The 70,288-nt window shown below is 34.2% G+C and overlaps 7 protein-coding genes and 1 long non-coding RNA gene across 13 annotated transcripts in view; 4 read left to right on the forward strand and 4 right to left on the reverse strand.

Annotated features, from left to right (window-relative positions):
* Window positions 1-10,427: 10,427 nt before the first annotated feature.
* Window positions 10,428-12,012, reverse strand: LOC149989444 (uncharacterized). Its single transcript, XR_016502781.1, has 3 exons — window positions 11,915-12,012; window positions 11,521-11,588; window positions 10,428-11,299 (listed from the first exon to the last, which is right to left on the reverse strand). It is a non-coding gene; the product is annotated as an uncharacterized LOC149989444 (long non-coding RNA).
* Window positions 12,013-15,674: 3,662 nt separating this feature from the next.
* On the forward strand, window positions 15,675-20,380 carry LOC112281415 (putative low-specificity L-threonine aldolase 2). Of its 3 annotated transcripts, none has more exons than XM_090250157.1 (11): window positions 15,675-15,830; window positions 16,581-16,724; window positions 17,315-17,629; window positions 17,811-18,025; window positions 18,337-18,448; window positions 18,681-18,731; window positions 18,938-19,009; window positions 19,163-19,295; window positions 19,444-19,502; window positions 19,684-19,784; window positions 20,000-20,380. In XM_090250157.1, exons 3-11 carry the CDS (start codon window positions 17,375-17,377, stop codon window positions 20,151-20,153), a joined length of 1,152 nt encoding a protein of 383 aa, XP_090106283.1. In that variant the 5' UTR covers window positions 15,675-15,830; window positions 16,581-16,724; window positions 17,315-17,374; the 3' UTR covers window positions 20,154-20,380. The 3 variants fall into 3 exon arrangements, with proteins under 3 accessions (XP_090106283.1, XP_090106284.1, XP_024373672.1); XM_090250158.1 differs by lacking the exon at window positions 15,675-15,830 and adding an exon at window positions 15,843-15,998; XM_024517904.3 differs by lacking the exon at window positions 15,675-15,830 and having other exon boundaries at window positions 16,308-16,724.
* A 940-nt stretch (window positions 20,381-21,320) lies between these two features.
* Window positions 21,321-27,009, forward strand: LOC112281413 (M phase phosphoprotein 10). The gene is made up of 15 exons (XM_024517903.3): window positions 21,321-21,821; window positions 22,265-22,432; window positions 22,560-22,720; window positions 22,821-22,891; window positions 23,098-23,263; window positions 23,476-23,583; window positions 23,904-24,041; window positions 24,423-24,491; window positions 24,695-24,736; window positions 24,948-25,016; window positions 25,158-25,229; window positions 25,521-25,574; window positions 25,790-25,931; window positions 26,149-26,285; window positions 26,480-27,009. The coding sequence occupies exons 1-15, from the start codon at window positions 21,458-21,460 to the stop codon at window positions 26,570-26,572; spliced, it is 1,854 nt and encodes a 617-aa protein (XP_024373671.1). The 5' UTR covers window positions 21,321-21,457; the 3' UTR covers window positions 26,573-27,009.
* A 10,947-nt stretch (window positions 27,010-37,956) lies between these two features.
* Window positions 37,957-40,558, reverse strand: LOC112281599 (uncharacterized). Of its 3 annotated transcripts, XM_073533756.1 has the most exons (7): window positions 40,463-40,558; window positions 40,022-40,207; window positions 39,752-39,853; window positions 39,427-39,536; window positions 39,067-39,154; window positions 38,699-38,904; window positions 37,957-38,422 (listed from the first exon to the last, which is right to left on the reverse strand). In XM_073533756.1, exons 2-7 carry the CDS (start codon window positions 40,136-40,138, stop codon window positions 38,152-38,154), a joined length of 894 nt encoding a protein of 297 aa, XP_073389857.1. In that variant the 5' UTR covers window positions 40,139-40,207; window positions 40,463-40,558; the 3' UTR covers window positions 37,957-38,151. The 3 variants fall into 3 exon arrangements, with proteins under 3 accessions (XP_073389857.1, XP_073389859.2, XP_090106282.1); XM_073533758.2 differs by lacking the exon at window positions 40,463-40,558 and having other exon boundaries at window positions 39,748-39,853; window positions 40,022-40,160; XM_090250156.1 differs by lacking the exons at window positions 40,022-40,207; window positions 40,463-40,558 and having other exon boundaries at window positions 39,067-39,158; window positions 39,752-39,851.
* An 801-nt stretch (window positions 40,559-41,359) lies between these two features.
* On the reverse strand, window positions 41,360-44,555 carry LOC141045356 (uncharacterized). 2 transcript variants are annotated; one of them, XM_073533761.2, is made up of 7 exons: window positions 43,766-44,367; window positions 43,589-43,640; window positions 42,849-43,161; window positions 42,452-42,584; window positions 42,229-42,320; window positions 41,762-41,948; window positions 41,360-41,500 (listed from the first exon to the last, which is right to left on the reverse strand). In XM_073533761.2, the coding sequence occupies exons 3-6, from the start codon at window positions 42,923-42,925 to the stop codon at window positions 41,798-41,800; spliced, it is 453 nt and encodes a 150-aa protein (XP_073389862.1). In that variant the 5' UTR covers window positions 42,926-43,161; window positions 43,589-43,640; window positions 43,766-44,367; the 3' UTR covers window positions 41,360-41,500; window positions 41,762-41,797. The 2 variants fall into 2 exon arrangements, with proteins under 2 accessions (XP_073389862.1, XP_073389864.1); XM_073533763.2 differs by lacking the exon at window positions 43,589-43,640 and having other exon boundaries at window positions 43,766-44,555.
* Window positions 44,556-46,168: 1,613 nt separating this feature from the next.
* On the forward strand, window positions 46,169-48,745 carry LOC112280783 (uncharacterized). The gene is made up of 4 exons (XM_024516614.2): window positions 46,169-46,497; window positions 47,385-47,453; window positions 47,808-48,057; window positions 48,502-48,745. The coding sequence occupies exons 1-4, from the start codon at window positions 46,189-46,191 to the stop codon at window positions 48,624-48,626; spliced, it is 753 nt and encodes a 250-aa protein (XP_024372382.1). The 5' UTR covers window positions 46,169-46,188; the 3' UTR covers window positions 48,627-48,745.
* Window positions 48,746-51,071: 2,326 nt separating this feature from the next.
* On the reverse strand, window positions 51,072-55,063 carry LOC112280768 (D-amino-acid transaminase, chloroplastic). Its single transcript, XM_024516575.3, has 8 exons — window positions 54,485-55,063; window positions 53,793-53,905; window positions 53,525-53,635; window positions 53,252-53,322; window positions 52,831-53,003; window positions 52,235-52,496; window positions 51,612-52,029; window positions 51,072-51,437 (listed from the first exon to the last, which is right to left on the reverse strand). The coding sequence occupies exons 2-8, from the start codon at window positions 53,899-53,901 to the stop codon at window positions 51,331-51,333; spliced, it is 1,251 nt and encodes a 416-aa protein (XP_024372343.1). The 5' UTR covers window positions 53,902-53,905; window positions 54,485-55,063; the 3' UTR covers window positions 51,072-51,330.
* A 14,849-nt stretch (window positions 55,064-69,912) lies between these two features.
* Window positions 69,913-70,288, forward strand: part of LOC112280959 (short-chain dehydrogenase/reductase ARMGADRAFT_1018421) — a 2,373-nt gene continuing 1,997 nt past the window's right edge. The window contains exon 1 of the mRNA XM_024516952.3: window positions 69,913-70,288. This exon is cut by the window's right edge and continues 111 nt beyond it. Coding sequence (XP_024372720.1) covers window positions 70,264-70,288 — 25 coding nt within the window. The 5' untranslated portion in view covers window positions 69,913-70,263.

A 70,288-nucleotide genomic window follows, 5' to 3' on the forward strand; every position in this document is an offset into this window, starting at 1 on the left:
TGTTGAGTCCTCGATAATCAACACACATTCGTAAAGATCCATCTTTTTTCTTTACGAATAGAATTAGAGCTCCTGCTGGAGATTTTGAATGGCGTATGAAATTCTTCGCTAAATTCTCGTCAATATATGTCTTGAGTTCAGCCATCTCATCTTGCGATAAACTGTAAATTGGTCCAAATGGTGGCTGAGTTCCTTCCTTGAGGTCGATTGAACAATCATATGGGCGATGCTCAGGAAGAATATCTGCATTCTTTTTCTCAAAAACGTCTTGATATTCCTGATATTGACTTGGAATGCCACTTGAAGTCTTTACGTTTTCAGAAATAGGTGTAGCATAAATAGCAAAAGTTGATCCTTCTTTTGCTGCGTGTATAAATGCTTTTGCACCTATCAGTACGGGTTTTACTGTACTAGACTTATAATTTTTTACTTGGTTCGTAGAACTATTAATAACGCTTTTGGAAAAGTCAAGTTTACGCAAATTCCAATCTATTTGAGGGTTATATTTTTCTAGCCAGGATAAACCTAAAATAACTGGATTGGACGGGGATTTAATTATGTTAAAAGCTATGTAGCTATCATGACCGTCTATTGTTACTTTTATAGGATGAGTTTCATGAGTGACATCTCCAGAAGACAAGGGACGACCATCTATGACTTCTACATGTACTGGTTTAGGTTTCTGTACATAGGGTATTTTACGACTTTTAACAAATTGTTCATCTAAAAAACATGCTGAGGCTCCCGAATCTAATAAAGCAGAGGCTTTGTAATTCTTAGGTCCTAAATATAAGTCTATTATAAAACAAGGAGAGGGTTCTGAGGAGAGGATAGGACCTTCATTAGGAATTGTACAAGGTTCCAGCTGCACGGTCCCTATTGTAGCTGGACAGATCCATTTTCCGACATGTTGTCTTCTTTGACCGTCGTACCTCTCATTTTATAGTTGCTTCGTTTCTTTGGACAATGTTGAGCAGTGTGCTTAGGTTCTCCGCAATATAAACATAATCCTTCTTGACGACGACGAATCTTTTCTTGCTCAGTTAGAGGTTTAAAACGTACCGCGTTAATTTACATGTCTTCTACTTCCAAATGTACGTTTGGCAAAGATGTTGATATTGCCATTGAGTAATAACGTTGAGGTTCCCGTGAATGATTCTCAGATCGAAATTCAAAAAGTCGATTATCACATTTTACCGCAAAATCGATTGCTTGACTCAAAGTTTGAGGATCAGGTAAGTTGAGCATCAATTTCTTTACTTCGTATTGCAATCCATAAAGAAATTGACTGATGAGTGCAGCATCATCCCACTTGATGTCAATTGCAAGTTGTCGAAATTGTGAAGCATATACTGTTACTGAGCGATTTCCTTGTCGCAGAATTCGGATCTTATTTGTTGCAACACGAGTTGCATCGTGTTCACCATACATAGATCGAAACTTCGCCAAAAAAGCTTCCAAATTGTCCAATATTGGATTTCGTTGTTCAAGAAAAGACGAAAACCACGATAATGCAGAACCAGAAAGTAGAGTGCCAATAAACCTGACTTGTGATCCTGGAGTTGGATAGCTTTGCGGTTGAAGTTCAATTGCCAATTGTACTTGATTGATGAACCCTCGAAACTTTGATCTCGTACCATCAAATTTCTCAGGTAAGGTAATTCTTGGTTCTCTAGTGCTTATAGGGTGTTGTACAATTGGAGAAGGAACGTGATTTGTTGTAGATGTTGAAGCAGCTCCGATCATCTCTATATCTCCACTTTCTGCTATTCTTGTTCTTTCATGTGTTGGTGAATTGAGTTGATGCATCGCAAGCATTAACTCCCTCATTTGCTCTTGCATTTGTGCCATTGCACTCTTCATTTCAACAAGCTCTGCCATAATGACACTAAGAAGAAAAATTTGTTTGATATTGCTCAAGACAAAAGAAAAGAAAGACTTGATAACAAAGAAGATACTAAGAACAATATCAGTTTAGAAGTGGGTAATCCGCAAACTTCTAATACGCTTATGTCTTGTCAAGAGAAAGGGGTAATCCACTCTTACTCAAGAAAAAACAAAGCTCTGATATTGTAAGTGTACTCTTGTCAATCTGTCAAGGACAAAGACTCGATGAGGAAAAATATACACCAAAAGGCTATCTCGATATAATAAGTCAAAATATAAACAAGTAGGTATATTAAAAGGAAACTGAAATGGCTATTGCCACAAGACAAGAAACTAAAGACTCTTGAACCTGGACTAGAAGCAAGAAAGGAGTTGACAAGAGTGAAGAAGCCTTCACTCTTGTCTCTATATATACTATCTAACTAGGGGCTACGTGGCGACGTTCTATAGGACCTCCAATATGTGTTGACTTTGTAGGACACATGCCTTGACTTACAAGGCAAGTTTTTCTACGTGTGGGCCACATAGTTAGCTTGATCTTCAAGCTAACAACATGTGTGGCACATGGCCAACTTGTTGACCACGTTTCTAATCCAAAAAGTCAATTAAAGACACCTATGAAGTCAAAGCAGCGTCTAAGAAGTTTCTAGGAAGCTTCTATATTAAATATTATAGAATTAACTTACTTTTATCTACTTTTACTTACTTCTACCTATTTCTATATGTAATTATTAGCTTACATGATTATGGCCGTGACAGGATTTGAATTTAGTAGACTTATGTATTTCTACTTAATTAATGGAATTTTGGATTAAATTACCAAAAAAATTAAAGTTATGAAAAATCTAATTTATTTAATGGTAATATTTTTACACCAATAATAATTCTAAAATAACTAGATTAAAATGAGATCTTATCACATCAAATATTACTATGCTATTATGATCTTTAATTACTACATTCAAAAGCATAATCTCATGGATAATATCTTAAGAAGATAACAAACAACGACTTATGACTTTTGTATGTATAGATTTAGTTTTTTTGACTAAAAATATTTCTTGTTTTTTGACAAAGTCTTTGTCTATAAAATAGGCTGAGGCTCTTAAATCTAATAATGTAAAGACTTTGTAATTTTTATATGCTAAATACATATCTATTATAAAACAAGGTAAAGGATTTGATGAAAAAATAGGACCTTTATTTAGTATTAGACATGATTCTAATCGTACAATCCCTGTTATAATTGAAGAAACTTGTTTTTAAACACATTATCTTCTTTAGCAATTGTGCTCTTTATTTTATAATTATATATTTTTTTCGGATAATATTGAATAGTATACTTAGTTTTTCTATAATATAAGTAAAAAACATCTTTACAATGTCGAGTCTTTTTTTGCTTTGTAAGAAGTTTAAAATGTACAATATCTATTTGCATTGGTTTTGGCCTTAATGAATAAGTTTCAAAAAACTTGAGAGCTCTTATATTACTTGACTTTTTTTTTTCCAAACAAGTCTTTGTTCTTGATACCTTTCAAATAATTGATTTTTGCATGCAATAACTCGAAAAATAAATTATTTCAAAGATTTTACTTTTAACATTGTCAATAATAAATCTTTGACATCATTCTTCAATCCATATCAAAATTAATTGATACGAGCTTTTTCTTTCTAGTCTATGTTGCAAATAAGATTTTGGAATTCAACAATATATATGGTAGTTAACTATGAACTTTGTCATAAAAATAAGAACTTAATTTGTGGTACTTAAGTTCTTATTTTTATGATCGCTTTCTCCAAATGTGGTTGTAAAAACTTCTAGAAATAAATTCAAATTATATAAGAATTTTGAATCTTTTTCTATCAAAGGTACAAATTAAGAGATAGTACTTCCAAATAAAAATGTACCTATAAACTCAACTTGAATAAATCCATCAGCATATTAAAAGAGATGCAACTTTAGATAAAGCTTCACTGGTTGCAAAAATCCTTGAAATTTTTATCTTCTTCCATCAAACTTCTCAAGCATATTAATCTTTAATCCTATTCTATTTGTAGAAGCAAAACTTCATAGATTTAGTTGTGAAATTGATCTACTTGCTTCAATCAATTGTATAATTTTTTGGCGTAGATTCTAAATTTCTTTCATATGCATAAGAATAGTACCTCTATAATTCAGATTAGAAATATGTGAAATTTTGACTCTTCAAGTATTGATAAGATTATAAATATCTTCAATAGTTAAAAATCTATTTTTACTTTTGTTAAGAATAGCAATCATAATCTTTTTTTCCATAGATAATTCATATAAATTCAAAAACTTAAATTAAAAGAAGATAATCTAAAATTTCTAATATCAAATAAAAAAATTTATAGAAAGAAATAATCTAATTTTTTAAGAAAAAAATTAGTATTAGAAAATAAGATTATTTGTTAAAAGTTAGATAGTCCACAATCTTCAAAACATAATAGTATAAGTAGGTTAATCTATTCACTTCTAAAATAAGATAGGAATAATAAATTAGCATTCTTATAAAAACTATCAAAGACATGAATTTTAACTAAAGAAAACCTCAATACATTCTTGTGTCACTCAAAAAGATTAAAAAATCACTTAAAGATGATATAATATTAAATTAAAATAGCTATTGCCAAAGACAAGACTAGAAATTCTTGAAACAAGACTAAGGACTAGAAAGGCATTGATAAGGATGAAGCAGGCTTCACTTTTGCTTTCATATATACTCTTAACTAAGAGCTAAGTGACAATGTTCTATCTGACTTCCAAAATGTGTTTACTTTATAAGACAAGTATCTTAATTTGTAAGATAAGTTTTTTATATGTACGCCACATAGTTAACTTATTCCACAAGCTATCAATACGTAGTTAACTTATTGACCAAGTTTCTAACCTATCAATCAACTATAAATACATGTAAAGGCAAAGCAACGTCTATGAATATTTTTGAAAGATTTTCTAAAAAATATTAAAAAGTAAATTTACTTTTACTTACTTTTATTTAATCATATAGATAAATATAAGAATAATTATATATGTTAGTAGTAGTTTATAATTTTCATCCAATCTATTTGTCTATCAATTTGAAGACAAAAAGTCAAAGATAATTTTATGTCTATCTTGAATATCTTAAAATTTATTCTTCAAATCATTTATAGAAATTGAATTCTATTATTTGATATAATATTTTTTTACAATCAATGATATCAATAGGTATTCTTTAAAATCAAATTAGTTGTTTGATCACTTATAATAGATTTTGTATGTGGTACCAAATATGCCATTTTAGTAGAGCAATCTATTATCACAAATATAGAGTTATATTAATTAGAAGTTAGAAGATCTATAATAAAATATATAGAAATAAAAGACCATAGTTTTTTTAATATAAGTAGGGGTTGAAAAAGTTTGTAAAGTTAATTACAAGAAATTTTTTATCTTGACAAATATCACATTATTGTACAAATTTTTTAACTCACTTTGACATTTGAGACCACCAAAAAACTCTTGAGATTAATTCTAAGGTCTTGGTGAATCCAAAATATCTTATAAATTGAAAGTTATGACAAGCTTGAAGAGCTTATAATTATACTTGATCTTCTTGAATGTATAAGCATCTTCCAAAATAGAATAGTTTATTCTTAAATTTTAACTTAGAAATATCATGAAATTTAAAGGAGATATTTTTAATATCATAAATAAGAAGATTTGAAGATATAAATGATTGAATTTGATTAAAAAAGGTTGAATTAATAATTAATATTAATTTTATTACTTGAAAATAAATTTTTTCTAGCTTCAAAAGAATTATTTGTTGTTAATAAAAAGCTATGTCTTCTTTTTTTGATATACAATAAGATTGTTTAGAAAGTACATTGAACAAATCTTGTTGTTTTTATAGCCAATTAGTAATATTGAATACAAATCTTGTTGTTTTTATAGCCAATTAGTGATATTGAATACAAATCTTGATAAAAATATGCACTAACAAGCTTAATAATAATTCAAAATATACACTAATATAAAATATTTGAAATTCTTTTGATTTATATAAATAATTATTGGACTAAAATAATCTTTAAGATAAGAGAAAATTCTTAAAATAAATCCTTAATTATAAAAATTTCTTTATTTTAGATCTTATATTTGATCTTCATTGCTAAAACATTTTTTGAATAAAAAGCTACTAGGTGAAGTTTATTATTTACTCCTATTTATAACAATATTTCATCTAAAATAAAGTCTAATATATCTCTTTTTATAAAAAAATACCTTCAAGAAGTCAACTTAATAGAAGATTGATGCAAAAATAAAAAAAAACTATCTTTAAAGCTTCAAATAAAACTACAGTTTCTTTATTCTACTTAAATTTTTCTTTACAAATCAAATACATAAGTAGAACTGCAACTTTAAAAAAATTATTAATGAAAATTCAATTATAATAGTCTTTTATTTATTCTCTTATTTAATATATATTAATTTATATACACCTTATAGATCTATTTTTGTATAGATTTTTATTTGATCTAATTATTTAAAAAAAATAAAAATAAAAAATAGATAATATATATTTTTATTATAATCTTATAGCACCTTTAATAATCTAAACACATCTCCACTAAATCTTATTTATTTTTTTTTTTTTTTTGAAAAATAATATAAGAACTTATATTGGAGATTTTGAATGATGTATGAAGTTTTTGGTCAAGTTTTTATCAATGTATTTCTTAAGTTTAGAAATTTTATTTTATAATAAATTGTAGATTGGTCCAAATGGCAATTGAATTCTTTCTTGAAGGTTAATTGAATCATCATAAGGACTATGCTTCAAAACAATATCTACATTTTTTTTTCTCAAAAACGTCTTGATAAACTTGGCATTAGTTTGGAATGCAACTTGATGTCTTTTTACTATTAGAAATGGATTTGGAATAAATAAAAAAGGTAATTTTTTTTTGCATTATATATGAAATTTCTTACACTTATAAATGAAGGTTTGATTGTGCAAAACTTATGGATTTTTATTTTATTAAAAAAATCTTAATTATGCTTCAATACAAATCAAAACTATAAGAAATCAAATCTATCCAAAGATTATATTTTTTTAGCCATGAAAAACCTAAAATGATTAGATTTATAGAATATCTAATAATTTTAAATATTACTATACTATTGTGACCATTTGTTGCTTCATCTACAAGAAGGATTTTATAGGTGACATATTCAAAAGATAATGGAAAACCATTTATGGCTTCTATATGTGCATGTTTAATTTTCTTTACTAAAGATATTATATCTCTTTTAATCAATTCTTCATGTCAAAAAAAATCAGGCTCTTGAATCTAATAAGGAAAAAGTTTTGTGATTTATAGATCCTAAAAAAATATCCATTTCAAAACAAAGATATGGTTCTAAATATAGTATAAGATCTATACTATGTGTTTTATAAGATTTTAGTGACATGGTCCCAATTTTAGCAAAATAAATAAGTTTTCTAACATATTATCTTCTTTGACATTTTTTACATACATATTATTCAAAAAAAAATCAAAATTATGATAAAACAAAATCTAAAAGTAGTAAACTTTGAGATTGAAGTCTAATCATTGATTGCATTTGATTGATAAATTTTTCAAACTTTGATCTTATGCCATTAAACTTCTTAAGAGAAATTATTTATTTATTTATTTATTTTACTCTTGAATCATATTCTATCAAAGAAGAAGTAATATGAGTTGATCTAGATGATGAAGCAACTTCAATCATCTATATATCTTTACTTCTTGTCAATTTTATTGCTCTTTGTGATAATAAATTAAGTTGATATATAGTAAGCATTAACTCCATCATTTGAGTAGTTGCATTCTTCATTTCAATAATTTCTATCATAATAATACAATAAAAAAGAAGATGTCTAATATTGCTTGAGACAAATAGAAGAGACGACTTGAGAAAACAAAAATCTTTAGAATAATATGAATTTAAAAGTGGATAATCTATAATTTTTAATATGCTTATGTTTTATCAAGAAGAAGAGATTATCTATCCTTAATTAAGAAAAGACAAAGCTCTAATATTGTAAATGTATTCTTATCCATTTATCAAAGATAAGAATTCAAAGAACATTAATAAATAATTAAAATGTATATTAAAGAGAAATGACAAAAATATATATATATATATATATATATATATATACATTTAAGAAAAAGTTAGAATGTCTATTGCCAAAGACTAGAAAATTAGAGACTCTTGAAACTAAATTAGAAGTAAGAAAGAAGTTGAAAAGAGTGAAAAAGGCCTCACTCTTATCTCTATACATATTATCTAACTATGAGCTATGTGAGAATATTCTATAAGACCATCAATATGTATCTAACTTCTGTGATACATGTCTAAATTACATGACAAGTTTCCTACATGTATAACCAGTAGTTAATTTGTTGGCTAAGTTTTTAATCTATCAATCATTTATAAATATGTATAAAATCAAATCTAAGTCTATAAAGCTTTTAATAAGTATTTCTATGAGAAACTATCAAATTTACTAATTTCTACTAATTTATACCACGTTCTTTTGATCTAGGTAAATATATATGTCCATGATAATAGATTGAAATTCTTTATGCTTTGAAATAGCTAAAATAATAAGATAAGGAAGGCCTTGACTTTGCTGATAATAAAATGGATATTATTATTGAAGAACTTATCTTTTATAATCTTCTAAAAATTATCTTTATTGGATTAGTAAAATGTATATATATATATATATATATATATATATATATATATATATATTATAATGCATGCTAGTCATTGCTTTGCCACTTAAAACAACTAAGAATTAATCTTTGACATGCTTTTGTGACTATTTATGACAATTGTAACTCCTTTGAAGTTATTAAAGCTTACATTTCTTGCATCACTTTGTGAAAAAGAGCCTCAAATGTGCTTTGTAAGGAATCTAAAAGAATGTAAGCTTATAATATAGTGAATTTGGATGCATGTGCATGCAATTGACTAATTTGGTTATTAAGGACAAGATAGAATTAAGATCATCATCACAATAAACAATAACATTGATATTGTTATCTACTCACTCAAATCATTTATATTAATAATACATCACAATGTAACTACCACAAGACTAATGCAATAGAAACCTTGTAAAATGCAAAAATATTCAAAGAATAGATGGTCCTTATGCACATTATAATTTAAAAGCCACTATAAATTATCAATATTATAGAATTTCTAAGACACCAAGTCGGCATGATATTATAATTATTTTTTAAGTAAGAATCCTATTACAATGGATTATATTATTATACTCAAATTAAGAAAACACTTGAGTTGAAATAAACAATATCTGATCTACCACATGAATTGGTTTAGTCTATTCTATCTAAGACACCTTTTAATAATAGTATACATTATCTTGGAAACTAATATAGTTAATTTTTAACAAACTATAAAATCTTCTACAATCAAGAGGTAATTCAAGTACGACTACTCAACAACAATAAAAGTAAAAGATAAATTTGAATACCTTATACCAAGTCATAAAATTAAAATTTTTGACTTTTAATTTTTATCTTAGATAGTGTAATTGAAGAATAGAACAACACTTAGAGAAAACTTGATTAAAAATTTATGATTAAATTGAAGAAATAATTTTTTTATGTAATATTCTTTTTTATATCCCAAATTTTGGCATACATTGATGACTAGGTCAAATTGCTCTTATGTAGTAAAAAATGTATAAGATCTATGTGGATCTCATGAATCATATGTTGCTTTTTGGTTTTTTATTTTTTTTATAAAACAAAGTTGAGATTGACCTAGCTTGAGCTATTCAATAAAATGGTTATTATTAAAAGTAGAAATATTTTTATTTTTTATATACAATAGTGAAACTAGAATGTAATAAAGGCTTTTTTAAAATAAAGATGTTACTTTACTTTCATCTAGAATAAACTAATTATTTTTTTACCATGTTAACAAGAAAAAAATAATATGAATTTCAAAAACCTAATCAATATCCAATTTGACAAAAAAAAAGGTACACAATTCACATAATTTTGATGTTTTTTTTATTTTCTTATCATTTATATATATATTAATACAAATTCATGAAAAAAACCTAGAAATTTGTAGGTAGTTTAATATTAAGCAAGAAAATATTGGATTGCTTTCAAAATAATAGGTTATTTCAAAAACATTCAATCTAATATTTTGAAGGTAGTTAAGCCTTATGGTTTAGAACTTAGAATAATCAAAAAACTATAAAAGATATTCTTACATTCAATTCCTAATTTCTTGCACCATATCAATATACTATTGATTCATCTTTATAAATATTATTTTTTAACTATTTATTTATATTAAGATTATATATATATATATATATATATATATTAATTCTTCTAATTTCATAATGAATTTTTTTCAATACTTTATATAATAAGCTCTAAACATTAAAAAAATTATTAGCAAAAGAAGGTTTCAATTTGTAATTTAGAATAATAAAAAAAAAATCAATTGCTTACTTTGATAAATATGAAAAGAAAAAAGGGTAGAAATTAAATAGGAAATTAGTATAGTATAAAACCTTTTCAATTTCTTGTTTTAACAATCATAAAGAGATTTTAACTTGAGATATAGATAAATATAAAATATCTTTATATTTCAATTGTATTAACTATTGTAGAGAGATTTCGTATTCACATAATTATCAACTTAAAACACCTTCTTTTTTTTCTAAATTGTAAAGAGGTTTTGTATTATTCTAAATCACATCTTACAACCTCTTACAATTATAAGTGCTAGCAATTACAAAAAAGAAAGAAGAAAATTTGTACTAATCACAACAACAAATTCAAAACACTTTATAACTACAAAAAGATTATTATTGACAAAAATACAAATTAACACCACCTTGCAACTACTTGTATTGACAATTGTAGTGTACCTAGAACTTAATACATGATAAGTTGAAAAAGATTTTATGATATAAATAGAGTAATCAAAATATAAAATTTGAAAGTATAAAAAAGAAATGGGTGAAAAAGTAATACGTATTAAAATAAGTTGGAGATTTATTGATGCGATTGGAGAAGCTAGGAATTAAACTCAAGAATAAATTCTATGACCTTCTATCTAGATTCTAAGCCATAATTCTTGACTCTTCCAAAATTTTAAACTATTTTCAAAGCATTAGGTTGAAAAAAATATAGGACAATGTGATACTTTAGAGTCAATCCAATATTTGATTGATTCAATATTTGATATGCAGATGAAATAAAAACCTGCGAGTGCTGTATCGGTACCTTTCTTGTCTAACATGATTAAACATGTGTTGAGGTGTTTGTAACACGCCACACTAGACGGCATCTCCAGGAAACGAAAAAGAATCACAAACAAACAAATTCAGCACGCGTTAAGGCAGTACAAATCTTCAACACTCACTGTTGGACGAAAACTGACCATGTGAATCGGATGGCTTACTTCAATACTCCACGTACTACTCTTTTGCAAATTAACGAATACAACCGCATCAAAAACAGACTTCCTCATAAAAGCAGAATAGAAAAATTATGTTAATAATTACTTACTTCGAGTTGCTTGAAGCACTGTGAATGTCAAGCGTTGCAAAAAAAATTTGAGACTTCTTTACAAATCTCTGGACGATTACAAAAATAATAAATAATTAAACAGAAATAAAAGACAAACAAATATCAATCAACATTGTCAAATCACTATAATGAGCTAACGTAAGTCTCGTTTGAGCTTTACTAGGAAACTAAACTAAATTGCAATCAAGTCATCGGCAATACTTCAAGAGGCCGCGTAAGTTTCCGAAGCAGTGCAAATCAAAATGCCAAAGCTTCAAAGGTTCATCACAAACCCTCTACAATAGATTGGTGTTCAAACACAACCTGAGCTAAGTTCGGTTGCATCATATGGTTTTAAACAAAGACGTAAGAGAAGTGAAAAAAGGACAGAGACCTTCACTGCACGCTACGCCCACGGGGGATGCCGCGATCTCACACGAATAAAACTTGTGCAGAAATCCAGTCTCGCAGAACCGAATCAGTTCTGATGCAAAAAGGTGAACAAAGCACATCAGCACCCGCTACATTGACGTAATCTAAGTAACACGATTTCAGAGTTTATTTCATGAATTTTTCGAATTAGTTTGTTTTTGAAATATATCTGTATTACACCATTCAATAAAGCACTCTAATAAGCTGAATTATCTTCAAATATCCCTCAATGTCTTTACAAAAATAAGAGTTAATGAAAAATAAGGCATCAAATGTCTTTTCAAAAATAAGAGTTAATAAAAAGCATGATTCTATCATATTGATCTAAATGGCTCACATTAACATGATATTGATCTAAATGGCTCACATTAACATGATATTGATCTAAATGGCTCACATTAACATGGGCATCAAGTTAGAGAGTTGATAGGGATAATGCACAACAATTACAATTTAAGCTACTAATGATAATAAATGTAATTTCTTTTAAAGACTCAAAAAGGTTAAAAAAAAAATTACCTTTATTAATATAGTAACTTATTTTAAATTTATAATTTTTATAAATTTAGTATTTGAATAAATTGAATAAATTAGTAAATAGAAATGAATAAATAAATAAATAAATAGATTATGTTAATATGATTTTCTTTAATTAATTGAAAAACTAATTTCTTGAATGCAAATTAAATATATAATTGTCTTTAGTTGCATTACATGGTTGTAGCAACTTCTTTAAGAAAATTTTCACTAGTAAGAAGGCAATCTAAAAGTATCTTATAACTTGGATATTTGACTCATAAGACTCAAGTTTTAATTTTTTTATACTTAGCAATTGTTACTACAATATCTTTTTATCAAGTAAATAATTATATTTATAATTTTTCTCTTTTTTATAAATTTATACATGAATATAAAAAATTTAATAATTTATTTAGATTTTTTTTAATAATAAATTAAATTATCAAAAGTAGAGTATATTTGTCTTTAAACAACTATTATATCAATAAAGATATTATTTCTTAACTATGCTTATAAAGCTTTAGATTTAATTCAAGTTACAATAAGAAAAAATAAATTTAAAATTTAAAACTTAATAAGTTTTATTTTGGAATATATATATATATATATATATATATATATATATTAAAAAATTGATATACTTAAAACAAAGAAAAATATCATATATATCCTTAAAATATGTTGAATTATCAAGAATATGCATGTATTCTTGGTAATAGCAAATCTATCCTTCAACCTAATAAGGTATTACAACTATTTCTTTTTAACTGCAACTAAGGTCCAACTTGCATGCCATGGAGAATTTAATGGACCTTCTTTGGCACTTTTTGGCATAATATGCCTCTTTATATTGCGTAGACTATGATGTAGCCATTTTTGGTAAATGAATGACTTCATCTAAGATAGGTAGATGCATTCAAGAAGACCAAATTGATATCTTGAGAAGAAAAAATGCAAACCTTTTGAAGGCCCAACAACTTGTGTACTTTTTGGCACTTTTTAATAGATAGGAAAAAGTAGACATATTTATATTCTTTATCCTTGCTAAGTATCTTTGCAATCAAAACTCTCCACGCTTTCTTATAACTAGTGTGTCATTACAAAAAAATCATTTGATAAAGTGCATATTTACCATGATAATTAAGAATGTTAACTTGATTGTTCAAGAAAACTCATTAAATTAAACATAGCTTTTAATGTTGAAGAAACTTATAGGCATATGATTTGAAACATGTCATTTTTTGCCTACTTTTGCACATGAATCCCAACATTTGAAGGCACTTGACAAAACATTTTTTATGGAATATAAAGATGCTTTCTTTAAAACCCTCCCTTCCATCTTTTTTTTTTTTTTTTTTTTTTTTTTGCTTGTGAAATTTTGTTTCTAAGCTCCAAGCCATAAACACAACTCACAAAATTCTATAATTGGCTTTTTTCACCTACAAAGTACAAATAAATACACCAAAACATTGCAAAGTTTACTAATCATTTTTGCTCTTGTCAATTTGAATTTTAGAATCCAATTCCATTATAGCATCATGAATGGATTACCTAAAGAGTAAGTATAGACCAATTTCTTTCAATTGCGGACTTAACGCTCTCTGCATTTGCATCAAGTTCATTGAGTTACTCATATGCTAGTTGCATTGATAACTTGTTCTTTTAAACCGCCCTATATAACATTTGTCTTAATCTAAAATAAATAATGGTTGAATTGCATTTACCTCAACATGCATACAATAAAAATTACAAAATAATATAGATTATTGTTAATACTTATTTATAGCTTTCACTTTGCAGCCTACAAACTAACAACCAAGCTACAATCATGCAATACAAATGATCAAATGATTCATTGAATCAATCTTAATACCATGATGGAATTCACTAAATTTTGGGAAGTAAGCTTGACATGGCTAGTGCTGCCCAACAACAATTCCATGTGCCAAGAAGTGCCAAAAAAGGCTCCTTAAATTCTATGCATCATGCAAGTTGGGCCCCGATCGCATTTAGAAAAGAATAGTTATGATACCTTATTAGATTGAAGGATAGATTTGATATTATCAAAAAATGAGGGATAGATTTGCTATTATCAAGAATATAAGAGTATTTTTGATACTTCAACATATTTCAAGGATATATTTATAATATATATATATATATTTATAATATATATATATATATATATATATATATATATAATTTTTTTTGTCAAAGAAATATAATAGATAAACAAACATTGAAATTCCTACTAGCTTTTGTGGAATCATTGTTATTCTTTCAATTAAGTTTACAAAATATTAAAATCTATTTTACTTATCAAAATATTATATTTATTTTGAATTTTATTTTTGAAATGTTCCATTCAATATAAAAAAGATATGAGTATGACGATGATTAGCGCCAGTCAGCAATTACTCCACAGGCTTGGCGACACAAGCAAAGAGACAACGTGGACATTTACTATCAGACCTAAGGTCAGTTACTTTAAACAAACAGCAGCAAACACATGGAAGACGACGACGTCACCACAGGCAACACGATATGAAGCCAAGCTCGTCTTCCTAATGCCACATGCGAGCCATGAGCTTTGCATTTCAATACCGGGGGAAACCAGGAATGCAAACGCATCGCGGCCACGTCATCACACACACAGCAGACGTGATCGAGGCCACTCACGGAAGCGCACAGCGGCCAGACCTGGAACAACAGCGAAGGCAAGTAGAAATCACTCCACCTCCTAGTCATCCTCCTCAACCATGTCCCGCACTGACTCCTGCATCAAAAGCAACGAAGGGCACAGAAGAGCAAGTGGAGACGCAATGGGATGATAAGACTGCAATGTCATGAAGAGGGAGAAGGAGAAGGAGTAGGAAAGAGATGGCGATGGCGATGGCGACGGTTGTCAAGTAAAGGAAGGAAAGAAGGAAGAGAAGGAAGCATAGGGGGCTAATTGATAGGCAGGCATAATAATAAATTAAATTAAATAAAGAAGCGGGAGCAGGAGGCCACATAAGGCGTGACAGGGCACCACATGGGAACCAGGGCAGGTCCACATCAGCGTCCCCACCCGGGCCATCACTGTCCCGCCGGCGGCGCTGAACCTCCACCTTCGAAAGCTGCCTTTGGCTGCTTTGGCTTTCATCCTTCCCATGTTCCCCCCCTCTCAAAGCTGCCTTTTCCCTTCTAAGAATCCTTCTCCTCCGTCCATCGCCATCAATCAGTTGCCTCTCTCTCTCTCTCGTTCACCCCCACTCCCCTCTTGCAGCATTGGCAACCAGCGCGCCAACGTCACCTTCTCTCGATCAATTCTTCGTGGAAATCCACTCCCCGCTCTTCTTGATTGATGAGCATTAGCAGTAAGCAAGCGGAGATAGCTCTCTCGGGTTTATTAATATATGTATATGTATATATATATATATATACATATATATGTGTGGGTTTGAAAGGGGGGGGGGGGGTGGGGTCACAGAATTCCGCGAGCTGTCGATCGTAGCGGTAGCTTTTGACCGTCGTCTTTTCTTGAGGTTAAATTGCAAGTCATTTTCTATGCCTATGCTGCTGCTGCAGCAACTGTTTGCGTCGAGGGTCTGCGAATGCTGCATGTGAATTGGAGGTTTTGGTGGTTGAAATTTGCGTGGGTTGGTGTGGAGATAGCTGTTTGTTCGTTTTGCCGTGTTAGAACCAGAATGACCGTTTAATGTAGTGTTTGCTGGCATTAGCATGTTGGTGGATTTGTCTAGCGCCGTGGACTAACTTAATTTGTGGTGGGAGTGGTGGTAGGTGTAGGTGTAGTTGGTTGAGTGTGGGGGGGGGGGAGGTTTCGACGCTTAGGAGAGTTTGTGAGATGCATCGATTGAGTTGGAATCTCGAGATCGCGAGTATGTTGTAGTGGTTGTTAATGCATTCGTAGCGTTCTTCGACTTCTCGTTTCTGTAGCTTTAGTGTTGGATACATTCATGGGGCTTCTGCGTGACGGATTTGTAAAGTCTTCGGCATAAGCCAGGGCTTGGATGCTTTTTGTTATTGCTACTTTGCGGGATAAAATTGAAGGTCAATCGGGCAGAAAAGCGTGACGTCAACCATATGGTGTGTCCTCGAGCATGCAGGTTTAAACATGCAGTCGGTTTAAGGTTTCAGCACCGAGAAGTGCCCTGTCATCGCTCTGTTTACACCGCTACCTTTCAATTTATTCATTTCTTTTCCAAGGTTCTGTGTTACGAGAGGCGATCCGAGCAAGGCGTATCCTACAGGTACGTGGTGCATGTGATGTTTCCGTCGTAACTCCTACTAAAGTACTTCGTTAAACCATTCCAACTTTCGAAGCGTGTGTAATTTGTTGAGCGACTGCATGTAATGTCATTTTTTAAGGTCGTGGAAGCCTTGCGACTGGGTTGTAAACCAAGAACTCGAACGCAATTGGTTTCAAAGCCTTTCTGCTTCTGCTGTACGGATCTTTCAGAGTATCAAGTTGGGGTTTTCTTGGTATAGAACACCTAACTGGTATGCGTCAGGAATGATGCATACGAATGGTTTGCGCATCCAGCAAAGTTGATTTGAACGAATTTCTTTTTCTAATCACGTGTGATACCTGAAGGTTGTTGCAGTGATCAACTATGTGGATTACATTGCAAACCTTAAGATTCTTGTTTCTAAGAGTGGCACACTGTCGCTATGTTTCCGTTTTTTCTTCTTGCTGGCTGTGTGTGGATTTGTTTTCGTGTAGCAAAAACTTACACGTGAGATGTGGCGGGGATGATTTTTAGTATCTTGTCGCTGTAGCTTTCTTCATTCGCCAGCGTACTCATTAGTATGCTCCCGACGCGTTGCATGTTGTTACCAGGCACATATATCTCATAATTTCCACAAGTATCCCAAGGGTACGTAAATAAGTCTGGTGTGAATGGGATCCCTTGGAGATAGTATTTCGAATGGGGCTCGTCGCGTTGTAGATTTTCGATCAGATACTGTGACGAAGCCAACGGCTGCAATGCGAGCCGCTATGGCTAATGCGGAGGTAGACGACGATATTCTTGGAGTTGATCCAACAATGAATGAACTACAAAAACAAGTTGCAACAGTTATGGGGAAGGAAGCCGGTTTATTCGTACCCTCTGGAACCATGGGCAATTTAATTGCTGTTCTTGTGCACTGCGAGGTACGTATTCAACTTTCTTTGGTGTCCTTTGTAGTTGTCTTGTCTTTTGCCATGTAGTGTCGTTTAACGTTTAACCAGCTCAAGCAAACTCAGTTCTTGATTCAAAGTAATATTACATCGTTATGCTGCATGCGTCTCATTCAGCAATGTTATAATATTGTGTTTGACTTGGAGACTTCAGGTGAGAGGAAGTGAAGTTATAATTGGGGAGGAGAGCCACATTATGCACTATGAGCAAGGTGGGATTTCAACACTCGGCGGTGTGCATCCGAGGACTGTTCCGAACAATGCAGATGGAACATTTGATCTTAAGAAAGTGGAAGCCGCTATACGATATGAGCTTGATGACCACTTTCCGATCACCCGCCTAATTTGTCTTGAGAATACTCAGGCCAGGTGCGTCAATTGGCTTTACTTTATTCTGTGAGGTCCAATGCAATAGGAAAAACTCATTTGGCTGTGGCAATTGGTGCCTCGTCGTGTAATATCAGTTGAAGACAAGAAAACAGTTTTGTCCAACTACATCGCCTCTGGTTGATGCTGAAAAGCTAACATCTGCTGAATATGCTGGTATCCTTTGTACATAACAGGGTGCATTGGAGATCTCATTTTCCTAGGACGTCAATCATACTATGTCAAGTCATTTTCTCACCTAAAATCGAGACAATTGTAAACTAATGAGGAGTGTTATGTGTTACCTTTTACAGATGCGGAGGGAGGTGTCTCTCAGCTGAATATACAGACAAGTTCGGGGAGCTTGCCAAATCATACGGGCTGAAATTGCATATTGATGGTGCCCGCATATTCAATGCTTCCATCGTAAGAGCTTCATGTCACTTTTTTAAAATAGATTTTAAAATTTTATTTATAGGATCTTTAATCGATATTGGTTTAGTTAACATCTTAATTGTGCAGTATAGTTCAAGTTTCTTTTGTTGAAGGGAAATAGAATGGATCAAGCACTCTCTATGTCTTATGCATTCTTTCGACTTATGGCAAAACCTTTACCACTACAGTTATCACGAACGCTCAGGACCATATTGCTATGCAGGCACTGGGGGTTACACCTGAAAGGTTGGTGCGAGCTGCCGACAGTGTTTCGGTAAGTTTCATGTCCAACTCATGAATCAAATGATTCAAGTTGTGCACAGTGAGATCTCAACCAATTCGGTCTGCATGTGTCTGGAACTATGATGTGTGATCGCCTTACTATGGGATATGTGTGTAGACTTTTACATGATCTGACGAAGCTTCTGTATTTGACTGTGAAAATGGGCAGTCTTCTTATTGTTAATCGTTTTTTTGTAGGTGTGTCTTTCAAAAGGCTTGGCAACGCCGGTGGGCACAGTATTGGTTGGCTCTAAGGAGTTCATCACAAAGGTAATATCCTATTTTATATAAGTGTGTTGCATTTCTAGGCTCGTTAACCTAGAGAATTAGTGCATATGCAAGTTTCTTTTGGGATTTTATACTGAGAAATACTTAAAAATTAAAATCTTGTGTTGACTCTATTTGGGTGTATCGAGGGCACAGGCAAGGAGATTGAGGAAAGCTTTAGGGGGAGGTATGCGGCAGGTTGGTATTTTGGCTGCTGCAGGATTGGTTGCCATGCGTGACATGGTTGATCGTCTCAATGTTGATCATGCCAACGCAAAACTGATGGCAGGTAACTTCAAATAACGTTGAATGAGTTGAAAGCGTTTTTCTTGAATGAGTAGCTCATGTTTGTGTAACCTTGACGAAGTATTTAGTCATCAAGGACTAGTTTGGCACAGATTTCAAGGAGAACTTTTAATATATCGTTGTGGATGCAGAGGGATTGAATGCCGTGAAAGGACTTCGTGTGGACATGTCGATTGTAGAGACCAACATTGTGAGTTGAATGAGTTGAAAGCGTTTTTCTTGCCTTATATTCTGCCTTGCCATGCAGCTGCTTGCCTTACATACTGCTTAGTCAAGAACTGACCGCCTTTGATATCTTCGAAAGTAGTCTGAACAGAAATTCCCACAACCTTGGATAAGTGCTTTGTAACTGATCTGTAATAAGTCGGCAGGTGTATGCGGAGGTGACGGATGACTCTGTACTCACTCCAAAAGAGATTGTTGAAGCCTGGAAGGAGTATGGAGTGCTTGCAATGACCTGGGGTCGGAACATGTAAGTAACCATGCGTACATCTGTACATGTTCAACTGTGAGCCTGCAGATATGTTCATGACTTGGTTGACATCATATTATCCCGCTGCTGTTTCGTTAACCGTCACAGAATTAAGGCAGTGAAGTGAAGAGGCATGTTAGTGCGACCTTCATGTTAGAATCTATGCAAGTCAGCGATTGAGACTCACATGTTGGTGGAAATGGTGATTAAACCAGGATACGGGTGTTGACCCACTACCAAATCACAGAAGATGACGTTCTTTTTGCCCTCAGTTTCTTCAAAACAACCTCTCTGCAGGCTGCCAACCACAAATCTTCGACGTTAAGCCGAAAACGAACTGCTGCAGAGCTAGCTCCAGTTTACTATTAGAATTAGAGTAGATATACTATAACTCGCGCTTGTAAAAATACCCCATAGATTTGGAATTGGACTATCGGAAATTGTTTGCTATCAGTTGTTACACTAACCAATCAGTACTTAATGATTGTGTACATTGATTAAAGAGTACAGAGATTTCAGTACAGGTATTTCGGTGGTGTTGAGAAACATTTTGATTTGTCATTCTATAAAAAATTCAGTTCTTAGCTTTCGCATCATATTGGTGTGTTTGATCGACTCTTAAGATTGGAAAATGAGTTGACGGTTGCCTAAGCCGTGATGCCACAATCTGCGAATTTCGGAATCTTGCTTCCATTCGTGACTAGTGTGCAAATTTCTATCTACTGTCCGCAAAAGTGAGGGAAAATTGCATTTCTTGAAAAGTGACAATGAAGGTCCACAAAAACTACGTTGAGAAATCGTGTTTTAAGAATTTAAGCATCTGCTCGACTTTATCGTCCAAAACCCCAATCTCTCTCAAGGCCTTCACTGTAGTATGTCCTCGCGGAAGAAGACTCCATACTGAGATCCTCGATTCTGAAGAAAGCAAATGTGTTGATGACATGACAGCGCAGTGGCAACTAATCAATCACTACGATCAGGTGGATTCCATCCAAAAAGCTTCTATTCCTGATAGAATTGATTTTGCAATCCTCATAAAGACCAGGATGAAGCGCAACAATCACCACATTGCTCCCGAAGAATTCCACATCACTTCGCAAGCCATCAACTACAAAATGTGACTCCAACTAACAGCAGCCTTTCACCTGACTGGCCGATCACAGCTTACCCACAATACGCCTAGAATTCGGTGCAACACAACAGAAGAATGGCGGTTCCAACTGAAATTCTACGCTCCTCTCGCCAAAATACCCCAAGAAATGATCTCCCGACCTGCAAAAAGCATCCGAGAAATTTTCAGCAGGAGGATGGTCCCTGCAATCTCCACAATTTTCCAGGCCAAAATTCTAAACCTCATCGAAAACCCTTGAACCCTAAACCCTGCTTCCTGTAGATGCTAGAGAAAACCATCTCACCCTTCGCTCAATCCAATACCCTATTAGAAGCATGTACCGTGTGTTATTCCGTGGTTTCCATGACCGTGGTTTCACCGGAGGTTTGGTGTCCGGGTCTAGGGTTTAAGGATTCAGCCCTTTGACCGCAAATAGCTTGATTCAGGGCGCAGAGTTGTAGGGCTTATTCCTGCATCCCCAAAGCCATCAGCTGATGAACGAGGGATTGGCGATGGCCGTTGTGTGTGTCTGTAGAGTTTTGCGGCATTGATCTGTGTAGCTATGGGGACGAGTAAGAAAATGATGGTGAAAGAAGCAGTGCCTGCGACGGGGGCGAAGAGCTTGGAGGTGGTGGTGAAAGCAGATCCCAAAGCATGGCTTGCCGCTACTTCGGACCTTGTTCAGTGCACGAGAGCGGCGTCAGAGTACTTGTTCTCGGCGTTGGCAGTGAACACAGAATCGCCACTCGAGAAATTGCTCACGGTGAATTTCGATGCTGAGCAGATATGGCAGCAGATTGACCTGCAAGCTACGCCAACTCTGAATAAGATTAGGAAGTCTCTCCGGAAGTTGGAGAAAACGCCCCCGAATAAACTGTTTCAGTTTAAGGGCGAGAAGAAATCTACGCAGCGAGGTTCGGCGAAAGGTAATTATTGTGTTTGAACTGCCAGCCTTCTTGTCTTGAGTCGACATGTTCAGTGCTTCAATTTTTTTGTATTATTTTGGATACGGAAGCATTGAAGGGTAATGCTACTTACTGGAGCGCCTAGTAGTAGAAGTTAGAGCTTTTGGAGTATTGGAGGTCTTCGCTGGGTCGTGTGTAGGACCTTGCATTGGCTGCGACCGTACTAATTTCTGACCGAAACCTCTGGAATTGAATCCAGTGAACAATTGAATGATGGTTGTAGAACCGGAGAGCATTCGACTGTAAAGATTTTAGTATGAAGAGTATCGGTTGGATGTAGGGTCTATTATTCTTTAAACTCGCGAGCCTTGAAATTTGTTCGCGAACAGTTTTCAAATATGTGGGAAGTGTCAGCATGGCTCTTATCGTTTCTTGTCGTTGCTTCATTTTCTTTTTGATTTCAGAGAAAAGCCAGGAATTGGAGTCCGATGAGGACTCAGACAGCGAGGATCTTGACGATGAAGAAATCTCAGGCTCAGATGATGATAAAGAAGATGGGGATGATTCAGGCAACGAAGATGAAGTGGAAGATGGTTCTAAATCAGAGGAGGAATACTCTGATTACGATGAAGGTTCAGTACTTTCTTACACTCACTTAAGTTTCCTTAATTTGGTTAAATACAAGTACGTTGCCAAAATTATTTTGCTTTTCACAACGCTGAAACTTACTTTCAATCTTTCTTGATTATCATTTTGCAGAAGAGAAGAAAGCGGTAGAAGACAAGTTTCTGAAATTAACAGATATGGAGAAGTTCTTAGATCGGGCGGATGCAGAGGATGCTGGCATTACTGAAGATGGCAGTCAAGATGATGAGGATGATGGCGAAGATGAAGAAGAGGATGATGACGACGATTTGGAGGTACGCCTTTCTATTCATGTAGACGGTCATATTTTGCCCCGAATTCCAGTTATTTCAAACTTTTTTGTTACACCAATTGATCCTATCTCTGATTGTGCAGATGGATGAAGCTTTTGACTTCTCCGCAAGATTAGCAGATAAAGACGATGGTGATAACACATGGGGACCTAAGTATGTTTGGCTTCTCTTTCTGCTGTTTTACAGTTGGAAGCCCATCATTCTGGTTTGAGAACGTTGTATACGCAAATTCTGCTTTTAGAAGTGTATTTCAATTTCAAGATCTTTTCAAGATCAAGATGAGTTTTGTAGCGAAAAACATCTTTGAATTTCGGGAACAGGATCTTACTAGATTATGTGACATCGTCTTTCTTACTCAGATATTCGGATTTTATTGGAAAAGGCAAGAAGCAGAAACCTAAACCCTCGAAAAGACAAGATAGCGACGATGAACCTGGGGATGATGACCTTGAAGATGATGATGAAGACGAGGATGACGAGGGACCAGAGGCTATGGTCACTGATAGACAGATCGTACCAGCGGAGGTTCGATTTTAATGTTTTAATGAAAAACGAATCAGTGATGCTCACCATGTCTTTAAAGTCTACCCTTTGCTTTTGCATGCAGTTGGTGTTTATAAATGATTTAAAATTCTACAATCTTATATGTTGGAATATTTCAGTCTCGCATTGCATTGGTGTTGATCAAAGGGACAATCGTTTTCTGATGTGACACGTGGATGGGCGGTGGTATCCAGGAGGGAAAGCTTTCCGCTCACGAAAGACAACAGGAGAAGACGAAGAGACGAATCGAGCAGCTGGAGAAATCAAATTTAGAGTCAAAAGATTGGACTATGCAAGGCGAGGTAATGGCCGCACGACTTGTATGTATGGGTTTTCTTAGGACTCTTTTTTTTGAACTTATGTTCTCGAAGGCCTAGTGTACTCGTGGTTTGTTTGACTGGAGTTTTGCACAGTTCTGGGTGATAAGTTTCTTAAGAAATTTTACCATCCATCTTGAAAATCTTTGATGGTGTTGCACGTATGTGAATAACATGATATCCTACAGTGTTGTTTAGCCTTTGAATTACAGTATTTTCTGATATGTTCGTACGTAGGTTTTGTTTCTAGATTAGGATTCTCTTGGTCCTTCTCTCTCAGATGCTTGTTATCACTATCCTACCAGGTGTCAGCTTCTAGAAGATCAAAAAACAGTGCTTTGGAAGTTGAGCTGGACTTCGAGCATGGTGCTCGTCCAGCTCCAGTTATTACGGAAGAAGTAACACAATCACTAGAGGATATGATTCGGAGCCGGATTATTGAGGTTAGCAAAAATTTGTTGATAAAATCTATCTTCTCTTGGTACTCTCTGTGAATAAGTTTTTGAAGACACCGTTGATGATTTATATCTAAAACTTTTTTTTTTTTTTTTTTTTTTTTTTTTTTTATAAATATTTAGCTCGAATTCCCTTTAGCTGTCAACCAAATAATGTAGAATTGGTGTGTGTGTGTGTTCTTTTTTGTGTTTTACGTGTCGTGTAATTTTATGTTTTCCTTAGGTTATTCATGGTTAGTTCAACGCAGAGTTTAGATTTCGATGCAGATACCTCCTAACACGTGTGTTAGCTTCTATGTTCAACTTATTGTCATGGTCAACTTTCATTCCACTTAGTCGTATATGCTTTCTAAAACATTGTGTTTTCAGGGCACCTTTGATGATCCGCAACCTAGAGCTCCACCAGTTACAGCTGCTCCCAAAGAACGCATGGAAATGGTACTTTTCAGCGGAACTACCTGCTTTGATTTTTCTCTTCTAGTTTCAACATTTAACTTGTCTAGTGACTTGTGCTCCCTGAATGAACAAGCGTATATAGATAGAGGCAGGAGGATCATGTGGGTCAGCTGAAATCAGCTCTTTGGTCTTTTTAGATGTAAACTAATGGTTACCTCATTCAATCTTTCTTTCTAATTGTGCAGGATGAAGAAAAGAGTAAAAAGGGACTGGGAGAAATTTATGAGGTACAGCCTTCTTTGCTCTTTTCTGATTTTTTCAGGAGCCACTAGTAGGTTTGGGGGCTTTTACTCGATATTGCTGCTTAGGCAACGTTATGACTTCTAAGATTATGAGATTGATCAATCTAAAAGTTGAATTATGCAATAATCTATCTGTTTAAATGGAGTGTGCATATTGCTGTTTCTCTTACCTGTACTTTTCTGTTTGTATGTGCAGCAAGAGTACATGGAAAACACCGGACTAGCAGCTGCTGCTACGCCTGCCATGGAGGCTTTGAAAGCTGAGGTATGGTGCACTTTTGCTCTATCCGATAGTTCAGGTTTTATGCTCATAAAGCTTATGCAATTCCGCAATCTCTTGCTCTGATTCTAACCTGCTCTATTGTGTATGCTTGATTTAATAAAAAATATATGGATGTGAGTGCAGGCTTCAGCTTTGTTTAGGGGCTTATGCAACAGGCTTGATGCTCTCTCACATTTCCACTTTGCACCCAAACCAGTAAGTAGTTGTATACCATGTGGAGTTGAAATTTTGCCTCGCAGTTTCACAGCCTAACACTGTCTCATTTTATGTGTCTTATGATAAATAGCCTATCCTGAGAACATCCATTATGGTTCAGAAAATTCTTATGTTTGGAAATGAATTCAATTACTTTTAAGTTTCCATCCGTTTCTTAGTTCAAAATTAGCACCATAAATTAGTTACAGTTATCTTCTAAAAGAAAAGAGCTATTTATCTTATCTTCCCCTGGAGTTGCGTAGAGACTAAAAGGCATTGTTGTTGATGCAGAAAATAGAAGAAATGGAAGTGAAGGTTGATGTACCAGCGCTTGCTATGGAAGAGGTACGCTCGGTTTTTCCACACTTTTCTTTCTGTAATGTAAATCCTTGTTTTATTTCTATTAAGGTTTCAGTATAGTCATGCTCGAACCACAACACAAATCTTATGAATTATCGTGGGGTATGCAGTTAATTGATCAATTGTATAATTCATCTTTTTGGTCCAACCTTTGCTTATGGCTAGGACTGCTAATATATGCTGTTTTTCTGTACGAATAGGTTGCGCCGCTTGCAATTTCAGACGCATCCATGCTGGCCCCAGAGGAGGTTTACAAGGGTGAAGGCATTATCAAGGGAGAGAGTGAACTGACTCCAGAGGAGAGAAAGAGACGCAGAGCTCAGAAGAAAAGGAAGAGAAAAGGTGTCATTTGTAACCCCCGAACTTTCTGAACTTCCTGAGATGCATTTGTGCCTTCTCTGATGGGTTTTCTTCTTATTCATTACGGATGTCATTTAACACTGTCATTTTTACGCGAAATTCCATTGGCATTATTTTATGGTTTGTCTCCGCACTTTCCAGCTATTGTGGATCTCTATGTCATAAGCATGTAGTAACCTGTTTATGATTGCCTTTGCAGGAGCCAAGAAGGCAGAAGAAAACTCAAAGAGAGTCCGTACCATTAATGGTCTAGCAAAGGACCCGCTGAAGGAGTTAATTATTAAGTCAACACCCGTTCCAGAGAAACGGACATCATCTTTCTCAAAATCTGCCAAGGTGTGTAATGTTTCACACCACTGCTGTTTTGCTGGGTGTGCTGTAAAAGCTTATGTAAGACTGAAATATCTTGATTCACATTTACTTGTTTTCTAGAATGAAACAGTGTAGTTTGCAGATTATTACGATGATTTAATTTCCAACAATGAGTGCAGGTAGGTTTGTATTAATTCTGTCTTTTGTTTTGTACACAGGTGTTTGCTGCACTTGATGTTGCCAAAGAGAAGGGCAATAAGCCTGATAAGCCTGACAAACCTGCAATTAATGCTTCGCATTTGAAACTCTAGGTTTTATACGCGAAAGGCTGCACTGGTTGCTTTTACAATTTAGACGCAGAATTTTGAATCATGATAAAGTGTTTTCTGTGATGTCTACCTGTCGATTGCTGCAAAAGAAGGGATTACAGGATTAGACGTGTGGACCACATAAACTCTTCTTTGGGCACGGGGCTGTAGGCAGATAACCCAACTAGAGTAAGGCGATTGATCTGGCTTTTTATGGCCTGTTTTTGTGGTCCAGTACACAGCCGAAGCTTTCTTACATATTGACTTCAGCACAGCCAATAGGCATCAGTATACCGAAGTTCGCTACAGCAATTCCTAGCTCGTAGGAATCACCCAACCTTATTGAATGCTGACAAGGTGATGGGAATTCAAATGTACCTCAGCACAAGCATCAGGAGCTCTATTCACTATTTTTTGTGATGAAGAGAACGTCAACTGTATGATTCTCGCGGTGTTTTTTTGTCATGTTATTACTTAAATGTTGGCTTTAGGTGAGATGAAATCAAACTTCTATCTTGATGTAATCTGATCTTTAGGTCAAAATTTGAAAAAGCGTGTATTGAGAATTCGAGGTCTTTGGTTACCGGACAGTTATGACACCATATTTTTGTATGAAAATTTGATTGATAATAACTTGACTTGAAAAAATCAATGTTTTCAACATACAAGGGAACGACTTTATTTTTATAATTTCAATGAGTATTTTGTGAATCTTAAAAGTATCAAACTACTCTTTTATTGCGCTACAGTTACATTATAATTTTCTAAGAAAGCCAGCTCTTTTTGAAACTTAACTAAATGTCATACAAAAACTCTATTGATCTTTGTCATATAAAAACTCTATTGATCTTTGTATTTGGTAAGTAATTACATGCAACTCTCCAGTTTTGTATGTTACAATAAGATAAATTTTAAAAGACCTAAAATATTTGAATGAGTTATTGGTATTAATATATCAATATCAATATATTAATACCAATAAAATTATCAAAATTTTAAATTTTTAAAAAACACCAATTTTCTTCTTTGTTTTAATTTTTGGAATGAACCATTGCACATATAGATAGTTTCATGGTGGTACAAATGCATATGCCACATTTTCATAGAAGAATAAAAAGAACTTTTATTTTGTTGATATCTCTTACCTACTTTGTAGCCAAATATAATAATTCTATATTATTGACATAATTTGAATAAAGAATATTACAAGATATTCTATTATTCAAATTAAATTTTTGATATAGCCTTATTAAGGATTTGCAACAAAAACCAATTTGGTATCTTAGAAGTATCTTAAATTTTTTTGTACATATTCTAGGATACATTAACAATACAAGTTTTAAAATAAAATACCAATTAATAAAATTAAGGTATAATATAATAATTTTATTATATTATTTGTAATAAGTGTATAATTTGTCTCTAATCTTATAAAAGATAGTTAGAATTCTAAGTTAGAAATATACAACATTAATTTTTAAAGTATAATAAAATATTATTTAATATATATATAGCATGCTGTTGTGTTATGTAAAAACTAATTTGAGAATGCATTGGATATTTGACCATGGAAGGATTTGAACATAGCTTGAACTTTGTTCTATAATCCAAAATAATACATAAGGAATTTAGAAACACCCTTTGGCAACCTTGAACAACCTTAGTAAGCTTCCAATTATCCTAAGTATATCCTATCAACCTTAAAAAAATTCTAGATATATCTTATCACGCTCTAATTAATTCTAAATAAATCTTAAATAATCTTTAATATACTTTAATCAAATCCTAATCAAATCTTAAAAGAAACCTAATTAAACCCTAAATCTTCACAAAATCCTACTAAATCTATAAAAAAAATCCTAATAAAATTTCATAAAAAATCATAATCAAATCTTAATCAATCATAACCAAACCTTAATAAATAATAATTCAATTGTCAATCTTAACTCAAAATTTGCACACTTCTTAATCTCTTAATTGAGAACAAACACAATAAATTTAAAGATGATCAAACTTATTAAATAGGAGAAGAAACTTATAATCCGTTCAAATATCAACCAGCCTTCTTTTCCAACCTTGCATTAAGGACATAAATCTCAAAGAACTAAAATATCAATACACTCTTGTCTCACTCAAAAAGACTAGAAAATCACTCAAAGTTGATTTAGTGTTAAATTAGAATGGCTATTGCCAAAGACAAGAAGGTAAGAAAGTCTTAAAATAAAACTAAAGACTATAAAGGCATTGACAAGAGTGGAGAAGGCTTCACTCTTACCTCTATATATACTATTAACTAGGAGCTACATGGTGATGTCCTATAGTACCTCCAAAATATATTGACTTTAGAAGATACATATCTTAATTTGTAAGGCAAATTTTTTATATGTGTGCTATATAATTAGCTTATTCTGCAAGCTACCAATATATAGTTACTTCAATTTAATCATATACATAAATATTTGAGTAAATATGTATATCCATAACATTATTCTCTCTTCTAGGAACGAGTTCCACAATGAATGGTCATCATATATTGAAGAAATCCAAGATGCAATAATTTGTATTTGCCACATACTTTAATCTTTGTTCTCTTTGAAGATGGTTGATAGGTTCTCTCAGTCATCAATAGTATTCCATATAAAAGTGATAAGACCACCCTATTATTTAATTGTTGTTGAGGCCTTTGTAACTCTTTTCAAATAAAACATTTGAAACTCCATCATAAGTCAATCCTACCTCTAATAAAATCACTAAACATTGGGAGTGTCTTCAAAGGTCATGTTATCAAACATGTTGTATCTTGCCATCTATTGAAAGAAAGACATGTTTTTTTTGAAGATCTTCATCTCAATTATGTTGTCTTGAAGGTTGTGACAATCGCAATGTCTTATCCAATAAGTCAGTATGTAATAGCTCTTGAGTTGAATTTGTTGGTTGTTGGTTCTCCATCTTCTTTGCATCACAAATACACAAAAGTTACAAACAATAATAGAAGGTAGAATGCTATCTTTCCTAGAACTTGTTTCTTTTATGGCAAAGATTTACTATTCTTTATTTTGGTTTTGATGGATATTGTTGATGAAAAGTCTCAACCCTCTTTGTTGCATTTACAAGATTCTTTGTTGGCTCTTATGTGTATTCACTAATATCATATCCACGCCAATGAATAAGTTATTCTAATCTATTTTGGCACTGCCTTGAATCTAAGACTTCTTCCACCTCAAATTTTTAATTATTTACTTCTATAGGAAGAAGTGGAATTTGTCTTCTTGTCGAGATATTCATTGTCTTATATGATTTAAAAAGAGACATGTAGAATATGAAATGAATCTTCATAGATTCCAATAAATATAATGGATAAGCAACAAGATTGATTTCTTTAAAAATAAAAATAAAAATTTTAAGCCTATGATAATCCAACTTGTCAAAAAGACGAGTAGTTTTGATATTGCAACAAAGTAGCCATATCTTGTCACCCACATTGATTTGTAGTTAGTCCATGCAATAGGCATTTACATTGATTTTTTTTGTGTTCTTGAGCTTCTCTTAACTATGCCTTTATTATTGCATGTACCTCTAATAAATAATTTATCAAATCTTTTGCTATAGGATTATTAACTTTTAAAAAGTCAAAAATATCAAGTCATAGATGATAATCATAAATGGCAAAAAATATTTTTTGTTGAGTAGAAGAATGTACCAAATTATCATACACAAATTATGCCAATGGCAAAAGAGTTCTCCAATCATCTTGGTGATAATTAATGGTATATCTCAAATACTACTCCATAAGTTGATTCATCAATTCTATTTATTCATTAATTTGAGGATGAAAAGCCAAAGAGAAATTTACATCGACTTTTAAAATCTTAAAAAAAGATTATCCATAATCTTAATATAAATTGAGTCCCCCTATTTAATAGAATATTTTTAGGCAATCCATGATAACAATAGATGTTGTCAAGGAAAAACTTAGCCATTTCTTTACATGAGATAAATTTTGTACATAATATAATATGTGCCATTTTGATAAAATAATCTACTATCATAAATATAGAATCATACAAACTTGAGATTGAAAGATCTATGATAAAATTCATAGAAATAAAAAACTATAGTTGTTTCAGAATAGGTAATGGTTGGAGAAGTCCATAAGGTCAATGAGAAAGAGTTTTGGAACTTCAACAAATATTGCATGATTGTACAAAGTCTTTAATTGCTTTCAACATTTGAGGCCACCAAAAATCTCTTGATATTAATTCTAAAGTTTTGTTGTATCAAAAATATCTGGTTGTTGAAAAGTCATGACAAACTTAAAGAATTTGTAATTTTTCTTTATGTTTTGGAATGTATAATCATCCCTTGAAGTAGAGTAAATTATTGTTAATCTCAAATTTGAAAATATCATGAGAATTTGAAGAATTATTCTTAATATCAAAAATAAGAGGATCAAAAGACATGCTTGATTGAATTTTCTTGACAAAGATTGAATCAATAGTTAATATTGATTTTATTACTCAAAGATGAAAATGCTTTGGCTTCAAGAAATTTTTTCTTTATTGATCAAAAGCTGCAGCTCTTTTTTTTGGTGTAAGATAAGAATGTTTAGAAATGAAATCTAATAAACCTTATTTTTTTTTTTTATCTATAGGTGATCTTAAAATAAAATCTTAATAAAGACATACTTTAATGGATTTAACAATGGTTCAAAACATGTGCCAACATGTAGTACTCAAGGTTCTTATAATCCATATACATAATAACTTGACTAGAAGTACCTTCTAGATAATAATGCCATTCTTGAAATGAATCCACAATTGCAAGAAATTCTTTGTGGTGGATCTTATAATTAATCTCAACTGCTAAAAATTTCTTAGAATGAAAAGCTACCAAATAAAGCTTATTATTTTCATTTATTTGTAATAAAACAACATCTATAGCAAAATCTAATGTGTATATTTCCATGAAGAATGTCTTAAAAAAATCTACGCAATATAAAATTGGTGCAAAAAAAAATGCTATCTTTAAGGCTTCAAAAAATGTTTCAGCTTCTTTAGTCCACTTAAGTTTGTCTTAACATGTTAGATGTATAAGAAGAGTTGCAATTTGAAAAAAAAAAAAATTATGAAGATTTTATAATAATTAGTAAATTTTAAAAAATATTATACATTTTTTATTATTTTTTAGACTTTTCAATCTATGATAGACTGGACCTTCATAGGATCCATCATTAATTCTTTGTTGGAAATAATGTATCCTAAGAAATCAATTTGAGTACTACGAAATATACACTTTTTCATCTTTGTATATAATCTTATATTTTTAAGTTTTTATAACACACAAAAAACATAAAGTTCATATTCTTTTGTATTCTTAGAGTAGATTAAAATGTTTTCTAAATAATACTTAACAAAATCATCAAGAAATTCACAAAAGATATCATTTATAAAATGTTGAAAAGCAGTTGGTGCATTTGTAAGTCCAAAAAACATGACATTATATTTGAGATGTCCTTATTTAATTCAAAAAGAAGTCTTCTACTCATCTCTTTTTTAATGTATATTAAATTATAAGTTCTTTGTTGATCTATTTTTCTATAGATCTTTGCTTGATTGAATTGATCAAAAAATCTTGAAATCATAGGTAGAAGATATTTATTTTTTGTAGTGATCTTATTAAGTCCTCGATAGTTTATGCACATCTACGGAAATCCATCTTTTTTCTTTACAAATAAGATAGGAGCTCTTGCTAGAATTTTTGAATGATGTATAAAAATTTTAGCCAAATTCTTGCCAATATATTCCTTTAGTACAGCCAATTCATTTTGCAATAAGTTGTAGATTGGTTCAAATGATGATTGAACTCCTTCTTATAGATCAATTTTTCAATCATAGAATCAATGCTCTAAAAAAATATCTACATTTTTTCTTTTCAAAAATGTCTTAGAAATCTTAATATTTGCTAGAAATATGACTTAATGTCTTTCTACTATCAAAAATGGATGTGGCATATATAACAAAAGATGGGCCTTCTTTTGCCACATGCATAAAAGCTCTTGTACCAACCAATAAGAGTTTTGATGTACTAAGCTTATCTATTTCTACTTCACTATCAAGATTTTGGATTAAATTATAAGAAAAGTTAGGATTATAAAAAATCCAATCTATTTGACGATTATATTTTTTTAACCACAATAATTCTAAAATAATTTGATAAAAGGGTGATCTTATTATATTAAATATTACTATACTATTATGATCTTTAATTATTATATCTAAAAGAATAATCTCACAAGTAACATCTCTAGAAGACAACAAACAACCATCTATAACTTCTACATGTATGGATTTAGTTTTCTTGATTAAAGATATTTCTTATTTTTTTGATAAAATCTTTATCTATAAAATAGGCTAAGGCTCTTGAATCTAATAATATAAAGGCTTTGTGATTTTTAGGTCCTAAACACATATCTATTATAAAACAAGGTGGAGGATCTAATGAGAGAATAGGATCTTTATTAGAAGTTGCACATGATTCCAGCTTCACTGTCCTTATTATAGTTAGAAAAAACTTATTTTTTAACACATTTTCTTCTTTGGCAATCATGATGTTCATTTTGTAATAGCATTTTTTCTTTAAATAATTTTGAGTAGTATATTTAGCTTCTCTATAATATAAGCATAAACCTTCTTGACAATGTTGAATCTTTTCTTGCTCAATGAAGAGCTTAAAATATGTTGTATTAATTTGTATTAGTTTTGGCCTTGATAAATAAGCTTTTCAAAACTTGAAAGTTGCCATCATTACTTGGCTTATTCCTCTCTTGTCAAGTCTTTGTTCATAACACCTTTGAAATAATTAATTGTCACATGAAATGGTTTTAATAATAAATTATTCTAATTTTTTTTATTTTTGGCATTGTTAATAACAAATCTTTGATGTTATTCTTCAACTCATATCAAAATTGATTGATAAAGGCTTTGTCATTCTAGTCCACATTGCAAGCAAGGTTTTGAAATTCAGCAGCCTATATGGTGGTTGATTGAGATCTTTGTTGTAAAGATAAGAGCTTGATCTCTACTATTCTTTTTTTATTATTTTTTTTAAATGTGGCTGTAAACTCCTCTAGGAATGAATTCAAATCATAAAGGAGTCATAAATCCTTTCCCATCAAAGATGCAAATCAAGAAAGAACACTTTCATATAGAAGTTTACATATGAATCCAACTTGAATAAATCCATTAAGATATTAGAAGAGATGCAACCTTAAATAGAGCTTGAATTTTTTCAAAAATCCTCAAAATTTTGATCTTGTTCCATCAAAATTCTTGGGCATACTAATTCTTTTTCTTGTCGTACTTGTAAAAGTAAAATTTCTTGGATTTAATTGCAAAGTCAATTTACTTGCTTCTTTAAATTATAAAAATTCTTGATATAGACTTTGAACTTCTTCTATAGGCATAGGATTAGTATTTCTATGGTTAGTGCTCGTAATGCATGAAATTTCTACCCTAAGAATATTGAAAAGTTCTTAAAGATCAGTAATAGTTGTAAATCTATCTATTTTTACATCTGCCAAGTGTAGCATCCATGATTTTTCTCTCCCTTTCAAACATCTTAATAAATTTACAAGTTAGATTAGAAGAAGGTAATCTGCAACCTCTAATATCAAATAAAAATTTCTATAAAGAGGGATAATTTGCTCTCTTTAAAAAAGATATTAATTTTAGAAAATTAAATAATTTATTTAAAAGTTGATAATCTACAACCTTCAAAATACAATAATAGAAGTGAAATAATCCACTTGATTCTAAAAAACCAAGAATATTGAGTTAACATTCTTGTCAAACTATCAAAGATATGAATCTCAAAGAACTAAAATGTTAATATATACTTGTCTCATTCAAAAAGACTAGAAAATCACTAAAAGATGATGTAGCATTAAATTAAAATGACTATAACCAAAGACAAGAAGACTAGAAATTCTTGAAATAAGACTAAAGACTAAAAAGGCATTGACAAGAATGAAGAAGGCTTTACTCTTGTCTCTATATATACTCTTAACTATGAACTACATGGTGATGTCCTATAAGACCTCCAAAACATATTGACTTTATAAGACACGTATCTTAACTTGCAATGTAAGTTTTTTATATGAATTTTACATAATTAGCTTGATTTACAAGCTACCAATACGTGATTAACTTGTTGATCAAGTTTGTAATCTATTAATCAACTACAAATACATATAAAGTCAAAAAAAACATCTATGAAGCTTCTAGAAGGCTTTTCTAAAAAAATATTAAGAATAAATTTATTTTTATTTATTTCTACTTAATCATATAAGTAAATATTTGAATAAGTATGTATGTATGTGACACCTTAATACCAATCATTTAGAGCCAATATTTCTTATTTTGCACATATTTTATAAATAAATATTTTTTATAGATTTTCTAAATTTTATTTCAATTCTATGGATGGATTGCTACAAATCTTTGAAATCCTCACTATCTCTCTAAACTTCAAATTTTAAGATCCTAATCCACTCAAATTTCAATAATCTTTTTAATTGTTTAATCGAGCTTGAACTTTTAATATATATTTAATATATTTATAATCACAAAGCCAAAAAAAAATCATCTATAAATCTACTACAAATGTCATGAAATGCTTCAAAATATAAATCTTTTTTATTTCAAAAGATATATAGTCACATCAAAACAATCCTAACTATATAAACCTTTGACTATGTCATTATAAACTGAAATCTCTTAAAACCAATTCTCAAAAAATCTCTTGTTTGCTCCCAATCCCTATACTTTGATCAACAAAAGAATCCTAGATTTATTATAAGGACATAGTTTTATGCTTTAGAATCTAATTTTAATCCAAATTTATAATTAGTCCTCTTCAAATATCACATCTAATTTTTTAAAATAATTTTTGTTAAAAGCTACTATTTTTTCTACTTTAAGGTATCTATAATATTAATTTTGCTATTCTATCTTTTTTTTGTCTTATTTATGGCCCTATAAAGTAAATAGGAGCCAATTTTGTAAAAAGTTAATATTAACACTTATTAATTTAATTTCATCATTAATTTTTATTAATATTATTAAAATAATTTGTTACGATATTTTGAAAGAAGATTTTTTATAATATAATTCTTTTTTTCTTTTATTCACCTATTAGTTGTATTACAATACAATAACATATAGATTAATAGAAATAAAGTTTGGAAGTCCTTGAAAAAACTAGAATGAAAATTTTTATAATTTTTATAAATTCTCAAATATGCATGTTGATTTTATAGTTATATTATAGATTTTTAATAATTAATATGCATCTATATCTTTGTTCAATTAATTTTTATAACCATATATTAAAATTTTATAATTTAAATATTTAGAATATTATTAGATTTTTATTAATTAATTATTTGAATGAATTTGGCATAAGACCAAAATAATATATAGCTTAGAAATTTTTAACTTAAAAAAAATTATAAAGAAATATATACAAAAATTAATATATAATAAATTTACATCTAAATAATATTATTTTTCCAAATTTAATTTTAAAATTTTAATTTATATTATATTTATATAATTTATAAAATTTTGATTTTAATTAAACTAAATATATCTTAAAATATAATTACTTTCTAAATATTAGTAGTCTTTAAACAAGCTAAAATATAACAATGAATAGATATCATTTATCATAAATTTTAATTAAACATTATAATTATTATATATTTATTTCTCTCTTAATAAACTTTAGAGACTTATTAGTGTCTCTAAAAACAATAAAATTTGATGATTCACTTGGTTGACACTATAAAATCCTAGCAAGGTTTTATATAGTATTTCAAAGTGATTCTATCTACCATATAGTCTTAAAGACCTTTACATTTTAAGACAAGTCTCAAAGGAGTTTCAACTTTCAAGTTCCAACTTAACTAAATTATATGTATCTTAATAAGATATCTAGAGATTTTAAGGCACTTGCCTACAATAACTCTTTGGCCTAGTGTACATAATTGTTTAGAAGAACCTTATCTTACATTCTAAAAAGTATCATGGTGCAATTCAAGTAAATGTATATTTACATCATACAAGAAATTTCAAAATTATCTTTTGGATATTTTTTGGACTATTTTAACAATTCTGAAATAATACAAGGATTTTTTTTTTTTTTTTTTTTTTTCTTCAAATCATTTTGAAATTATTTATATTCCTTCTTTGATTTTTTTTATATTTAGAATTTACATAAGAACTCTTCTACAATACAAAAGATAAAGAAGATATTGATATCTAAAGTGACTTATTACTATGCCTTAGTTTCTATATACTAGGGCCAATTGTAGATTCTACCATTAATGTTTTTAATATGATCTTCTCCTTCTTGTAATTTTTTATTTTATCTAGAACAATCAAATAACTATTTCCAAATGTTTATCTTAAATTATCTGAAATCAAACTATCAAATAAATATATAAATACATAAGTAAATTAAATATAAGTAAAATATATATATATATATATATATGTGTGTGTGTGTGTGTGTGTGTGTGTATATATATATATATATATATATATAGATATGCATATATCTCAAATATAAGAATCATACTCCATTGTTTTTAAAATAAAAATTCATTCTTTTATTTTTTATTTTTATTATATTTTTTATAATTGTTAGAATTAAGATATAATTTGACATATTTAAATTTATAATAAAAGAATGATTTAGTGAATTTTACTATCTCCAAAAGCCAAGACTTCTAGAAAAATGTTTCTTTACCAAGAAAGAAACCTTTGTTAAGCTTTTGTGTTGTGGCCTTAAAAAGTGCATTTTAGGCATAATAATCCCCTAGATACCTTTTTTATAATTTGTTGAAATTTTGTGTACTTAAAAGTAAAGTGATAAAAATAATTACAAAATATGATTTGCATAACTGCAAGAATATGGTGTTTGAAAAATAACAGGGAACAATGTTTAACATAATTGACACACCTTACTTTTGAGAGATTTTTCTCAAATCTTAAGATGCAAATTACGTACGTAATCTAAAACAAATTCGTCAGACGAATCTCTCCTCCGCAACGTCTAGATTGGTACGTGGAAATGGGTTCAGTGTAAAACAAAAGTAGACTAATATTTTACTTATTTCATAGCCGCAGAATTATTTCTCTGTACAATATCTTAGATGAGGAATATTTGAAATCAAATACAATTTTAAGTATGCATACATGTTTATTATGACAAGGCAAAACATGTTCAAAGGAGTCACTAAATAATTATCTTACTATGTTATGTTTCGAAAGAAGAATCTTATGTTTGAATTTCGTATTTTAGTTCAACACTAAGGAGATACGCAGTTCTCAAACGCTGTTTAAAATAAATGAATATTTGAGTACTAAGTGCAAAACCAGCTTGGCCCTGCTACTATGCCCCATCTTGGTCACTCAGGGAATATGTTGCATACATGATTCATTGTATTGCATAAATTAGATAGGCACTTCTGCAGGAAAACTATGGTTACAAATCAATTCTGGAAGGATCCTGTTTGAATCTCAAAGGGAAGTTGCCAGTTGAAGAGGCGCTAAAGATACCTTGTAAGAATTGTCCTTATATCTGAGTTCCTTCACGACAGCAGTCCCTAAACCAGAGGAATGATCGCATTCTGACGTAGGGAAGAACTCAGTCTTTGTTTTAGATATCGTATCACAATTTGTAACACCATTTGATTTTGAGAAAAAACTCTTGAAGCTCGCAGCATTTGCATTGTGGGTTATCTCTCCTTGGGCTATGTTGAGCCCCATGGTGAGAGGTTCTGTCACGAATCTGAAGTAGCAAGATCCTCGTGTTAGATTCCAAACAATATATCTAATAATACAAGTGAATACCCCACATGACATAGGATTTTCCTCGGATTATTTTGAGATGGACATGCAGGTGTCATTTAGATAACGTTCCTTATGGCAACCCCAAGTCATTAGGAGATTTAGGCAAGCTCTGTAATGAAAAAAAAATCAAATCACGCACCATAACAAACAAAAAAATGAGTGATTAAATAAAGAAATAAACATACAAAGTGATAGAACATTAGCATTAACTTACCGTGCAGAGAAACCGAGAGGCTGGGATTCTTGTACTACTGTACACAATCGTAGGATAACCCATGGAGGAAGGAAGGACCCTTTGGTCTCCATTATGTACGTTGTATCGCTAGCTGTTTCTGAACTATTCCGACTGACCTTCACCTTATCATCACGTATTTGAGGCTGAATACAGCCATCTGAACGTTTCAGTTGTTTGCAGGTAATCTGTAGAGCAAGGTTAGGTCAGAAGGAGGTAACGACTGTTTGTACCGACTCCGCAAACATAGTCTGATCTCACTAAAAAACTGCAAGATGTAAATATACCCGGAGAGTTGAGCTCACAAATATGATTTCACAACAATTGGTGGTTTCAGGAGAGAGGTTCACCTCAAGAACACTCAGAGATGCATTATCGAAAGCCGTTGGCGCATAAAGGACCGGAACATCCATGGCAGCCGTGGAATTTAACAGAGATCTGGCTTCCAGTAAATGAAAATAGAAAAAAGAAAGTGGGGTAAGACAAGTTGGTTCAAAAGAAACCAATATCACACCCTCTAATCCAACACAATATGTTCTCTAGTACAGGGGATGAGCAGAAAACTTCAAAATTTTAATTGGCACAAAGTGCATACTCCCACATTTTTTTGCAAAAAGAACAAACAAAACGGAGATGCTGCTTATGCACTTGCTAAATATTCGAGTTCTTACAGCTTAAATTATGAGAATGAAAAATTTTCAAGCTGCTACCTGTGATTAAGAAGGAAATCATAAAATCGATGTACATCAGAGGAACCTTCAAAGCACAACATTGATTGTGGACTATTGTCTGAAGCTGTTCTTTCATTAGCCACTCTTGTCTGGATAGCAAATTTGACGGATCAGTTACACTAACATTTATTACGCATTCTTTCAAACAACAAACCAAAAATGACAGATCAGCAGTAAAGAATAGGTGGAACCTCAATAGGTTCATAGAAATAACTTTGAAAAGAGAAAACTTTACATGATCAAGCGCATCGAGCCAAATTTAATACAGCTGAGCATCAAGGTCAAAGTCATGTTCCTTACCCACCTGGTCAGGGTTAGACTTCTCAAACTCGAACAAATCTTGAAGGTCTTCACCTGTAGTCGTGGGCTCTCCAGACGCATTGAAAGGCATTGAGAACTTGACATCCTACACAAACACTCGAAGTATTTGGTTAACAAAATTACGAGGAAATCATGAAAACCAAATTATATCTCAAACGAATATCTACTAATCAATCTTTTTCCAGACACTTGATCAACATAATGAAAAATTTCCATACAATAGAGGCTATACCATCCTTCAAATAAACTTTACATGTTCAAGAAGAAGTTCTCGCACTCCTCGAGTTGAGCGGGTCAGGTAGGCATTGCAAGCATCTCGATTTCTTCCCCCAATTCCACCACCAACAAACATTGCAACATATTGCTGCATACAAACTACACCCACGCCAAATACGCCAAATTATGATTGCGTCCGTCCCTCAGTTCCATAGCTCCAAACCTGAATTTTGTGTTGAGACACGTCAAGGCACAGTTCATAATGTTTTTGAACCAAGACTGCAGAGAGCTACACGAAATTTTTCATAGAAAAGGTAAATGCATTATTGTAGCATGCATCACACGAATAACACACAGATAACCTATCACAACGATTTCAACAGTACAATCATAAGCATACTAGCTGCAAAAATAACTTAGTTGCTATACCACATACGTTAAGGAGCGACACCTGAAGCAAGTGTGTAAAACATTTTACCATAAAACACGGGGGGAAATTGGGAGCGAAAATTGTAATACAGCGACCGAAATGCAGCATCCCAAGCACGGAGTCTTTTGGAAAGAAATGCCCCTTCTGACCAGTTCACAAAAAAGGCAGGAATTGAATGAGTGAGTGAAATAAGTACAGGAAAAAAGCAGAGTGAGGTACTAACCATTTGCTGAATGCTGTTTACTGCCTGCAACTGAACAATATGAAGCCAATAATATGAAGCCAGAACAGAAAGCCTATAATCATGATAGAAAGATGCAGAGAATGTGCTACTGCCAGCCGACATGGTGTTAAAATGCTGAAGTGTACCTTCTTCCCCTCCACGAGCTCCAGCCGAAGACATTACAGATAGCACAGTTGGGGGCAAAGTCGACTCGGGATAAACCCATGAATGCAGTGAACTCCAGAATGTTGCTCCTCGCATTTCATCATCTGCATCTCGTCCTGAATATGCCATCTGTCGAACGATGTCTGATTTTCTACTCATGACTCCAAGTCCTTGTGAAAACTGTTGCACACCTTGACAGTGAACATTTGAACTCAAACGGTGGCACCTGCAGCAAATACATGCCAGACCTCCATTCGGTTCAAAAAGAACCAATCCTAGCAGTTCAGGATTAAACTAGGTCAAAACACGTATGCTTACAATGAAATATCGTATTACTTGGACACTGAATATCGCTGCTTGAAGAATAATATTAACTTCTCTACTTTATCATAATTATATTCCGGACTGCGTGCGCACCAGTGAAATGAATCTGGAGAAGAGAAACGAGCCGTGAGTTTAAGACTAAGATCTAGAGGAGCGTGGCTTCCTCTGATAGACACCCAAGCCAGATTATCCTCCATTGGACCAGATGTGGTAGGTAATCTGCTCCTAGAGAGAACATTAACTCGTGTATTGAATCCATTATCTGCAGTCGATTGATCGTTGAGATTGCCGCGAAGCTCAGTAGGAAGAGGACCTGCATTAAAATTGGATTGTCCCGAAGCCTTGTGAGGTTCTAAAATCTTCAAAGCTTCCACCTGAGCATATGACCAAAGCAGAACTTCTGTGAGTAACGACGGACCACGAGATTATAAAACATTGCCGCGTTAAATAATAGTCTTAGTCATACATGGAATATGTGTGGAACAGTAAGGTCTAAGAAAAGGTATTTCTGAAGTTGAATTGCTTGTGGTTTGTATCGACCTAGACTTAACTGACGATGAGTGAAATGATCATGATCATGTATGATTGATAAGGAACTGAAGAAAGCAAGTGTCTAAATCGGATTGCTTTGTTACCATGTCAATGCTTGCTTCAGCTTTTAGAAGAGGCTGCTAATTGGAGATGTCTCTGACGTCACGGAAAGTACTATCGTGCAATCCTTTCACCTTTTCCTCACTCTTGGAAGGCAAATCTTCCATTTTTTCGCAAACACGCTGTGCAACAGCCTTCGTAGAGCCATTTGACGAGCTACCGTTTTTATATCTACGCAATCAGGATGAAAGACGGCATAAGAGAAGAATTTTTCAAAGCAATTATAACCGTTACTAGTGTATCAAACCATTCAATTGGCAAAGAGGGGTAAATACAGGAAGTATACGGTACTTCTGACACAAACAGGTTCTTAAAAACGGTCATGTGCTTCACATCTTCTCATAGCAAAACCTCAAAATGGCAGTTCAGAATTAAAGCAGCCAATGCCACCTTTTGATAACAGGAGTTCCAAGGTATGCACTACGGTTAGAAAAGTGGTGATTCAACGAACCTAGAAAACAACGAGACAGAATCTGCGCAGCCATTTCCGGGGGCAGAAACTCCATACTGACTAACCTCATGTTCAGAAATCGAGGAATCATCCTGGAGAACAAAACCCATTATATTGCAATCAATATGGAACCTCCAAACAGGGGAACTCCTGTTCGACCATTTACCTCCATTCTCGATACACTCTAGATAATCCTCGACTTCGTAGGATTACAATACGCTACCTTTCCTTTGAGACTGCGAAATCGAGGGGGTCGAACATTCGCCCCAATATCGACTGAAACATGAACATCTGCAGCTCCAGCATCACCAAGTATACGTGACGGCAAAACCGCGTCTTCAGACCGTGCCACAAATCTGCGAAAGATCACAAAATGGAAGAAACAGTTAGTTACTGCGGCGCGATGCAGAGCTGAGGAAGTGGCGGTTCTTGACACACGTTGACGATAAACCAGAGTATCAAGCTAAATACTAGGTGAATTTACACTCCAAAACTTGGAGCACTGTAGTCCATCAGAAAGACACATCAGTTTTGCAGTCATAAGTTCATTGAAATAACTGCAACAGGTGTGCAAACGAGAACTGGAAAGTACAGCAAAGTAGGTGCCTTTGGAGACAAACCGCTGGGTATGTGCAGATTTGTCGTTTTGTTCCCCAGCCTTAGAGGACTGGTGCCGCTTTAATTGCTCCAACTCCATCCCATCCAATAGCCAAACTCTGGTTACTGCAAGGTGAACGAATACAGCAGAAACTGTATGCTCGGACGAAGTGGCCTACGCCTTCATTTTGTGCAAATTTCCCACTTCATGCGTGCAACTACAAAGCTCATGTAAAAGTCTTAGACATGAAAATCACGATGCGCCTCCCATTCTAATCCGTTAACATGAGTATGCCTTGTATTGAGCGCAAAGCTCAGGAAAATCATGGTCCTTAACTGACAGTACATCCATCCCCACACAGGCTACCGTTTTAAAGAGCTTTAAAAAACAATAAATAAATAAATACGACGTAACAGGGCATATTACGCCTAATCCCAACGCAGAGATTAACGAGGCAGATACCATCATTTCAGACACTTGAAAATTTTGACAGAGGGTCATCGTGCAATAATTAATTGAGGTTCACCATAAGCATATTGGTTGGTTCTCCACAAAGGCTAACCACGGAGGACAACATTAAGGCCCGTTGTACTATTTTGAATTGCAGCAACAACTTTGACAAGGGGGGGGGGGGGGGGGGTGGGGGGGGGAGGGCATTCACGAAAGAGCACCCGAGCAAATCCTGATTGACTTGCACCAGATTTACAGCAAGTAACCTGATTACGGTTCTCGAAAGCATAATCACAATTCAGCCACAGCTACCTTCTCTGCAGAGAAACCGACGCTAATAATGCCACGTTCGAGAATGGTAGAACTGTCACAAGAGATAAAACCTTAGCTCTCATTGCAAGGTAATGTCGAATGCAAGTGAGACTAATCTGAAAGCACGGGTGTCCTAGGAATTCTCTGAAAGAGTGGCAAAGAGAAAAGAGACCATACTCGGAGTTCGGTCGGTGTTTTCCTTTCACCAAGAGAAGATGCCATTCCGTCCGTCGGCTCAAATGGTTTTTTGCACACATACCGCGACGATATCATTTCGTGCACGCCTCGAGACCAACGTTAACACACCGGATTCTCAACTCTTACGCCCCCTAACAGCATGAGCTACCTTCCCACTCCCCTCACCAATCAAGACACTCCAAATGCATACTCTCCAAACACGTAGTCGACACTGTCCACAATCTGCTGCCACTGTAAGCTCACTCTGCTCCACAGCGCAACACATCCAAAATCCGCAGCTACTTCAAAATTCGCCTACCAGAACCAAATCCATCGATCCCCGGCACTCAAATTCTGAAATGCCGTCCCAGCACACACACACACACACCATTCAATCACACCTACAACACCAGTCTCTGGCGCTGCATCCACGCCGAGGTAGCAATGCCTTGACCCGCAAGCAATGAGTAAAACAAATTCCCAAATTACATCACGAACAGTGACGACGAGCCTCCAATCTCCTCCTACTTCTGTTTCTACGTCGCCATTCCCAAGTCAAAGTTACATTCCACCTACGAACAACTCTCATCTCCTCCATTCGCCTCCCCACAGCACAGCAGTTGGCCCAACCACCGCAACCAATCCATCCCTCCCTCCCTCAGACTGCCGAATTCTTCGTCCAAATACGATGATGCCGCTACAACCCTACAACTACAACAACAACAACCTCACCACCTGCTGCTGCTGCTGCTGAGTGAAAACCAATCTGACAACTCCTCTCCGACTCCAGAAACTGAATCCTAGAGTTTGTGTTCAACGCATTGCTGCAATCGCCTGGCGTTGCGACCAAGGTAAGAGCGATCGACGACGACACGCAAAACCATCACCGAATCGAGCACCGGAATCTCATGGGGTCGAATAATAAATAGGGGGGAGCTGTTTAAAATCGGCCAGGTCGTGGTCGTGGTCGTCGTCGTATTCGAACCTGCGCTGTCGACTGGCGGATGACGTGGACGATTTTATTCGATGAGGTGGCGTTGGGAATCCAACGTGGTGGGACACGGAGGAACGGAATATAGTGTGGGTGCACGCCGACCTCATAAGAATGGCTGTATATTAATAACCATGGGAACCCCAAAGCTGGTGGAAATCATGATCCTTAAGACCTTAAGACCTTAGTACATGACCCTTTTACATGGCAAGTCAACCGATTAATTTCATATGGAAATTTTTGTCGTTATTCTATAACAATCAATAATATCAATCAACACAAAACTATCACAATTATGGGTGTTGTATTTATGGGTTTTAATTTTTTTTAATTTTTCTTTTTTTGTTCATTTGGTATTATGTTTCATTTGATTCATTTTTTTATTTGATTAAGATTATAAAATGATCCATCTCTTTATGACTTTGGTACAAGAAAAAATTTCATGTATTCCAAGTTTTTTATTTATTTTTATATATTTTTTTGGGGGAGAGATCTATCAAATTTTACAAACTTCAAATTGAAATATGTGATGTGTTTCTTTTGCTTGTGGAACAAAGTGTATGTTAATTGATGATCTTTTTAAACAGAGACAAGCTCCATGTGTACTTCATTGCTATCTATTTCAAATCGAAATTGCTTGATTTTGGATTCATGGTGCAGCTTGTCATATTGGGTTTAATTGAATGAATGAATTAGTGTCAAGAGCAGATTTGAGCACATAAATATAATCCTCAATTTGATTTGAAAACTTTGCCAAATTAGATAAATTGAAAGTTTTACTATTCACAATTAACATAAAGCCTCCAATTATTTTAAATATTGAAATGTGATATCTTTGCAAAGCTAACAAACCTTTAACATGATGTTGATGTTGCATTAAGAACATCATAATCAAAGAGATTATATAATGTATTTATATAAATATATAGATAATTGTTAATGCAACATCCTCAATTGATATATCCTACATGTTTTTTAATACAATACATTCATCCATCCATCCATCTATAATGTTTATCCAGATATCCATCCAATACTTTCATTCATTAATCCATCCATCCATCCATCCACCCGGTGCTGGCTCGTCGGCATGACTTTAGGGTTCCATGGACGCGCTTCCTTTCTATGATCTTCTGCATCTTCTTCTTTATTGTAGCTCACCGTCGATCGATCGATCGAGCGAAAGGGCGCGACAGAATTGGAACCAACCTCCCCCCGCACGGAGCTCACCGTCCTCTTTCGATCGAACATTGCGTCTTCTCCTCCACTTCGTCGTCATGGAGCTCTGATTCGTCCTTTTCATTCATTCCTGAGCCACAGAACTCAATTCTGGTGAGAATCAGCGTTAGTGGCGCGTTGGTGCCTGCTATTGAGCAAAGAGCGACGGTGCTTTGCAATTTGGAAGCGGATTTGCGTTGTGGTATCGGCGAGAATGAGAGGGGCGGGTAGACTATGGCAGGCCTCAACAGCAGCAGCTGCGGAGCTCTGCTGCAGTCTCACCAGAAACCGCAGCGGGCCGTCGTCTCCTTTAGCAATTTCATCTCTGTCTCAATTCAGCCGTGGCTATGGCCTGGTGCCCATGGTCATCGAGCACACTTCGCGAGGAGAGCGCGCTTATGATATCTTCTCCAGGCTTCTCAAGGAGCGAATTGTGTGCATTCATGGCCCGATCTCAGATGATACCGCTTCCCTTGTTGTTGCTCAGCTCCTGTATTTGGAATCGGAACATCCTGATAAGCCGGTAACTAGTTTTGGTTTCTACCTCTCTGCTTTTGTTTTCGACTTCTGAGTCACGTCTTGTCATGGCACGTATCAAGAGCGTTCTGCACCTTTTGATTTGGGGAATAAGGTTCTAGCTTCTAAGGGTAGTTAATTCCGATTTCATGGTTTTTGTGGTTAGGGATGTGGCAGGATTGAATGCCGGGTGCCTTTTTTTGTGGTCTCGATGCGGAGTTTTTAGTCCCTGTTTTGTCTATAATAGTCAAATAGTACCAGCGCAATCATTGAGAGAATTGGAATGCGTAAGGTCTTTCGAGTTGATGACTGTTCTGGATCACTGCATAATTTTGCCCTCGAAACCAGACGCTGTGTACCGACCACGGTCATTTAAAAGCAAATGATTCTTTCCTAAAGCGAATTTCCAGACCTTCGAGTAACATCGGGGAGATGTTCAAGTCTTTTAATCATGTCATGAATGGTTTGCAGTGAGCTGTTCAAGTCACTTCCCAATACTCCTATTTTATTATTTTATTATTTAGCAAGGGTCTGAGCTACTGTCGTAGATTTTTCGAATACATCTAGATACATCATTTTAAAATTTGGAGTATTGGAAATCGATATAACTGTTGTGAGGATTAAGTTTGACATTTTTTTATTTTTTTGCTGATGAATTAGTTTTTCGGGATTAGGGTTTTCATCTTACAGAAGAAATGGCTAGAACACTGAAGATACATTGCAACCTTTTAAATTCACGATATGCGCAAATGAAATACATGAGTCGCTTTTTAAAGAATTTGCTATCTCATGTCAATGAACTTTGGATCATTTTCACTTTGTACTTTGTCTTGATATGTTGCTGTTACATTATTGGAATGAGATATGTAAAGAGCTTTGATGACCTTACTGCAGATCCATCTCTACATCAACTCCCCTGGGGGTGTTGTGACAGCGGGACTTGCGATCTATGACACCATGCAGGTATGAGCTGGACACGTCTTCCCATTTCAACCTTCCATTGGACCACAAACTCTACAAAGCTCACCCTAATACCTATAAATTAACTTCTTTACCTCATGTGAGGTGGAGTACATGTAGCAATTCAAGAGTGAGTGTTAATCAGAACCTTGCCTCTGAAACTCTTGCGAGGACTCAATTTTTGCACCTAAGAATATTTCATTTTATGTATATTTCATTAAAACTTTTTAAAATTTTTAATTTTGATTTTTTTTTAGTTTTCTGAAGGCAACTATTATGAACATTGGAGAGTTTCGAGGTGTCGACAACTACGTCCTGCCTCCTAATGCTGTGATAGTGACTTGTGTTGTGACGCAGTATATTAGAAGCCCAGTGAGTACACTATGTGTTGGACAGGCAGCCTCAATGGGTTCGCTTTTGCTAGCTGCAGGACAACCTGGAGAGAGACGCTCATTACCTAATGCCCGCGTCATGATTCATCAGCCTTCCGGGGGTGCCAGTGGCCAAGCGAGTGATATTGCTATTCAAGCTCGTGAGATACTTGATATGAGGGCGCGACTCAGCCGTCTCTATGTGAAGCACACTGGTCACACGTATGAAAAGATTGGTACGTCCTTGTCCTCTCAGTTAAAGTTCTGTTTAAGTAGATGGGTGCTAGTCTTGGTAGCAATACCAATGAAAGCAGGAGTAAGGTTCCAGGGACGAATTTATGCCAGTCTAAGAAAGGAATGCTAAAAAGTTATCACACTGTTCTGGGGTTTGTGTCTCAAATTTGATTATGATGACATTTTTGGCAAATTGAACCTCCAGTCAAACAACTGTGACAGCGGGGGTACCATGAGACATGTAATCAAGTGTTTTGTTATTCAGATCGTCTGACATTCTCCTGCTGACTCTCCCCTCTACTTGAAGAATTCTAGAACGTTAAACCCAAGTGGATTATAACAACCTCCATGATGTTATTCCATAGCTGTGCATTCTTCTCCAGGATTGCTCAGGTAGTAACTTGATGAGTGCAGACAACTAATGTAGTTTTAATGGCTTTTTGCAGAATCAAGTATGGAGCGGGATCATTTTATGTCTCCAGAGGAGGCCAAGCAATTTGGTCTCGTGGATGAAGTGATCGAACGGCGGCCAGAAAATCTTGTTGCAGACAGTGTTGTGCTTAGACGGTAGCTAGTCTTAGTGTGCTCTCAAGTGAGAGATCACGCCCCCAATTTGTGTAAGATGGAACACTGCTGTGCCTCAACAATTCTTAAATCATCATAATATGATTCCAAATAAGTCTTCCATTATTAGAGTCTTCAAATTTCTCTTCATTGTAGGAGCATTCCTGAATTTGATAGATAAAATTCTTCCCTTCATCAAAACAAAATTTTAGGTTATTTTAAATTGAAAGTTTTACTGTAGCTCTCTGAGTGAGTGAAACCGATTTTGGATAAAGTTAAATATTTTCTAAAAAATAGAAAACGAACTGTTGGTGCTGAACAAAATTAACTTTGGTGACACGTGTGAATTTATTACAACTCTTTTCATTGTTTACAAAGCTTTAAAGAAGATATTATGGCTATTATAAGCAATGATAATCAAAATGAACCCACGAAATCTACTTTAAACCTCCCTAGGCAAATTTTTATTTTAAAATGAGTAATGAACACTTATCAATCATTAAGTAAACTAAATCATACTGATTTTCACAAACAACGAATAAGCAAACAAAAAGCGTTTTGAGTAGATTCTAAGGAGTTCAAATTCTAACTCATATATATATATATATATATAGGTATATATATTTTAATTAGTATTGGACATTATTATTTTAATAGGAATTTCGGATGGTCATAAATACGGAGGATCATGAATACCAATTAATCAAATAATTATTTTTAAAAACATTTCTCAATACATGTATCAAATAGAAACATATCATTGTATTTGTAGGCTTTTAAATCTATTTTTAATTATGAAATAATTACATTGTTCATAGTATAAACTAATTAACTAAGATGATAAAGCATGTATTTTTCTATTGGAGAATTATAGATAAACAGATAATATGACTCTTTATTATTGAATTTATCTATTAGTATTTTGATCTTTATACAACATTATATCATATTAAAGTCTACAATTTAATGTTTTTTCTTTTGAAATTACTATTAAATATCTTAAGAAGGAAGTTTAAGACTTTTAAATTATTTATTTTATTTAAATCTAAAATCCTTAAAATAAAATAAATAATTTATAAGTATAATAATTATTTGATTAAAATAGATAAAAGATGTATAAAATTTGATTCAAATAGTATTGTTTAAAAGTACAAAATTGATTGCAAATTAGCAAAGAAATTATAATTAAGAGAGGAGTTGATTAGGTTAAAGAAAACTTTAATCTAATTTTTTTAGATACTACTTGGAAGGCTAAAATCTTTTAATCTAAACTTCTAGTGTTGCACCTCTATTGCAACCAAAAGAGACATTTTAATAGTTTCTTTTTAATCAAGCTATCAAAAGAAGCTTCTTAAAAAGTCTTGTTTCTTAAACTTCTTAGTAGATCATATTAAGAATTTCTTCAAATTTTAGTAAATCTAAAAGAGTATAAAAAGTTCTAAAAGAGCCTACAATCCAAAAAGAGTTTGTATGTTTGTTGCAAAAAAAGTAATATCTTTGTACTTATATAAATGAATATATTGATTATTGGTTGAAATATTAATCTTAATTTTTTATATGCATTTATTTACTTCTTTTCATTTTTTATACTTTAAACTTTAATACTTTTGTTTTTTTATTACTTCAATAGCAAGATTATTAAAAGTACAAGACTTTTACAAAAATTGGCACATTATGAATTTAAAAGTGTATAATTTTTAACATCTAAGATACTATAATATCATATATATATATATATATATATATATACAAAAAATAAAAAAATAAAGAAAAATGCTTTGATATTTACAATTACATTAAAAAAATAAGAAAATACTGCAACTCTTATAACAACTAAGATTTAAAAGAATAATTTGTAAAGCTAAAAATTGTCTTAGTTGTGAATTTATTTATACTTGTTATTAGTTTTATTTCCTATATTTCTAAAGTCTTACAACCAAAACTTTTTAGAAAAATTCGCAAATTATTTCAAAAATATTTTCAAAAGATTTTGAAAAAGTATGGAGGTTTCTAAAATTTATTGTTGATTATTCTTGGAGTTTATATATCAATTATATTTATATTTTTATTTTTTCAAGAATGCCACAAATACCAAACATCATGCTAAAAATTTGTGAATTCATTTAAATATTGAAAAGAAAAAAGAAAAAAGAAAAGAAAAAAACACTTTATTGAAAAAAATTAAATGACGTGCAAAAGAGTCAATTGTAATCGTTACATCACTACTTGTGACTTTCATTCTAAAAATAAAGTTACATGTTTTCATTTATGTGGCAAATGTACATGGTTCATAAATTTTGTGAACTTTTTCATGAATACTGCTAATTCAATAGTGTAAAATATCACATTTTGCAAAGAGTGCATACATTTCATAAATATTGTGTATGATAACTTGCTGTAGAGCATGTAAGACAATCAGCTGGGACTGCTCAAAACGTGAAGAATAAGTATAGATCACACACCAATCCCAATATGAAACTTTATTGCTAAAGAGCAGAATTGTTCAGGGGTAAAATAAAATAAAACTCCGCATTATTACGAGTGCAAACTTTAGAATGAAAGTTAACATCTAAGCAGCGTCTGGTTTCTGAGTTTGAGGTGCACTGCAATGCTTTGTTTCCTAAGCTAGGCTGGAAGCATGATGTTCTGAAGTAAAAGAAGACACGTATTAAGCTCATAAAACGACATAGATAGTATCCATTAAGAACATATCACAACTCATCTGTATACGGCACTGAAACAAGTTTCCCAGTCGTGAGATCTTCCAGATCATTTTGTACTGCCTGCCGAATAGCTAAAGTGAGTGGACCTACTTTTCCTGCAATCAAGGTTTAAGTGTTAGAGATATCATTCCATAAATCAAGTCCAACATGAAATGTTTTTTTTTTTTTTTTTTTTTTTTTTTTTAACTTAAACGATATTATCAAGTAAACCTCATTCGAGAGCCTCCTGCTCAGGACCATCTCGACGGGAAGATGAGGAGAAAGTGTACCAGTTCCAACAGGTTGGCCGTCCCACTCAACGATGGACTTCACAAGTACGCCGCTACCAATCAGCATCATTTCCGAAGCCGATCTAGCTTCCTCTACTGATATCATCTGCACCTTGACACCGTTAAGGTTTTGGATCGATTTGTTGTCTATTAACCTTGATACCAACTCAATCATGCGTCGGGCAGTACATCCCGCCAGTACATTGTCAAAGGGAGGGATCAGCAACACCCCATCGCTGCCCAAAATTGCAACGTTCATGTTGGGGCCTTCAGCTATAAAGCCTTCATTGTCCAACCATATCCCCGCGTATAAACCCTTCTCTTCTGCCTCTAACTGCGCAAGTACATTGGGCAAATAATTGACGCTCTTGACAGTGGCAAAAAAAGGAGGCTTAATAGGAATCGTAGAGGTCATCACCTGAAAAGTGCAGACATTTGCATCAGTATGAGACGTAGTCATTCAAAGCCAAAAAGAAGTGAACTTTTAAATTATATATATATATATATATATATATATATATATATAGAGAGAGAGAGAGAGAGAGAGAGAGAGAGAGAGAGAGAGAGAGAGAGAGAGAGAGAGTTTAAGAATTGTATAAAAATAAAATAAAATACAGCATTACCTTCACCCCTTCTGGACCTTGATATGTATTATCTGTTACGATCGCATAGAAGGTCGACTTGAAGCACTCCTTTGAGGAAAGTGCAAAACCACCTAAACCCGCGGACAGCCAATAGCGTAGAGCACCTCGTCGACATCCTGATGCAGCAACAGTTTGCACAAGTATATCTCTCAAGGTTGCTCTGTCAAAAGGCGATTGTATCTTTGCTTTTTCTGCCGACCTCAAAATGCGATCCAAATGATCATCAAGTTCATACAGATACCTGTGCACGAACACTCCAATCAAAACTAATTCACTGTGTTTGTCATGACTTTAGAATCCATTCATTTTCATGAGGGGGCATTTTTCTTCAGTGAATATGACATCCGAGATTTGTTTTTTCATCGAAAGAGGGATTTGAAAGAGACCATTAATGAGGCCGAAACTGCGAGGCAGATCCAGTCATAGTTGATATTGATAGATTAGGTAGAATTGCTAGGGCAAAACAACAATATAAACCTAGATCGAAATCCCTGCAATGAATATAGTGAAACACAGTTTCCCCTTGTTATAGCTCCTAAACTCTTAACATACATAGAGCGCCGTGCTTAGATTACCCATTGTAGATGATAGCCGTGTCGAACACTCCATGCCCTCGATGTACCATGTGATCATCAATGGGAATGACCATGGCTGCTGTATCAGTGGTTATGCCACCGATTACACTCGAGTACATGGCCCTAAATGTGGTTGGCCGCGTCGTTGCCAAGCTCTGCATACGCTCTGTCACCTGGTCGAAGTAGAAGGCAATCGAGTCTTTGTGAGAGATTCAAGTGGACCACTAAATCGTGGACCTAATTTGGATAGTAACTGATACTTCAGAAATATTGTTACTCTAAATATTCTAAGCATTATGGTTTTAAGTCCACAAGCCCCTACCCATTTTTCAGCATTTAAAAGAAACAAAAAAAAAAAAAAAAAAAAAAAAAAAAAAAAACTCTAGTGGGCTGTAAAAAGAGTACGGAATCAGGTCATCACCTCAAGGAACGTGAGCACTGGAATGCTGTCATCAGTTATGTGGTCATTTGAAATTTCAACTGTTCCTACATCTACCCTACAAACAGAAATTGAAGTTACTAAATCAAAAAGAGAATCGAACTATTGAGGTGTTAGTGCACCCCACTCGAAAAATTTGAACGAAACGATCGGTTTCGGGACTACTCATCAGCATTGCAGTCGACTGGAGCCTAAAGCATCCAAATTGTACGTACGTAATAATAGAAATTGTTCTTTTGTCACAGGAGTATTTACCAGTAGTTAATGCATGGCAAAGCGGTACGATTTGCAAATCTCGGAAACGTGGGCTGAAATTTTTAGATGGGATTGATGTGCTGATCTTTCGCAACGAATGTGGAGAGCAACCTGAATGCAGCACAATTTTAAAGGTTCAGTACCACAATACTCCTGTCCAAGGAGATTGAAATAAATAAAATACAATAAAATGATAATAATACTGAAAAAACTAGACTGGAAATCATTGAGGATGGAAATGTAGGTCAATAAAAAGAAATATAAGCACCTGGAGTTGCACGTTGCTGCAGCACGCGGGTAAGATCAGGAGAGGAGCTTCGTTGTAGTTCTGCTAATCCTCGAGCATGGGTATGGTGCAGATTAATCGCCATGGCCATTTGGCTGCAGAACAAGTCAAGCAAAATATGGTTTAATAAAATTGGATTGTAAGAAACTCCAGTACACGATCTCACCTTTTTCTTCTTCCCTTATTTTATTTTTTATTTATTTTTTTTTTTACTTGTTTTGTTCGTAATCCAACTCTCAGCTGTTATAAGGCCTAAAATTTTCAGGATCCCATGCATGTTTCTCAGTGCTATCGATTCGGGTTTTAGGAAGCTGTCGGTACTTCAGGAAGAAGCAAGAGGACAAAGCAGGATACCGATAACGATGACAGAACAACATCACAAAATCACAAATGCGAAACCAAAACAATCCCTGCTGCAGGTGCCAATAAAAATGAACTCCGCAAGCCACACAAATACACAACAAGAGGAAAGCACAGTTCGCCCGAGTCCAACAGAAACGCTCTCCAACAATTCCGCAATTTTCGATCCTCTTAAGCAATTAGGCTACCAACTAGGAAGCAAAATTCACCACAAACCTCACCATGCGTTCCTCAGACACTAACCTACTGGCAGGCGATGGAACTTCGACAAACAAGAGAGAAAAGAACACGAAAAGAGATAAGAAATTGCTTACAAATCCGATCCCCCTGCTCCACCCCTTTCCTCTCTCGCTCTCTCCTGCAACAACAGCGGCTCCGGGGCACAAACAACGCACAACTTCCACAAGTCGAATGCTACTTACTCCACGTCCTCGTGCTTCTCCGATTTATTATGTAGCACACAAGGAGTTGACAGCAACGTTGCATGCGCTCTCGGGCTGCTTTATGCTCCAGCAAATATAACTAGGTTCTGAATTCTGCTGCAACACTTTCTATCTTCAAATCCACGAATCAGGTCAAATGTCACAGAAGGTGTAGAATCGAAGGTGGTTAAAACCCTCCTCTGGCAAAGACCGTCGTTAACGCATGGGATCGAAAAGCATCCACATCCATTTCGAAACACCCTCCACACTCTCGTCTCAAAGCTGCTTCACCATCTCAGCTCTCGCCATCGATGCATCGGCGCCGCGCATCGCGACACAGCTTCCCCTGAATTCAGCTTTCTGAAGAAGAAGAAGACGACGACAAGTGGGTAAATGTGTGTAAATGGGTGTGTATCTGTTCTGTGCTCCGGAAGCAGGGGGAGAGGTGACACCGCACTAACAACAACAACAACAAAATTAACATGGAATTACTTAACTAATTCGCTGGAGTGTGCACCAATCTGCATAAAAACCATAGTTATCGACGCAATTACCGCGTCGCTAATCCCGACGCTAAAACAAAATTAGTGAGTTAAACGAAGAGAAGAATGAAATCTTTAGATGAACGCATAATGACGCTCTGTTCATCTTCCTTGGATGAAGTTTAACTCTGTTCGAAATAACGGAATCCGTTCATCCACTTTCAGTAAATTTGGGTCCTATAATTTTTTCCGGTAAAACTTTGCAATGTTGTGAAATGAAGATGCTTTGTTGGTATCATATTATTTTGATAATGCTGATCCTTGGTTATGATTTATTATATATGAACCAAAAATTGAAGAACTAAGAATGTTTAAAATACTATACTTTAATGTATTAGACATAATGACAATTTAAATGAAATTCTTTGCATTCCTTTTGTTAATTATTCATTTATATATATATATATATATATACACGGTTTAGAATTTATTTTTTTTATTCTTAATTTTTCAATTATATTTTGTAAATTATTTATTTGATAAATGACAGTGTAAAATAACAAAAGAAAAACTTAAACAACATGAAAAATGTATTCTTTTTGTATTAAATTCCATGTGTTATATTTGTTTATCTTTTTAGAAACTAGTTCTTAATTTTCATTTTATTAAGTCTTTACTTTTTACAATAATGATGGAATAGGTTTGTGTGATTCTTGCTAGATAAAAATCAAAAAAATGTTCATTGTTAGTGAAGTTGTAACTTATTTTTTACAAATTAATTAATACATGTAAAATTAAGAATAAATATTAGTAAGTGAAGTTACAATTATTTAAAAATTATTTGAATTTTTTATTATCATGTAACATGCCACTCAAGACAAAAGAAAGACATACACATCACATGTGCTTCAATTACAATTAGACAAATTGTAAAAATTTATCTTATTTCTTTAGAAAAAAATATAATAATTTAAAATTAATATGAAATTCTACTATTGTGAGGGAATTGTACAATTAAGATTAAAGTAGATCAAAAAGTTTTAAAAAATTATAAATTGAACCATACTCCCATAAAATTATATATAGTCATATTTTATTATTTATTAATTATTTTAAAAAATTAAAAATATGATATTGTGTATATATGATAAATAGAATTCTTCTTGGTTTTTATTTAATAATCAAGAATTAAATAAATTAAAAAATTGTAATGTCTTTTTTAAATCTCTAATGTGTCTTTAATTATGATTTTAGACTTTTGTGTATTTCTATTTAGCAAATTTTCTAAGAGCTACATATCTGATTTATTCTCATTTGTATTTTATTTATTGATTTATAACTTTTATTTATATCAATCCCACAAAATTAATTTTAATAGTATCAAGGACATAAATTATAAAAAGCTCTAAAAAAATGATATATTCTTGTAACAATGAAAGAGAGAAATTAAACAAATCAAAAATAGATATAAGATAGAAACTAGAATGGCAATTGCCAAATAGAAAGAAACTAAAGACTCTTCAATTAAAACAAGAACACAAGAAAAGGTTTTGACTAGAGTGAAGAAGGCTTTATTCTTGCCTCCATATATTATCTATTAAAGAATTATATGGCAATATCCTATAGGCCACATGACATGTATCAAATGTATAAGACATATGTCTGATTTGTAGAACAAGTTTCTAAAATGTGCACCACATGGCTAAACTTATGATACAAATAGCTAAATGTGCAACATGTGGCCAACTTGTTGACCTCTTAATCAATTATAAACATATATAAAGTCTACGAAGCTTTTATAAAGCTTGTCAATAAGATAACAAGAATCAAACTTATTTCTACTTACTTCTATCTAATTCTACTTATCTAATTAAATATGCAAATAAATATGGCTATCTATTACAATCAATGTTTATGATCTTAATTAAATATCTTTTAAATTTAATGTAGTTGCATTTATTGATTCTTGTTAGTTTTGAGAACACATATAATTTATTTTTTTTGTTGGTGGTTTAAATAAGATTTAAAAAAAAAATCACATCTACTTTAATTGTTAAATGAATGCAATTAATTGGATATTATAATTGGCTCTTTTCTCTTTTTTTGTATAAATTTTGGATATTTTTATACTATCATTGTAATATTGAACTTTTTAACAATTTTTTTTAAAAAAAATCTTTAATTAAAGATCTACGATTGATTATTGGTTGATACTAAAATTAAGTTTTAATTAATATTTTTTTAGTAATGTTGTTGTAAATATTTTTTTATTCAAACCTGATTTATTTTCTAATTGGAAATTTATATATATATATATATACACACATATATTTTTAGTTCTAGTAGAGACTCAAATTCTCTAATTCTTTTGTCATACAAACAACATATTTTAAAGTTAAATTAAAATTTACTTATATATATATATATATATATATATATATATCAATAATTTTAAATTAAAATAAACTAATAAATTAATTAAATAAAATACCAATTCCTTAAATACAATGATTTTTAAAAAGATGAAAGAAAGAAAGGTAGAAAAGAAAAGAAAACGATGAACAAAACATATCACATTTTTATTCACAACAAACTGAAAACGTTAAATGATTCCTTATGTAAAATTTAATCCTTATGTGAATCTATTTCACAAAGAATCCACTAGCGCCGAGACCTTCCAAAAAGTAAAAAGAAGCTGGTGTTCCAGAACTACGCTACTTTTCTATGTACTTTTTCATAATCCACGGAGAGGGACTGTTTGTATGTTGAATTAAATTGAATTGTGTTGAGAATGTTTAGAAAAACACAAGAGTAATAGTAAGTCATACACACACATGAGTAGTAGTAAGTCATACACACACAAGGGTTTCTTAGGAGAGAGAGCTTCACACACACAAAAATCTATTGATCTGGTTGTGTCTCATACACAAAAAGAGAGAAGATAAGAGGATGAACAGTACTTTTCCATTAGACTCTAAATATTGTAGCTACAATAATTATTATAGTCTACAGTAAATATTATGGAGAGCGTCGGCTACATTTAATGATCTCAACACTCCTCCTCACTCATCATAATATTTATATAATATAAAATTTATATAGATTTATGATCTATACTTTTCTGTGATCTTGTAAGATCAAGAATTGTTGCCTCATTAAAACCTTATCTAGGAAAACCTTATTTTATTTAAGGATAAAACCATAAAGGAAGGAAAAAGAGTACAACATCATTTTCTTTAATTATTTAAAGAGCTTATTAACTTTCTTATTGAAGAAAAGTAAGTCGCCGCATACCAATGCCATAAGTAAGTCGACGATGATTGCTTAATGGGAGAGCTTTGGTGAAGAGATCACCAAGGTTATTTATAGATTCAATTTTTTTTAATTATAAGTGCTTGATTAGTAATCAAGTCATGAGTATAACTAAAATACTTTGGATTAATATGCTTTGTCCTGTTACTTTTAATGAAACCAACTTGCATCTGTGCAATATAAGCACTATTATCTTCATGCAAGATAGTTGGAGAATCATCATATGAAAATCCACAGGTTGTTTAAATGAATTTATCAATTGATCGCAACCAAATACATTCTTAGGATGCTTTATGTAAGGCAATAATTTCTGCATGGTTGGATGAAGTTGCAGTTATTGTTTGTTTTACTGATTTCCATGATATTGCAGCTCTATGTCTTAAAAATACATATCCTGTTGGAGATTTAGTTGTTGCAATATCAGATTTATATCCTGCATCACAATATCCAATTAATTTTAGATCTGCAGATTTTGTGTAATATAATTCCAAGTCTTCAGTACCTTTTAAATAATGTAATAAATGTTTGATGCCATTCCAATGTCGTAGTGTTGAACGTGCACTATGTTTTGCAAGAACACTAACTACAAATGCAATATCTGGTCTTGTAGATGTAGCTAAATACAAAAGTGCTCCAACTGCTGCGAGGTATGGATATTGGTCTCCCAATATTTCCTCCTCCTCATCGCATGGACGGTATGGATCATGACCATCACGACCACGTCCAACCATTGGTGTAGACAATAGATAAGCATCATTCATATTAAATTTTTTCCAAAATTCGTCTAATATACGTTAGTTGGTAGAGAAAAATGCTACCATCTGTAAGATGCATAATCTGAAGACCAATGCAGAAAGTTATTTTTCCTAGCATTTTCATCTCAAATTCATGTATAAGTAGGTTTGTAGCTGTAACACATGCAGATGTAGTGCCCACTAGGTTAAGATCATCAACATATATAGCGATGATCACAAAACCAGTTTTATCTCGTTTGATAAAGAAAGAAGGGATTAGTCGATCACTTATAAAATTATTTTTAATTAAATAATCTCGAAGACGTTGATACCACATTCGTCCAGATTGTTTTAAACCATACAAGGCCTTACATAATTTAATACCACGATATTTTCCTGAAGCGGGTTGATTTGGAGTTCCTGTTTCTAAGCCAGGTGGAACTTTCATATAAATATTTGCATCAAGAGAACCATATAGATATGAAGTAACTACATCCATCAGATGCATCTCAAGGGTGGCATGAACTATCATTCCAATAATATATCGAAATGTAATTGAATCCATGACTAGAAAATATGTGGATTTATAATCAATGCTAAATCGTTGAGAAAATCCTTGAGCAACAAGACGAGCTTTATAGCAGATTATTTGGCCTTGAGCATCTCGCTTGCATATTAATACCATTTTATATCCCACAGGGTGAGATGTAAGAGTATCTATAATTGGACCAAAGACTTTCCTCTTATGCAAAGAGGCATACTCTTCCTTAATAGTAGTTTTCCATTTTGACCAATCAGAGCGACGCATCGCCTCTTCTACGGTTTGAGGTTCAGGATCGTCTTCCTCGCAAGAAAAGGCCTCTATAATCATATATGCAAATGATTCATCTACCGTAATAGATGGTCTGTCCCAAATATCATGTGTAACACAATACAGAATAGATAATTCTTTACTCAACATGTTCTTATTCCTTCCAGTTCCAAGATTATTTTTCATAGGAATTGAAGGTACATTATGCATGGATATATCATCATGAATTGGTAGTCCTGCAAAATGAATGGCAATTTCTTAAGAAATAATACCAAGATTAGTTAATTTTATAGCTTTCTTCTTACATGGTTGCTTATCTGGTCCACGAGTTCTTTTAGTTGTTGTTGTTATAACTTGAGGTATTGTAGTCAATGGCACTATAATCTAAGCAGGTGCATTCTGAGCCTCATTAATAGGAACTCTTGTAATTCTAGGTGCATCATTGAAGCGATCAGGTGTTTCATCCGCGATCCATTTTAAATGCAAAATCTTAGCAACTTCAGTTTCTGCCAAAGATGTCCTAGGATCGGGATTCATTGTAAACGTTTCTGGTGCTTCAAATATGAGTACTTTATTTCTTTGTTGATTGGATACTCCTCCTTGAAGAGATGGGAATACAATTTCTTCAAAACGGCAATTTTGCAAATGTGCACGTAATAATGTGCCAGTTGATGGATCAACAATACGAATAATGCTTGGTGAATCAAAACCAACATATATGCCTTCTTATCGATGAGCTCTAATGGTATGCCATTGAGGTTTTGGTACTGGAATCCAAGCACGGCAACCAAATACTCGTAAGTGAGATACATTTGGAACACGACCCAAAATGAGCTCATGTGGTGAAACAGTTTCAAGAGAAGAAGGGCGGAGGCGTATTAATGCTGTAGCATGTAAAACTGCATGATTCCACATAGATGTAGGTAGATTTGCGTGAAGGAGGAGTGGCTGTGTAATGAGTTGTATATGCTTTATAAATGACTCTGCAAGTCCATTTTGAGCATGTTCATATGGAACACAATATGTCAATTCGATTCTTGTTGTAGTATAATAGTCTTCAAAAGACTTTGATGCAAATTCTTTTGCATTATCCATACGCAATGTTTTTATAGGATAATCAGGAAAATGTGCCCAAAAGCGAATAAGCATAGATATAAGATTGGCAAACACCATGTTTCGAGTTGATAATAATGAAATATGTGATTGTTTACCTGATGCATCAACAAGGACCAAAAAATAATGAAATGGTCCTGATATTGGATTAATAAGACCACAAATATCACCATGCAATCTTTCAAGCATTGGTGGTAATTCTTGTGGAAGTTTTCAAATTGAAGGTCGAGTAATCATTTTACCTTGCACACATGCACGACATAATTCCATAGAGTCTACATCTGCAGGCTTTAAATTGTGCCGAGTTAATGTCACGGACACAAAATACAGACTTGAAATCTAACAAGAAGTTCAAGAAGAAGTGGCAGAACTAGATTAAACAGATGAGTACAAGAACAACACCAGAAAGGTGAGCTAGAACTCCAAGAGATGTGTTGTCGAGACTGAAGAACCCTTCAGCCTCGACTCCTATATATACTACTGAATAGGAAGCTTCTCGAGCTACTTCCGCTAACTAGGACGCTTCTCCAACAACTTCTACTAATTAGGAAACTTCTCGAGCAACTTCCTAGAATCTATCAGAATATTCTAGAATCTTCTAAGAATATTCTAGAACCTTCTAAGAGAATCTTTAGGGAATATTCTAAGAATCTTCTAGAACCCTCTAAAGGAATCTTTAGAGAATCTTTAGAGAATATTCTAGAAGAATATTCGAAGAATCTTCCAATGTATGTCCATGACATCACCTCCTCTTCTAACTTCGAGGTCTCCGAGAAGCAATGTTGTTATCAGTCAATACCAACGCAAGAAAATGAAAATCTGTCGCATCACATCCGCTATGAATTCCAATTGTTGTTCGCGAGGCAAATGATTCATCGGCCCTTGGAGCCAACGATAGTGACCAACACCTTCAACCTCTGACCAAGCGTCGACTTCTGTGTCTTCATTGTGAAACTGTCCTCCAAACACACCTTCTGGCTGACCGTCGTAGGCAGGCTCGACCTCAAATACAATTACTAGCGATCTGTTGCTCGGTATCCTCCGACGTCGTCGTGGTGCAGGCGGTTCTTCATCTCGCGGTCGTCTTCGTGAGCTAGTCGCTTGAGATGACATAATAAGTGTAGTATCTTGACTATCCATGTCCAAAGGCTAAAATGATGAGAGCAAACTATAGTTGCTAACAAAGTTCTACACTATCGAACTATGGGTTTTGGAGGTGCCCTCCCCCCTTTTTATGCTACTTGATGAGCAAGCTTCAGCAAGAAGCTATCGTTGAATCGGCTTAGGTTTATGAGGATATCATTGATGAAATTCTTATACCTTTTTTGGTGCATTGGCAAGATTTTCGGCACGCTCCCACGTTCGTTCATTGATGTCGTATCCACTCCAATGCACTAAATACTCCAATTTTCTCCTATTACGCCGTGAATCTAGTACCTTTTCCACCTCGTATTCCTCATGGTTTTCAATTTCGATACTTGGTGGCGGACTTTGTACTCTTTGGGGAAAAGCTGACTCTCGATAAGGTTCCAACAAAGACACGTGAAAGACTGGATGTACCTTCATAGTAGCTGGTAACTCCAGACGATATGCCACCGGATTGATCTGCTTCCCGATAACAAATGGCCCTAATCTCCGATAGTCCAATTTGTCACATGGCCGCTTGGTCTTGATATTTCGTCGAAGAAGCCATACTTTACTTCCAACTTTAAAAGTAGGCGCCTCATTTCGATATTTATCTGCAGATGCCTTGTAACTCTCTTGGGCAGATTGCAATTGAAGCTTCAACGTCGCTTGAAGCTCCGATAGTTGCTTCACAAATCCTTCAACTGCTGGGTTGTTATTTGCTGAAGAACTCAATAAATCGAGCTTGGGGTAGTATCCGTAGTTGGAGAAGAATGGTGTTTGTTGAGTTGACGCATGAAGAGTATTGTTGTATGGGAACTCAGCAAGTGGTAGATATGCAGTCCAATCATCTTGTTGATAGTTGATGCTGCATCGTAAATATTGCTCCAAAACTTGATTCACCCGCTCCGTTTGACCGTCAGTTTGAGGATGAAAAGCCGAAGAGAGCTTAATATCCACCTTCAATATCTCAAAGAGGGACCTCCAAAACTTGGATACAAACTGAGTACCTCGATCCGACACGATATCATCTGGTAGGCCATGATAACGATATATGTTATCAAGAAAGAGTCTTGCGGTGTCTTCACTTGACGATGTTTTCTTGCAAGGCACGAAATGCGCCATCTTTGTAAATCGATCCACCACAACAAAGATGCTGTCAAATGAATTCGATGGCGGTAGGTCCGTAATGAAGTCCATAGAAACTGAAGACCATGGTCGGTGCGGAATAGGCAATGGCTGGAGAAGTCCATACGGACGATGTCGAGGGATCTTGGATCTTGAACAAACATCACAAGAGAGGACAAATTCCTTCACATCCTTCCACATTTGGGGCCACCAAAAATCTCGTGAAATGAGCTCCAAAGTCTTGTTGAATCCAAAATGTCCCGCAGTTGGAAAGTCGTGGCCAGATTGAAGTACTCGGAGTCGAGTTGGTCCTTTCGGGATATACAACCGCTCCTCAAAATACAGAAGATCTCCCTCCACCTTAAACTTATCATTATCGACACGTTGTTTGATGTCAAGAGTTATAGAATCCTCAATGGTCGCAGTACGTACCTCGTTGAGGAAGCCGTCATCGATAGTTGCAACAGTAGCAAAAATCCTGAATTTTTCTGGTTTCAACAATGTTGTACATTGTTCATCAAACGCTGCTTCTCCAGCCTTTGGCGCAAGATACGATTTCCTCGATAATGCGTCAGATAATCCTTGCTGTTTTCCAGCGCGGTAGGTGATAATAAAGTCAAATCGTGATAGAGACATATTCCATCGAGCTTGACGACGATTCAAAATTCGAGCTGTCATGAAGTACTCCAAATTCTTGTGGTCCGTATAAACAGTCACTGGATGTGCAGCTCCTTCGAGGAAGTGACGCCACTCTTGGAAGGCATCCACTATAGCAAGCAGCTCTTTGTCGTGGATCTCGTAGTTGATCTCAGCAGCAGAGAACTTCCGTGAATAGAACGCAACTGGGTGAAGCTTCTTGTCTATGCCCATCTGTGAAAGCACAGCTCCCAAAGCAAAATCTGAAGCATCGGTCTCTAAATAGAAAGCCTTTACAAAGTCGTAGTGAATGCCGTCTTGAGATCTTGAAATACTTTTGCTGCTTGCGATCCCCATTCGAGCTTGTCTTTGCTTGTTAGACGCGTGAGTGGTGCAGCAACTTGAGAATAATTCTTGATGAAGATCCGATAGAAGTTAGCAAATCCAAGAAAACACTGAACATCTCTAACCGTCTTCGGAACTTCCCAAGATATAATTGCTTCTATCTTTTTTGGATCCATCTTCAAGCCCTCTGTAGTCGCAATGAAGCCCAAAAATTCCATCTCATTCTGGTGAAATTGACACTTCTCCAACTTGGCGTAGAGTCCTCGTTCGCGTAGTTTTTCAAGAACCAAACAAACGTACTTCTCATGTTCTTCTTCATTCTTGGAAAATATCAAAATATCATCCAGATAGATGACAACAAAGTCATCGAGGTACTCTCGAAAGATGTTGTTCATCATATGCTGAAAGACCGCTGGAGCATTGGTAAGACCAAAAGGCATGACATTGTACTCAAAATGGCCATACCTTGTACGAAAGGCTGTCTTCCATTCATCTCCTTCTTTGATTCGCACAAGGTTGTAGGCTCCTCTTAAATCAATCTTTGTAAAAATCCTTGCACGTCCAAGTTGATCTAAGAGGCCGGAGATCAAAGGTAAGGGATAGCGATTTTTTTTGGTCACCTTGTTGAGTCCTCGGTAGTCCACGCACATCCGCAGTGAGCCATCCTTTTTCTTCACGAATAGGATTGATGCTCCAGCTGGCGACTTTGAATGTCGAATAAAATTCTTGGCTAGATTCTCATCGATGTACTTCCGCAATTCTGCCAACTCCGTCTGCGATAGGTTGTATATTGGACCAAAAGGTGGTTGCGCTCCTTCTTCTAAGTCTATGGCGCAATCATATGGTCGATGTTCCGGCAGTATATCGACGTTCTTCTTCTGAAACACGTCTTCAAAATCCCTATATTGCTCTGGTATATTCGATGTTGAGATATTCTCGCCGCTAGTTGGAGCTGCATAAATGACAAATGGTGCGCCTTCCTTGGACGATCTTAGGAACGCTCTCGCTCCAATAAACATGGATTTCTTCATGTAGGTTCTACCAACAGGTTTATTATTATTTTTTTCAGGAAATGTTATCCTTCGTAGCCTCCAATCAATGGACGGATTATGATCTTCTAACCAAGAAAGACCAAGGATAACAGGGCTTGATGGGGTTCTAATAATATTAAAAATGACGTGACTACTATGGTCCTTAAACACCACTTCTATAGGTTCTGATTCGTGGGTAACGTTGCCTGACAATAAGTGTCGTCCATCTATCACCTCTACGTGAACAGGTTTGGACTTCTGTACTAAACGGATCTTGTGGCGTTTAGCAAACTCTTCATCTAAAAAACAAGTAGATGCCCCCGAATCCAATAAAGCTAAAGTTTTTTATTTTTGAGGGCCTAAAAACAAAGGAATTGTAAAACAACGGGCAGGTTGGACAGAGAAGGAGGAACCTGATTGTTGTCGTGATATTAGATTGTCCAGCCGCACGGTTCCTACTGTGGCTGGGCGTCGTCGTTTTCCGGAATCATCGCACTTCTAGTCTTGACAGGGTGCCAATTTTGCTTCTTTGGACAATTTCCAACCTTGTGACCTTCTTCTCCACAGTACAAACATAATCCTTCCTCCATACGCCGTTTCTTCTCTGTTGGAGTAAGAGATCGGACACGCGCCGTGTCGATTTGCATGTCTGTTGCCTCCGAATGTGAGTTTAAGCTATTTGCAGACATAGTCACGTCGTAACGAGTCATTTGGTGTCTTGGACGTTGGTCTTGGCGACGCTGGAATAGGCGGTTGTCACACTTTACAGCTTGGCTAATAGCTTCGTTGAGCGTTTGAAGATCAGGAAGAGATAACAGCAAGTCCTTCACATCATCCTTCAAGCCCCAATAAAACTGACTCACCAACGCCTCTTCACCCCAATTAATGTCACTTGCCAATTGTCTGAAATCCGAGGCATAGATTGATGCAGAGCGTGTTCCTTGTCGTAGCGATCGGATCTTTGTTGTAGCCCATCGAACTTTATCATGCTCGCCAAATGCTTCTGCAAACGCCTCCAAGAACGTTTCAAAGTTGCTCAGGATTGGCGATCGCTTCTCGAACAAGGGAGTAAACCAAGACAGAGCTTGTGCTGTAAGCAAGGTTCCAACAAGCCCAACACGCGCTTCCTCCGTCGGATAACGTTCGGGCTGTAAAATTGTTATCAACCTGATTTGGTTGACAAAACCTCGAAACTTGGAACGAGTTCCATCAAACTTATCCGGAAGACTAACTCGAGGCTCCTTTCGTTGTAGGACTACTCGATCTTGTTGAAATGGAGGTAGAACTGCTTCTTCTGGTGCAGAAGTTTGAGGCTGATATGCTTTAGATGGCGCTATCCCAGATGCTCCATTGTTATGGAGTCCTACCATGACTCCTTCGATCTGTGTTGTCCTATGTGACAACGAGGCAAGAGCATTTATGATGGCATCTAGTTTGGATTCCAAACTTTCAGCCATTTTAACGTCTTAACCTTCGGCTAACCTTCAGAAAGAAGAAAAAAGAGTTTTGACAAGAGGACAATATTGGTTCAGAGGAGAGTACTTCGCAACCTCTAAAACGCCTTAAGACTCCAAGATGAGGGGTAATCCACTCTCTCCAAGAAGAATAAGGCTCCAATATTGAGAAAGAAGAGATATCAATTTAGAGGAGGGTAATCCGCAACCTCTAAAAGACTAGCACACCTTCAAGAAGAGGGGTAATCCACTCTCTAACAAGAAGGAACTAGCTCTGATACCAGTGAAAATGCAGTCTCGACAAACTGTCACGGACACAAAATACAGACTTGAAATCTAACAAGAAGTTCAAGAAGAAGTGGCAGAACTAGATTAAACAGATGAGTACAAGAACAACACCAGAAAGGTGAGCTAGAACTCCAAGAGATGTGTTGTCGAGACTGAAGAACCCTTCAGCCTCGACTCCTATATATACTACTGAATAGGAAGCTTCTCGAGCTACTTCCGCTAACTAGGACGCTTCTCCAACAACTTCTACTAATTAGGAAACTTCTCGAGCAACTTCCTAGAATCTATCAGAATATTCTAGAACCTTCTAAGAATATTCTAGAACCTTCTAAGAATATTCTAGAACCTTCTAAGAGAATCTTTAGAGAATATTCTAAGAATCTTCTAGAATCCTCTAAAGGAATCTTTAGAGAATCTTTAGAGAATATTCTAGAAGAATATTCGAAGAATCTTCCAATGTATGTCCATGACAGTTATACATGGAATGATCTTTTTAAATAATGTGGATCTTGGATGTCCCAATTATCCATGGCAAAGAGAAATACGACTCTTTGAGATAGATGATGCAAAATTAAATATAATGGGAGGTTGAATTGCAATTCGGTATAAACCATTTTCTGTAGCAAAAGCTTTTTCAACAACTTTATGGTTCTTTGCAAGAACCAAAACTTCTTTTCTATTTAAAGTGGCGGTCGAGAGGTGATAACCATTAATACGCACATCTCGGTAGCTGATCATACTCCGAGGTGCTGAGGGTGCAAACATCACATGTTTACATTTTATGATGGAACCCGGAGGTAATTTTACCATCGCTGAGCCCTCTTGGAAACAAAACGCATTTGCTCCAACCATGGTCATCATATTTTTAGTTTGCCAAGTTGAAGATTTTTCAATAAAAAATCGTATATCTCGCAAGATAGTATGTGTTGTTGCAGAATCAATGAGCGCATCATTTGATTCATCATTAGAGGTTCTATCAATCATGCAAGCCTCTAAGTCATCAACACCAATTGAATCCATGGACGCATCCATGGTATGAACTTCACGAGCCTCAACTCGTAATTTCTTATTCTTTTGGAATATTTTAATAAAATATTCTAAAGTACGGCACGCATGTGCTAAATGTCCAATCATTCCACACTTATGGCAAGAACGCATCTCTGATTTTTGTTTTCTACTATAATTAATAGTAGAACGTTTATTCTTTCAATATGGATAGAAATGGTCTTGACTATGACTACCTTGATACTTATGAGCATGTTTCCCATGTTTATATAATTTCTTCTTAGACTTTGAAATATTAAGTGCATGAGATTCAGGAACTGTAGTTCCAATAGGACGAGCTTCTGCATTGCGCAAGAGTAGTTCATTTTGCTTCTCCACAAGAAGTAGATAGAACATGAAATTAGAATGACTCTGAAATTTCAAATTTCTGTATTGTTAAGCAAGCACAACAAATGCAGGAGGAAATGTAGAGAGAGTTTTCTCAATCATTTCTTCTTCAGAAATGCTTTGTCTATATAATCGTAATTGTGAGACAATACTATATATTTCACTATTGAAAGCATTTAAATTTGGAAAATCCAAGACACGTAAATGTCTCCAATTATGACGTGCACATGGAAGAAAAATGGTCTTTTGATGATCAAACCTAGATTTAAGTTTCTTCCAAAGTTTTGCAGAGTCTTCCATTTCCAAATATTGATATTGTAATGCAAGTACAAGATGACGACGAAGGAGAAGAAGTGCTTTCCAACAAATAGTAGGAGATATAGAAATACTTGTTGTAGGAGATTCTTTAAACATAATGGCATTCGAAAGTTGTTCTGCAGATAAATTTGCTTTTGCCATTTTTGCCCATAATAGTTAATTGTTTCCATCCACAGTCAATGGTGGAAATAAAAGAGCTTGAAAATGTTGGGATGCACTAATAATAGTAGGAACCATAGTAGAAGCAGTTGAAAATGTTGAAGCACTCATTATAAATAAATCTATAAAGAAAATGGAAGATCAAGTAAAAAAGTTGAGTAAAACATATCTTAAAATGTAAAATCAAATAAAATGATAAACTTGAACTTGAAAAAACTAATATATATATATATATATATATATATATTATTTAAGGAGAAAGAGTTGTAGATTAAGGCAGCAGAACAGCAATAAAATGGCGGCAGCAGGTAGCGGTAGAGCGGCAGGGTGGCAGCGGCGGACAGCAGCGGCAGGCAGCGGCTGGCAATGGTGGGCGGCAGCGGCAACGGCAAGAGGGTGGCAGCGGCGGATTCGGTGGCAGTTAGGCGTCTGTTCGCCGGTGGTTAGGCGTTTGTTCGGCGTCAGTTTGGGGCGCAGCAGAGGGTGGAGTTGGGTTGGATCAAGTATTCAGAGCAAGCAAGGCAGAAAGTGGAACAAGTGCTCTAAGCAAGCAGTTAATGTGTGAGGAGCCAGCAAGAAGAACAAGATCATGACCCAGACACTAAGCAAGGGTAGCAACAAGTTTGAAGAATCAAAGACTAGAGCAAAAAAAATTGTGATAGTGTGTAGAAGAGAATCGTGCTGATAACTTGTTGAGAATGTTTAGAAAAACACAAGAGTAATAGTAAGTCATACACACACACGAGTAGTAGTAAGTCATACAGACACAAGGGTTTCTAAGGAGAGAGAGCTTCACACACACAAAAATCTATTGATCTGGTTGTGTCTAGTACACAAGAAGAGAGAAGATAAGAGGATGAACAATACTTCTCCATTAGACTCTAAATACTGTAGCTACAGTAATTATTGTAGTCTACAGTAAATATTATGGAAAGCGTCGGCTACATTTAATGATCTCAACATCTCAACAGATTGAATTAACTAAATGCTGCTGCGATGGTTCTGTGGGCAATAATTCTCGAATTGAAAGGAGTTCCATTGAGAACAGCGATGGCGAATTTCCACCTTTCTGTACCCCTTTCACGTTGATTTGGGTTTAGGGTTTCGGTGAAGACACTGCAAGATTCGAGTCGATTCTCGTTTTTTCAGGGGAAAGGAATTGCGTTTTGGGCAACTCGTTTTGTAAACTTTGTTGAATTGGCGAGGGTTGGCTTTGGAATAGTTGATAACCCTAAGTTTGTCTCCCTCTTCTTCATCTTCTTCTTCTTCCACGGCCTCTTTTATTGAGTGTAAGTGCAGAGTAACCTTCGCTGGATCCTTAGGAACCGAGATCGAGTCTCGAAATGGAGGAAAGCGTTGCAGCTAGAA

This window comes from Physcomitrium patens, chromosome 4 (genome assembly GCF_059467195.1).
Source record: "Physcomitrium patens ecotype Gransden chromosome 4, ASM5946719v1, whole genome shotgun sequence".
NCBI classification, from domain to species: domain Eukaryota; kingdom Viridiplantae; phylum Streptophyta; class Bryopsida; order Funariales; family Funariaceae; genus Physcomitrium; species Physcomitrium patens.

Excerpts from the sequence above, each read along its gene's own strand:
- LOC112280783 (XM_024516614.2), top strand. The coding sequence starts at position 46,189 with ATGAGAGGGGCGGGTAGACTATGGCAGGCCTCAACAGCAGCAGCTGCG. Across the intron at positions 46,498-47,384 it reads CGGAACATCCTGATAAGCCG|ATCCATCTCTACATCAACTC; the intron begins GTAACTAGTTTT and ends ACCTTACTGCAG. Across the intron at positions 48,058-48,501 it reads TCACACGTATGAAAAGATTG|AATCAAGTATGGAGCGGGAT; the intron begins GTACGTCCTTGT and ends GGCTTTTTGCAG.
- LOC112281599 (XM_073533756.1), bottom strand. The coding sequence starts at position 40,138 with ATGCAGCAATATGTTGCAATGTTTGTTGGTGGTGGAATTGGGGGAAGA. Across the intron at positions 38,905-39,066 it reads CATCTCTGAGTGTTCTTGAG|ATTACCTGCAAACAACTGAA; the intron begins GTGAACCTCTCT and ends CTTGCTCTACAG. Across the intron at positions 38,423-38,698 it reads CCTCTCGGTTTCTCTGCACG|ATTCGTGACAGAACCTCTCA; the intron begins GTAAGTTAATGC and ends TTGCTACTTCAG.
- LOC112281413 (XM_024517903.3), top strand. The coding sequence starts at position 21,458 with ATGGGGACGAGTAAGAAAATGATGGTGAAAGAAGCAGTGCCTGCGACG. Across the intron at positions 23,584-23,903 it reads ATTGGACTATGCAAGGCGAG|GTGTCAGCTTCTAGAAGATC; the intron begins GTAATGGCCGCA and ends CTATCCTACCAG. Across the intron at positions 25,575-25,789 it reads CAGCGCTTGCTATGGAAGAG|GTTGCGCCGCTTGCAATTTC; the intron begins GTACGCTCGGTT and ends CTGTACGAATAG.
- LOC141045356 (XM_073533763.2), bottom strand. The coding sequence starts at position 42,925 with ATGGAGTTGGAGCAATTAAAGCGGCACCAGTCCTCTAAGGCTGGGGAA. Across the intron at positions 42,585-42,848 it reads AAATCTGCACATACCCAGCG|ATTTGTGGCACGGTCTGAAG; the intron begins GTTTGTCTCCAA and ends GATCTTTCGCAG. Across the intron at positions 42,321-42,451 it reads TTCGCAGTCTCAAAGGAAAG|GATGATTCCTCGATTTCTGA; the intron begins GTAGCGTATTGT and ends TTTGTTCTCCAG.
- LOC112281415 (XM_090250157.1), top strand. The coding sequence starts at position 17,375 with ATGGGATCCCTTGGAGATAGTATTTCGAATGGGGCTCGTCGCGTTGTA. Across the intron at positions 17,630-17,810 it reads CTGTTCTTGTGCACTGCGAG|GTGAGAGGAAGTGAAGTTAT; the intron begins GTACGTATTCAA and ends TGGAGACTTCAG. Across the intron at positions 18,732-18,937 it reads GAGCTGCCGACAGTGTTTCG|GTGTGTCTTTCAAAAGGCTT; the intron begins GTAAGTTTCATG and ends GTTTTTTTGTAG.
- LOC112280768 (XM_024516575.3), bottom strand. The coding sequence starts at position 53,901 with ATGGCCATGGCGATTAATCTGCACCATACCCATGCTCGAGGATTAGCA. Across the intron at positions 53,636-53,792 it reads GCAGCAACGTGCAACTCCAG|GTTGCTCTCCACATTCGTTG; the intron begins GTGCTTATATTT and ends TGCTGCATTCAG. Across the intron at positions 53,004-53,251 it reads CAGTGCTCACGTTCCTTGAG|GTGACAGAGCGTATGCAGAG; the intron begins GTGATGACCTGA and ends TACTTCGACCAG.